This window comes from Peromyscus leucopus, chromosome 11 (assembly GCF_004664715.2).
Source record: "Peromyscus leucopus breed LL Stock chromosome 11, UCI_PerLeu_2.1, whole genome shotgun sequence".
Taxonomy (NCBI): Eukaryota; Metazoa; Chordata; class Mammalia; order Rodentia; family Cricetidae; genus Peromyscus; species Peromyscus leucopus.
Genome location: NC_051072.1, coordinates 16,541,839 through 16,613,927, shown reverse-complemented (window position 1 = coordinate 16,613,927; position 72,089 = coordinate 16,541,839). Strand labels below are relative to the sequence as shown.

At 35.0% G+C, this 72,089-nt stretch overlaps 1 pseudogene; it reads left to right on the top strand.

Moving 5' to 3' along the window:
• Positions 1–43,559: 43,559 nt before the first annotated feature.
• LOC114697815 lies at positions 43,560–43,678 on the top strand (annotated as a pseudogene).
• The last annotated feature ends 28,411 nt before the right edge of the window (positions 43,679–72,089 follow it).

The window sequence follows — 72,089 nt, the reverse complement described above, 5'->3', positions numbered from 1 at the left end:
GAACAGAAAAGCCTCTAGATACTTAGGCAGTGGTCACACACGCCTTTAACCCTAGCATTCCAGAGGCAGAAATCCATGTGTTCAAGGATACAGCCAAGCTTGGTGACTCACGACTTTAATCCCAGAAAGTGAGCCTTTAATCCCAGGGAGTGATGGTAGAAAGCAGAAAGATATATAAGGCATGAGGACCAGGAACTAGAAGCATTTGGCCTATTAAACATTTGGCTGGTTAAGCTTTCAGGCTTCTAGCAGCAATTCAGCTGAGAGCAATTGGGATGAGGACACAGAAGCATCCAGTCTGAGGAAACAAGACCAGCTGAGAAGTTGGCCAGGTGAGGTTAACTGTGGCTTGTTCTGTCTCTCTGATCTTCCAGAATTCACCCCAATACCTGGTCCGGGTTTGATCTTATTAATAAGAATTTTTAAAGATTCATGCTGCAAGAAACAGACACAATGACCAAGCCAATTTAAAAAAGAAAACATTTAATTGGGGCTTACCATTCCCGAGAGTGAAACCACCATGGCCATCATGGAAGGAAGCAACAAGCAGACAGGGATGGCCCTGGGACAGTAGCTGAGAATCTGTGTCTTAGCCATGATCAGCAATCAGAGACTGAGCATGCTGGAGGCTTTTGAAACCTCAAAGCCCATCCGTGACACACCCGCTACAAGGCCAAACTTTCTAACCATCCCCAAAACAGTTCCACCAACTGTGGAGCAAACACTCAAAACAGAAAGCAAGCAAGCAAGCAAACAAACAAAAAAACAAAGCCAACGGGGTCATTCTCATTCAAACCACTATACCTACTACATTGGATACTAGGAACTGCACAAAGGACACATTTGGAGTGGCACAGACTTCACTTCATAACCAAGGGTAAGATTTTTGCCGTCTGCAATTATTTTCTTTTTTATTCACAATGTACCCTGACTGCTCTCACACTTAGACATCTCTGTCACCTCTGTCCTCCACATAAATCTATCTTTCAAGTTTCACGTTAATCTTTACCTGATTTGCTTTGTGAAACGCTGAGTTTGACAAAGGGTTATCTGTTTGACCTTGGGTTTGGAGTTGTCTAGTGGGCCCCTGTGAGCTCTTGGATTAGTTTGGAGATTCATATCTAATTCAGCCAAGTACAACACTAACATTCTAATGGTTAGAGATCTCAGAGAACTTAACCCTTTTAGTGTGATGTATGGAAGAGGCTTGATGCAGGCAACTGGATCAGGGATTTGAGAGGGGCATGCAAGTGCCCAGCTATGATGTAGGGAGAGATCACATTCTTTAGCATCTTCTATTACTGATCACTATTACCTTCATTCAGTATTCAAAATATATAATTCAGACTTTGATAAATAAGGGGAGATTCCCTTCTTTACACAGATAGAATCAATGTTGAACATTATCAAAGGATATCCATGGAATGAATAAAGGTGTCTCCTTATAATACACAATCTAGGTAATAGTAACAGTAGCAATATTCCAAACATGCAAAGAACAGTTCTCTTCCATTCTGAGGGAGGTGAATCAGAATTAAAATTAATAACCAGTCTTCACACTTTGATATTGTGGAAGACTATATAACTTTTGTCTCCAACATACTTGGATTTAGAACATGCATAGAATCATAGATAAGTTAAGAGAAACTGACCACCTAGAATAATCACTTTCTTACCTATAGCTCACCAACAGTAGCATAAACATAACTAGCATGTCACACATTAATAACTCAGGACATACATAAAAACTGCACACTGATCCCATACTGATGTGATGTCTTATCATATACACTGTCTTTAATAATTGTGTTAAACAATAATGAATATATTAAACAACTTTAATGTATTATTTATTTTCTACATGCTTAACAATCATATGTAAAACCTCCTGTTAAAATAACTGTTGTTTTTCAACAGTGAATCTTGGGGTCTTTGCTTAGATTGAGAATCTATAAAGGATTTACATGACAGAATTGGTGGTAGATGGAATTCATACACAATCACATGGAGCAGGTTGGATGAATCCACGAAGTATCACTGTGGTCATACAAACCATCAGAGTTCAAATCTGCAGTAACCCCATAAAAACTGAAGCCTAAGGAGGAAGGACTGTGAATAGTTACAAGTGTTTATTATCACATTTTGATATTTATTCATGAAATATAATGTAAAATCAATTTTAAAAATAACAAAGTACACCTACCAACTAAGTCACAGATTTTATACCAGATTCCAAATCTATGACTGAGTATTACAAGAATCATTTTCTATTTCTAATCTAGTAGTGTTCACAGAATTTTGTCAGAATCTGCCTGTATCTACTGATAGCCTTCCTGGTGTTTCAGTATTAAACTAAGTAATTTAAAGGATTCATCTAAAATGTAATTTTGCTTAAAATTCTCTCTGTTTCTTATGGGGAAGAATAACCCCATTTTCTCACAGTGACACCCTGGACATGATCCCTATGCACAGAGAGACAATTTTGATCCTAGCTACTATTTGCACAGTAGCCTCATCTTTGTCCATCTGAAGCAACGTAGCTACTCAGATGCTGTAATTATCAGACAAAAAAGACTGTGATTCAGACAGACAAGAAAGAGCAGACGAAGATTAATTCCATTTCTTTCATTGTTACTGTATTTTGCTAGTTTCATGAAATTGCAATGACAATGCGAACAAAAGATAGAAGCATTTCGTTAGACAGGTCCAGCTTGGCCTCCCGGTCACAAAATGAGCCAACACAGGTTTCAGTTAGCTAAAATTAACCCAGTTTCTATCAAAGTCAGTATGGAAGTTTGGGGGGGGGACTAAAAAACAGGTTTGAAGAAACCTCATTTTTTAAAGTGGTAATGTTTATGATAGTTATGCTTAATTTGTAATAAAAACAACTTCAGTAAAAATAGTGGGAACTATAATTATATTTGAATGACATTTTGACATAATGGTTTATGAGCAGCATAAACTGTATTGTTTTGTGTTTTCTCGAATCCTGGAGGAATTTGACAAAGGAACTGATTATGACAAAAAAATATATTATATGAAATCTAGTCAGGGCATTTACTCACTTGAGATCCCTCTTCCAAAATTACTATAACTAGTGTCCAGCTGACATTTATCTAGCTAGCATATATTCTTTCCATCCTCTTCTCTGAGAAGGTCAGGGTGCTTTGCAGGTAGATGGTGGTGTAGCTGTTCCCTGTCAGCCTGAGCACTTCACCTTGAATGAAATTCTTTTCTTGAGAATGAAAGAGTTTCTAGGGACTTAATAAGTCAAATAGTTTGCCCTTTACTGAGGCATTGCTCAGAGATGGCTATTGTTCCATTTTTAATTTAATTATAAAACATTTCATGTGTGGAAAATACCTAGTGAATAGTTTCGCTATTATAGCTGACAAATGAAGGTGTTTAATTGCTTGTTGGAGCATCAATTAACTTAATCAATACATTTGATGTACCAAATCCATTTCAATGTTATGGGTTAAGAGACACTAAATAGAAGAGACCAAGGGAAAAACTGAAGCAGTGGTTAAAATGATAGACTTTACAGTCAATGAGGAGCTTGTTTAAAAATAAATTTTAAACAGATAAATTCAAATTGGTACCTACTACAAAATCCTTTGTAGTGCTATAGGCAGCACTTTCATATTTGCTTGAGCACTTTAGGAGATGTTAGCAGTCTCAGATTTGAAAGATGAGTGAAACATACTTCTGGGGGTTTGGCATTAATAGAATAGTACACAATATTTTTGAATATCATATTCATTGCCTTTATCTAGTGAGTACAACCTTGTCTTAAACATGCATGTCCTAGTATTTATACATTAATGTAAAATGATAGTATGAAAGACAAATAATTGCATATTGATATTTTACACAATATTCTTCTCACTGAAATTTTGACTGGAAGTTTTGCTGTGGGATGTCCTTCTGTATGCTATGAATGTGCATACTCTCATTGGTTAATAGAAAGCTGACAGGCTAGTAGCTGGGCAGGGAGTTAGGTGAGGAAGCTCAACTGAGAATGTTGGGAAGGAAAAGAGCTGAGACAGAAGTAGCCAGCCAGACACAGAGGAAGCAAGATGAGGATGCCATACTGAGAAAAGATACCAAGCCACATGGCTAAACATAGATAAGAATTATGGTTAATTTAAGTGTAAGAGCTAGTTAATAATAAACCTGAGCACCCAGCCAAGCATTTATGGCAATGTTAATACTCTGAGTAGTTATTTGGGAGCTGATAGGTGGGACAGAACTGTCTGTTTTCAGATCCTAGGTAAATCCTTAGTCAATATTTGATCATGTGCTTTATTGTTTGTATTTCCAATTTTCTGTCTTTTATCATTTACTATAGTTTTAGATACATAATTCCATTAAAATTTACTGGGCAAAAATTCAAATACCTAGCATAGTTTTGAGAAAATAACACAAATATTATTTTCTGAATTATTTATAAGACAATTTTGTCACTGACTTTTGAAGAGCTAGTGTTAGGGAATAGGGTGCATCACTATTCCTTTTTGTTAAAAGTGTAAAGTTTAGTAGGTCAGCTTACACAATAGTCAATAATTTTGTTAAGCATTTTAAGTCTAAGATGAAATTTATAAAGAAGTTTATAACTAAGAGTTCATTATTTACACATGGATTTATAGAAGTTTGATATAAAAATTTGACTATAAATAATCTACATTGACATAGTTAATTGACTATACAGAATTACAAAAACTTTGCATATCTAGGTTAATGAACACACACACAATACATCTGTGTAGTGGGTAGCCATTCCAGCTTTGACCTGGAAGTTCCAACCTCCATTGAGGCTTTGGTAATGGTCACACCTACAAGGCAGAGTTGAGAGAGGACGCTGTAGACCAGAGATCCAGATGTGCTGGCTCTCTTAGTTCCTGGACCCTAGATGCTTGAGGTAGACTGAGCAGAGTTCTCCAGAGAACACCTCCGGACTGAGCTATGCCTTTCCCAGACCCTGTAAACTATCCCTTCACCTGTAAGTTACTCCACAAAATAAACCTCCCTTTTAACTATGTGGAGTGGCCATAATAATTTCACCAATATATCTGTATTTCAGTGTTGAAAGAGAGAGTCACAAATGTAGACTATTGCCATAGATCTGGGTTTCACTGAAGAATGTGAAAGTAGCTAAGATGCTGTTGCTAAAGCTGGTACATGCTTGAGTCATAGGACATAGAAAGACTAAGCTGCTATGTGTTGCAGAATATTGCGTTAACTATGTAAAGATGTGTTACATTTGTTTATGTTGCAAAATAGTTAAATTACTTTAACTATGTGAAGGTAAGCTACATTGATTCATGCTGAATTTTTTAAAATTATGTAAAGATGTGCTACTGTTCTACCTCAACTGCCTAAGGCACTTGATTTCTCTAATAAAAGTTGAATGGCCAATAGCTAAGCAGTAGAGGCATAGATGGGGTTTGCAGGAAGAAATAATAAGTAAGAGAAGGAATCTAGGCTCTGGAGAAGAAAAAACTAGGAAGAAAGAAAGGGAGACACCCAGGAACAGCCAACCAAACAGCTGCCAGTCAGACAGACTTGGAGTAGGATATACAGAATGTAAGAAAGGTTAAAAACCCTGAGGCAAAATATAGATGAAGAGAAAGAGTTTGAAATAAGTTATAAGAGTTAGTGGGGCAAACATAAGATAAGGATGAGAGTTCATAACTAAGTCTCATTATCATGTTTTGGGGGCTGTCTGTCTGAGAAAGCCTGCTACAGATAGAGATCTGGAAGCATCATTCCTACTGTTTAGCTTTCATAAATTCTAGAAGATGCTAAACAAGATACCAGAGAAAAAGCTGTGATTCCCAGTCTACCCACCTACATACTACAATAATGAATGGCCTGAAAAAATGCCCACCGATGCTATAGTGCAAGAATATCATGTCAGTAACCAACCACTTTCTGATTAGATTTAAGCTTCACAGGATGAAACCAATTAAATGTACTGCCATGCTAAGAATCTATAGCTAGACATAAGGAAATAAGGGCTAGGGTATTACCTACTTTGATTAAGGTAGTATATGCCCAGGAAATATTTTTAAACTTCAAAATATGAAAGAATCACATACAAAGCAGAATTAAATGAAAGAATTTCGGAAAATCCCAGGAATACATATCAACCACTAAAGCAAGATCATTTTAGTGGTGACATAACAAAGGTTTATTTATGTAAGGTGATTCTTAGTCACTTGAATATATTACTATTTTCCTCAATACCAACATAATATTTGTCTTTTAAGTAATTTTAGAAGAAAATTTGAGATAATGTTGTACAATAAAATACATCTTTTGCTCTTACAATGTCTTGATTATGTCTGAATGTATAATAAAAAAAAACGATACTTATGTTATTTTGACAATCATTAATGTAGTCCTCACAGTTCATTGTGAATTTTATATGAGTGTATGTGTGTATGCATATTTGTGTATGCATATGTGTTTGTGTGTGTGTGTGTGTGTGTGTGAATTTATATACACAGGTTTGGATATGTTTTCTCTTAATGATTATTTCTATGCTTACCAATTTCATTGAAAATAATCATACTGGAATTATTTCATTTTCAAATTTATTTTTTATATTTTGAGAAGAATGCATTATTTTTGTTTATACTGACAATCAAGGTCAATTTAATCATTAATATTGAAGATATTTTAATAAAGGATAATTTCTTCATTCACTTTTCTTTTTTTTAAAAAAGTAGCAAAGGGGAGAAAAATCTCTTACATCTTAATGGTATTGTAAGAGTTTTAGGTTATTATTCGCCACAGGCAATCTTTATAGTGGAAAACAGTCAGTAAAATATATGTTGTTTCAAAATATACTTTTAAGCTACCTTCTCCCCAACACTGTTTTATCTTTCTATATTTATAGTGATTATATTTCCTTAAACATAGTGCAAAGATTTATATGGATTTCTAGATGCATTTACCAGGAAATTATTTCTTGATCGAAGTTCTCGCTGCATGCATTTATATATTTCTAAACTGTCTTTATGTCTCATTTGTGAGGAATGTTGAATAATGTTTTTTTTTTCTTAACTCCCCCCTTCCCCCAGTATTTGTTCTATTCAGTATTCTTCCTTAGGCTTCCTTTTTGATAGTAGGTGAAGATTTCTGTATTATTCCTTTACTTTATCTTGTCTTTACTGTCCTTTTATTTATTTATTTATTTTGGATAGGAATTTACACTGAAACCCACAATGACTACATACTCATGCCTCAGCTTCCCAAGTGGTAGGATTACTGGCATGCATACATCATGTCTGACTTCTTCCTAATCTTTATAAACATGATAGCCAGTCTGTGATGATTTGAATGGAATGCCCTTCATAGTGTCTTGTATTTGGAATGCTTGGTCCTTAGGTGGTAACAGTATTTCATGTGGATCAGATGATGCTGCATTGTGGGAGAAAAATGTGTCACTGGACATTGGCTTTAAGAGTAAAATTATCTATGTTTTCCCAGTTCACAGTCTGTTCCAGGTATGAGCCCTCTGTTTCTGCTAGAGCTGTTCTATCTGTTGCTTGCTGCCATGTTCTTCAACATGATACACACTTACCCCTTGAAATCAAAAGCTAAATAAACATTTCCTTCTATCAGTTGACTTGATCATGGTTTCTATCACAATAGAGAACTAACAATTTTAGCAGCAAAAGGAATCTGATTTCAAGCAGGACAAGTATAGACATCATCAGGTCATTGAGATGACTCAGTATCTAGACATATTTTATTTTTTCTGTCTGATTGTCTCCCTATATTTTCAGATGCTCTCTAGCTAGACACAAACTTCTTGGTGTGTGTTAGGTTTTGCTTTGTGTACATTTGTTCATAAATGTGTATCTTAGTGTATGTCCATCCATGTGGGTATGTGTTTGTATGCACATGTGAATTTATAATAACATTTAGAGAAATAATAAATAATATATTAATTAGCTACCAAGTTTAATACATAATTATTTAACCAGAATTAGAAATATAGACATATAAATTGTTGAGGAAGTCTCTGTAGCATGCCCAAGATTGGTGTTGGGCCCAACTTGAAAGACAGAACTGCCAACTATGACTTAATGTTGAAAGACATCACTGGCTAGTCAGAGAGGTCATAGTCTCCCCATGGCCTAGCACCTGGTTTCAATACCTTTGCAACTGGAACTCCCTCCTTTAAGCCAAGTTTCCTGTTCTCTACCTTCCCTTATCTGGAGAACGTCCCTGGGCCTGGAGGATTGAGCTTACTAGGAGCTGTCTCTAAAACTGGATGCCTCATTCATCTTTAGCTTGGTCCTTGGCACAGATCCCTGCTGAGAAGACTTGTGCCAGGGGCTATGCTATAGGACCCTACTGCCACATACTAAGCCTTGTGATAGGGACGTGCCACTTTAATGCAAACTAGGATTTGTCCCTAGGCTCACAATCCTGTATATTTATCATACTCTGGAATAAAATTAAGCTGATTCACTGAAATATGACTCCCTCAGGGCTGTCTTCATTCTTGCTCATGTGATGCCAAAATGTTGTCACCCCATCTGCCTCTTTCCCTTCTCCACCTGGTGGCCAATAGGTCCAGAGGGAAAGAGGACACCCACAAATTAAGATTCCTTTTCCCCTCACCTTAATGAAAACATTGCTTCAGTCCTTAGAAAGATCAATTGTTTTTTTATAATGTTAATAGTACAGGAACAAACTTGAATGATGTTTGTTTACTGAGTATTTTAATTTTGTTATTATTTATAATAATTATTACTATAGGATAGATTAGCTATAGAGTTTAAAAATCAGGCCTCATGTCTCTAAAACTCTGTATAGGTTTCAAGGTTTGCAAAAACACAAATTTAGTATACAAACCTATTATATCTATATCTATAGTTAGTATATATATATATATATATATATATATATATGTGTGTGTGTGTGTGTGTGTGTGTGTGTGCGTGTGCAATGAAACCTAACAAAAACAAAATTAAACATTTTTTGTTAATTTAATAAAATTTGATGGTGACTCATTTTCTTATCTGTAGTGTACTGCAATTAAAATTATACAAATCTTGTGAATAAAATCATATAGTGACACATGATTTTAACCTATTGGATTTCATATTTCTTACATTACAAATTTAATGTAAAAGTCAACATTATTGAATGTTGTGTTTCTTTTGTCTTGCATCTAATATATTTTCCTCTAAATTCACTCAAGGATGACCTTGTCTGATCTCTACTCTTAGAAAGGCATATCTTTTGATATCTCATCCATATGTCTAGCATTTATTTTTAACTTAGCATGTGTAAAAGAGAAATCTTGCTTTCTCCTTCATCAACTCATCACCAAAGATACTCTTCTACACTTCCACAAGATGGTAAATGGCAACATTACTCATCGACTTGTTCAAGCCAAAACTTGAGATTCAATCTTGATTTATTTTTTTCTGACATCACACACCCACATTATAAATAAATCCTCTCTACATTAAAATTCATCCAGTATTTGATGAGTTATAACTTGTCCCACATATGAACATTTTTCTTCCATCTAGTAATAGCATTTTTTTCTTTGGCTAGCATGGCTAAATGTATACTATTTTTATTTGTTCATATATGCACATTTTTACTTGTCTTTAGGTAAATGCACATGACTGCATATGCCCAGAGAGGCCAGAGGCATTAGATCTTTTTGAATCTGAAGTTATCAGTGGTGGTTCCAATATGGTTCCTTGGAATCAATCCTAGCTTATCTGCAAGATAAATGTAATATCTTAACGATTGAACCAATAGAAATGTGCAGACAATAGAAGAAGGATTTTGGATATATTCTGTACTGAGTGAATCCTGAGTAAATGTGTATTGTTTGACATGGGCACAGCCCTGCCAAGGACCAATTGCTCAGCCCCAAAGGAGTGGCAAGGCCTTCCTGCAATGAAACTTGGGTGGAAATTGTTCCTCTGGTCTGAGGGCAAATGTTGACAGTTTGTGCAAAGAGTGTCCACTATAGCATTTTTCTCTTGGCTGGTTATAGCCTGAAATCTGCTCTCATTTAGTTCCGACCATGACTAGCTAAACCTGTTTCCAATCTGGAGACTATAAAATCTGATCTCCTCTGCTACTGGATGCAGCAAGTCAACAATTCTGCTTTCCTGTTCAACTTTATACAGTAAACACTCTGAACTTCTGGGTTTATGGCAATGGAATGGTTGATGGATGTGTAGAGGAGTGGATGGGGGAAATAGCATGCAGCTCATCCATCCAAGAGCCCATTCCAACTGACCCCAGCTTTTCTCTGTAAGTGTATATGTCATTTTGTCATTTCCCCTAGTCAGGGCTCTGGGACCAAAGCCATGCAAGGGCATATTAAATAAACATTAAATGTTGAAAAAAACGAAGTGTTTAATCTGATTCACATATCCCAGAAATTGCATGCTATTGAAACACCACATGAAACTCATGAGTATGAACTATTACTAAGTTTTAGATATCAGAATACATTTAATAAAATTTAAATAAACATTATGTACTTGTTTGCTGTATGTAGCTCCAAATAAAATAAGAATGTTGTCTGCTACAATGATTTTGTCAAATAAGATTTAAATTAGACTATTATAATACACTTTTGAATTTTATATTTGATCACATGTAAATAAACACAGATGTTTGCTTTCCATTGAATACTATGTCTACAAATTTTTAACTTATGTACACAGTGCCTAAGGCATGTGACCAGTTCAGTTATTGAAATTATCTTAATAATCCAATCTAGTTTCACAGCTAAACATTTTATCATGAACGTGTAGTACAAGTTTTTGATTCTAATACAGAATAGTTGTTGCTGAATACTTTTGGGTACAGTTTTATTTATGCAAAATATATGCATACATAATTATTTTATTTCAATCCAATAGTTTACAAACTATAATGTCATGAATATCAATGGAGCATTTAAATAGATCCTTATTTAGAAAGTGATGACACTATCATCAGAACATCAGAGTGTAATTGTTCTAGGTTTTGCAAAGGGATAATCCTTTGACCATTTCTTCCCTATTTTATCTTTTCACATTCATTTATTCGTATTTTAGATTCTATCTGTATATTCTCTATGATTAGCTATTTTATTCTGTAAATTGTCTTTTGTAAAATAGACAGTTACAGTTATTATTTTGCCCTTACTCTCTTCTATGGTATTTCAACATCAATACTTTTAATGTTAAAATTAAAATTACCATTGTTAAAATCTCCCCAAATCTGTAGTTGGAGGGTTTCCCTCTGGGTCCTGCCAATCCCCCACAGTCCTTACAGCCCACTTATAAAATAATCACTCAGAATCTTATATTACTTATAAACTGTATGGCCATGGCAGGCTTCTTGCTATCTAGTTCTTATATCTTAAAATTCACCCATTTCTATTCATCTATAAGTTGCCACGTGGCTCATGGCTTGCCAGTATCTTAACATCTGCTTCTCATGGCGGTGGCTGGCAGAGTCTTCTGACTCAGAATGCTCCTCTCTCTTTGTCCCACCTATGCTTCCTGCCTGGCTACTGGCCAATCAGCACTTTATTAATTAACCAATCAGAGCAACACATTCACAGTATAAAGAACATCCTATAGCACATATCACTAGAAAAAAATAATTTCATGCTTTATTAGTCTGGGTTCTCTAGATGAACAGAACTTATATAACAAATCTATCTATCTATCTATCTATCTATCATCTATCTATCTGTCATCTATCGGTCTGTCGTCTATATATCTAATCTATGTCTGTCATCTTTATATCTAATCTATTTGTCTGTATGCACATATCTAGAAAGGAGTTCTGTGAGAACGGCTTCTCACTGTGGTTTAGCTAGTCTAATAATAGCAGCCCACCCACAGAAGGTCCATGAAACCAATAGTTGTTTGGTCCACAAGATCAGATGTCTCAGGTGTTCTTTAGTATATATCAGAATCCAGAAATAGACTCTAATGTCACTGAAGAAAAGGACTTGACAGCGACAGTGATTGAAAGCAGGAGAAGAGAGAGTACTTCTTATGTTTTACTACTCTCATGCTCTTTACATGGGCCACCAACAGAAGTTGTGGTACAAACTAAATATAGATCTATCCATCTCAAAATGTCTGAATTAAAGATATGTCATCACACCACAGAAGATCCAGATAAAAATTGAGTCTTCACAGTTCAAATGATTTAATTAAGAGAAAAATCCCTCGCAAGACTACCCACCAACTTGGGTTTTAGTTAATTCCATATGTAGTCAAAATGACAACCAAGAACAACATCACATAAGTGTAGTAGTTTATTTTGTCCTTATTCAAATATCAATTAATTTTAAGATATTTTAATGAACTTATCCTTTTTCTTGATTGTCAAATTGTTCCTTCTGATAATCACGTTAACTTGTTCAAGGCAGTCTGACATTTGACACATTTTTGCTCTACTAAACTCTCCATTTTAATTCAGTGCTACTTATTCAACTAAATTAATATCTTTTAGTGTAAGACTTTGAAATCAGAGTACAGTGGTATAGGACTTTTATGAAAAATAACATAGACACATACACATGCACATATTAAAGAAAAGGGCCATTAATTTGAAAGGAACTGGGGGAGTGTACATGGGAAGGTTTCAAGGGAAAAGGGACAGTGGTAAATACTACAATTATATAATATTTTCAAAAAACAACAAAATATTTTTTAAAATATAAGAAAAAAGTGACTATGAGAGAAAACTTACTCTTCAAAGCCTTCTGTCTTAGAACAATAGGGGTGATTATATTGAGAGGCACATGTCAGTCCCATGTATGTACTTTACAGCAAACGTTAAACTGAAAATGAAATCCATCGTATTTGTGGAAACTGCTTATTTTGAAGCTGCACCATGAAATATAATTAGTTTCTCCTTATAGAAGTTTCAGAAAGTTTTAACAAAACTTTAGCATCCTACATTTACTGTTTAAATAATAGCATGTTAGAGCTCCTTGTTTTGAAAATATACTGCTAGATTCAGAAGCAATGCTCCAAGAACTGAATTAAAATATAACCAATTGATGGCTTTGAAGTAAAATCCATTTAATGTGTTTCCAATTTAAATATCTTTCTTGGTAAGTGGATTATGTTCTTCATCACTTAGTACTCCACCATCAATTTTGCTTTCATCTTTGAGCACTAATGTCATTTATGACATATAAGCAAGCTTGCAGTTGGTTAGTAAGTTGGATGAGAGTCATCTATATTTGCTGTCAAAGGAGCAGTGAAATGTTGGCATCTGTGGAAATGAATTCATTTCCAGTATGAAACCATAAATCTCTTCAAAATGAATGTTTACAAAAAGAATCTCAAAGTAGCCCCAGTACACATAGTTATATTAATTAGGGTAGTGGCAGATATCATTCCTACTCTACCCATGACGTAATAACCACATACAAGCCATGTGAATTCTGATGACAAATGACTACAGCAGAAATGAACACATTAGTAAGCACTGAGATAATAGGAAAGTGACAGAAGTATTATTTGGGCAGAGATATTTTGAATGTTAAAATGAGATGATTTTTTTGACTACTCTAAGTGTATGTATCAAACAGTTTGATAAAGTTGTCAAGATAAGAGCATTGCAAGTTAAAAACAGGAGACTTAGCTTAGGAATAGAATTGTGGAGAAAATCTGGTGCTCTTCACTGAAATGAATGGACATTGACAGCATGGAGGGAAAAGATCTTCACCAACCCTACATCTGAGAGAGGGCTGGTCTCCAAAATATATAATATATAAAGAGCTCAAGAAACTAGACATTGAAATAGCAAATAAGCCAATTTAAAAAAGTAGGGTACAGATTTATACAGAGGATTATCAACAGAAAAACCTCAAATGGCTGAGATATACCTAAAAAATTGCTCAAAATCCTTTGCCTCCAGGGAAAACCAAATCAAAAGGATTCTGAAATACCATCTAACACCTGTCAGAGTGTCTGAGATCAAAAATACTAATGGCAGCCATTGTTGGAGAGGATGTGGAACAAAGGGAACACTCCTGCACTGTAGGTGGGAATACAAACTTGTACAGTTACTCTGGAAATGAGTATGGCAGTTTCTCATAAAATTAGGAGTCAATCTATCTCAAGACCCAGCTATACCACTCTTGGGCATATACCCAAAGGATGCTCAATATAACCACAAGGACATTTGCTCAGCTATGTTCATAGCAACATTATTCATAATAGCTAGAGCCTAGAAACAACCTAGAAGCCCCTCATCTGAAGAATGGATAAAGAAAACGTGGTACATATATACAATGGAGTACTACACAGCAGAGAAAAACAATGACATCATGAAATTTGCAGGCAAATGGTTGGAACTATAAACAAAATCATCCTGAGCAAGGTAACCCAGACTCAGAAGGACAAACATGGTTATGTACTCACTCATTAGTGGATATTAACTCTATAGCAAAGGATAACCAAGGTACAAACCATAGCACCAGAAAAGCTAGGTAACAAGGAAGGCCCAAAAAGAGATGCATGGATTTCCCTGGGAAGGAGAAATAGAAGTGATCCCCCTGGGTAAACTGGGGTCAGGGGTGGCTTATGGAAAAATGAGGCATTGGGATGGGCAAATTGGGGGCAGGACAGATGAGTAAAATAGTGAAAGAGATATCTTAATGGAGGGCATTTGGGGGTTAGGGAGAAAAGTGACAGGGAAACTCCCAGGAATCCACAAGGATGCCCCTAGCTAATATTGCTAGCAATAGTGGAGAGGATGCATGAACTGGTCTTCTCCTGTAATCAGATTGGTGACAATCCAAATTGTCTTCAGAGAGCATTCATCTAGTAATTTATGGAAGCAGATGCAGAGATCCACAGCCAAGCACTGGGCTGATCTCCAGGAGTCCAGTTGAAGAGAGGGAGGAGGGATTGTCCAGGGGGAGAGTCAAGGTCATAATAGAGAAACCACAGAGACAACTGATCTGAGCTTATGGGAGCTCACTGACTCTGGACCAACAGCTAGGGAGCCCGTGTGGGACCAACCTAGGGCCTGTGTAAATGTGCGACAGTTGCGAATCCTGATCTGTTTTTGAGGCTCCTAAGAGTGGGATCAGGACCTGTCCTTGGCACTTGAGCTGGCTTTGGGGAATGCATTCCACAAGCTAGATTGTCTTGTCCAACCTTGATGCAGGTAGAGGAGCTTGGTCCTGCCTCAACTTGATGTGCCCATGTTTTGTTGAGTTCCATGGGAAGCCTGCCCCTCTCTGAATGGAGATGGAGGAGGAGTGGAGGGTAGATAGAAGGGAGTTGGGAGGAGTGAACAGAAGGAGAGGAGGGAGGGAAAAGTGGCTGTATACAAAATAAATGAAAAAAAAACTTAATAAATAAAGAAAGCATGGACAATGAGCATGTAAACATCTACATATTATTATATACAGATTGTTTTTATTTGTTCTCTGCTTGTTTACTTACTTAATTTAAATAGGACCAAATTAAAACTCTTCTATGCTCCTTATTTGAACATTACATCTGTTTATCTTTGTGCACTCAGGTGTGTGTGTGTGTGTGTGTGTGTGTGTAGGATACTGAATTTTTTTCAGATACCACATCAAGCAATTTTTTGGAATTTACATTTGTAGAATGTTTCATCATTAATTACTATTTAATATCAGTTAATTGTGTATATATGTATATAATAAGCAAAAATTAGAAAAATGATGTTTATATGCAAATTTGTGCTTTAGGCAACAAATTGGTCATCCAAAATACCCTTAAGAATTATAGTGTGAAGAGGGGGAAGATAGAATCTCTATACCCAGGCAATACACTTCCAGTTCCACATCAGAATAGAGAGTGGCAGGTCAAGTTAGATATCCTAAACTACTGGGAATAAGCTCTATTAATTTCCTACTTATTACAGTTAAAACTTTGTAAAATATTCTGTATGAAATTGAGACTTTTAGATAAAGGAAATAGAATTTTTCTCATTACATTCACTTTCAGTATGTGTTCTTTTCCCAATATACTTCTTCAAAAACATGAGTTATATACAAATACTGAGAAACCTATAAGCAGATCTCACCAATATTGTTGGAGAGGGATTACACAAGAGTTGTATCTTTACAAAATATAATAGAAGAAAACAACTAAGGCAGAACCATATTAATTGCAATATTCAAAATATAGACTTTTTCCAGTACACAGCATTGTGTACTTCTTGTTCCCAGAAACTCTGAGACAGATTTTTGAGAGTGTTTCTGTCCACCGATAGCAGATATAAAATGATCAAAATTGTATGAAACCTCAGAGAGCAAATCCATATCAGAGACCAAATTTCTCTTATGAAATTGCCTTCAAGCATCACATTGTCTGTTAATGTCATTAACAGCATCTAACAAACAGTGTTCCACTGGAGGAAGACTTTTCGGTGTTCTGAAATCTCTTTGGATTGCCTTTATCGAGTTCATCTCTCACGCCATATGTGCACCCTTCTGTGTTGATGGCACCAGCGTCCTGCTTCCCCTCTCCGAATACAGAGAGTATGCTGTGGGCTTCTGTTGGTTTGCTCACGCCCACCTCCCAAGCATCTGCTGGCTTCTTCTTTCTAATAACACCCTGCTTCCTTTCAGAAGATATCTGCCTTCTCTCAATTTTTGTAATCTTGTTGGGAGAGTAAATCCTCCCTTACCCTCATCAACCAATGACCCAAGGAAAACAAGGCAGGCACAGTTGTCCTTCTGAAGTCAAGTGAGAAAAAGTCAGGTGAGAAAATTATTTTTTGTGTTTATTTATTTATTTGCTTTTTTCATTTTATTCTCTCAGATATTACATTCCAACCACAGTCTCTTCAACTCCCCCTTTTCCTTATATCTTCTCCTGTGTTTCCCTTCAGAAAAGTTACCCCCCCCCAGGGATATCAACCGAACATGGCATATCATATTGAAATAAGACTAGGAGTATCCCCTCATGTTAAGGTTGGAAGACACAACCCATTAGGGAAAAAAGGGTCTAAAAGGCAGGCAAAGAATCAGCACCAACCTTCACTCCCACTGTTAGGGGTCTCACACGAAGACAAAATATACAACCATAACATAAGTCAAAAAGACCTGGGTCAGACCCATACAGGCTCCTTGATTGTCTCTTCAGTCTCTGTGAGCTCTTATGTGCCCTGGTTAGTTGATTCCCTGGACCGTTTTCTTGTGGTGTCCTTGATCCCTTGACTCCTATAATTCTTTCTCCCCATCTTCTGCAGGATTCGCAAAACCCCACCTAATGTTTGGCTGTGGTCTCTGCCTCTGCTCCCATCAACTTTTGGATGAAGCTTCTCTGATTACACTCAGGAAACAAAAGTAACACACACACACATACACACACACACACACACACACACACACATACTTATGTGTTAGTGTGAGATGTGTAGAGAGTGAGAGCAGAGGAGAGAAGAGGGTTTAAAACCACTATGTTAAAGATTTTCATAGGTTATTAGTACAGAATAATAAACCACATAGAGTTAAGCATCAGGAAATTTAATGTATCACTCACATTCCACACAGTTTACATGGATCATAGTCTATACTTGTAACAGGAATCTTAAAAAGTTCTTATTAATAAAATCAAACCTGAAGCCAGTTATTGGGGTGAATACTAGAAGATCAGAGAGACAGAACAAGCCACAGCTAACTTCACCTGGCCAACTTCTCAGCTGATCTTGTTTCCTCAGATCGGAAGCCTCTGTGTCCTCATATCTGAATGTCTCTCAGCTGAACTGTGCTGTTCAAAACCTAAAAGCTTAACCAGCCAAATGCTTAACCAGCCAAATGCTTCTATTTTCTGGTCCTCATGCCTTTATATACCTTTCTGCTTTCTACCATCACTCCCTGGGATTAAAGGCTTGCTTTCTGGGATTAAAGGCGTGAGTCACCATGCTTGGCTTTATCCTTGAACAGATGGATTTCTGCCTCTGGAATGCTAAGATTAAAGGCATTTGCTACCACTGCCTATCCTAAGTATTTAGTGGTTTTTCTGTTCTCTGACCCCAGATAAGTTTATTAGGGTACAAAATAGTTTGGGGAACACAATACCACCTCATATACTATTCAAGATATCAGCAATGTTGACCTTTCTTTTCTTTTTTTTTTTTCCAAGACAGGGTTTCTCTGTGTAGCTTTGCGCCTTTCCTGGAACTCACTTGGTAGCCCAGGCTGGCCTCGAACTCACAAAGATCCGCCTGCCTCTGCCTCCCGAGTGCTGGGATTAAAGGCGTGCATCACCACTGCCCAGCTGACCTTTCTTTTAAGGAAAAACTTCAAAGGCCTCAAAAGAGAGAGGTACTATATACATCTAAGAACTACAACAATAAGACAAGACTTGTTTATAAATATTTCAATATAATTTTAATACCCTGAAGAAGAGATCAACAGATTACTAAACAAATCTTGACTATAAGCTTATTAGGTCTTCAGTCTTTCACATTAAAAAAAGTACTTGAAAACAACTGTTATTTAGAGTATTTTAAACAACATAAGAAAGGTTGTTGATTTTGAAAAGCATATTTATATTAAACCAAAGGAATTTCTTTTGAATTATTAACCTATTCCAGGTCTCTAACTCAAGTGTAATTATTTTGATCTTAGGATGTTTCCCTTGGCCTTCTAAGGAGCAGAGGTTCAGACATGGCACATGTTCTGAATGGCCTCAGGGCATGGTTTCTTCAGGAGTGGGGCATGGGGTTAGCACTAACAGAATCTGGATGGTGTGATTTAAAGCCTAGAGTTAACCTTGAGACTTCCAGCATGAATATGTATGTACAGCTCCTTCATTTCTGTTCTTTTTTTTTTAATTGGTTTTTCAAGGCAGGGTTTCTCTGTGTAGTTTTGGTTCCTGTTCTGGATCTCACTCTATAGACAGGCTGGCCTCAAACCCACAGAGATCCACCTGGCTCTGCTTCCCTCCCCAGTGCTGGGATTAAAGGTGTGTGCCACCGCTGACAAGCAGTTCTATTCTTACATGTAACAGTAACTAGTGGCCCATTGTTGGAAGAACATCAATATATTCCTACAAAGTCAAAGCTACTTTGACTTTTGTACAATACAATACAATATTTGGTATCCCCTACGTCTATTCAAAAAAATGCAAGCTGTACTGTAAGCTTTGTCTGATGCGGTAGTGCATTGTATCTTCAGATATATTGCTTCATAAAGCCCTACAGTGTAAGTAAGGATACACATAAAGACAGTTTCCCTTCAAAATTACTAAGGATTCTTTTCAAGCAATTACTATAGTGCTTCTATAGAATTTCCAAGTATCTGGAAGAGAATTTGATATTTATCTGAGACACAAGTCTATCGTATACTCACCATGACAGAGATCTTCAGACTTTTCCAACCCAATTGTCTTTATATAGTGATTTTGGATCACTTACTTGTTCTTAGCAGAAGATATAAGTCACATATTAGTGGCATGAACTCTGGAATAGGGTGTTTTGATAGGTAGCTATAAATAAAAGCTTGCAAAACTCACCACCTACTTCCAAGAGAGCAAGCTAAACTCAGAAGCATGGTGTCCTTCAGGAGACAGTTAAAAGTATCAATGTCACAGTTTAGAGAAATACAGTGTAGATGATGTCACTATATTTAATTTCAGTTGACCTTGTCTGTCCACTGCAGAAACTATGAGGGTCATCCTCTGGCAAATGATAGTCAACTATGAGATATTTAACCCCATCTTTGACCCATTTGCAGTGACTGATCCAAATATGGACTTTTCACAGGATTTGATTGATATGAGCCCTTGCACAAGAAGGACTCTCAGCTACAGTGACCTGCAACCATTATGAACATTTTAAATCAGTTAAGGACATAGACTTGTACATCACATTTCCTTCACTAGCAAAAAAAAATAATGTATTCAAAAAAGGTCATGAGAAGAATATTATCAATTGCCCAATAAATCCTTATGGTGTTTATCCAAGAAATCACGTTTTGGATAAGGAGAAATATGACGTATAAATTACCAGTTGGCTATAACATTGGAGAGTAAGATGCAAAGGAGAGTAATGAAGAACAAAGATAAGGATCGAAATTGCATCAATTAAAACTAGAGTTAGAGCCAATATTTCCAATAAGTTTGAAGAAAGTCAATGTTGCACTCATCCAAGAAACATTTTCAGTGGGAAACAAAAAAAAATCTGTTTGGTTATTGAATATTTGTTTAAATAGTTTGACATGAACATTTCTATGTTGTAATACAGCATTAACATTCTGTATAGAATGTTAATACTTTTGCAGGTATAGAACACTGAATGGTAGTAATATTACCTCAAGGATATGGAGAGCATGCTGAGATCTCATACATCATATGAACAAGTGTTTACACTTTTATATATTTATTTATCTTTTGTTGGTATATGTCTATCTATATATGGGGGATGAAGTGCTTATGTGGAAGTTAGAGAACAACTTTTAGGAGCAAGTTCTCTTATTCCACCATGTGGATTCCAGAGACAAAACTCAGGTCAACAGACTTAGTTGGAGATACCTTTACCAAGTGGGCCATTTAAGTAGCCCATGTTCCAATGTTCATAGTGATTCTTTTACAAGACGTTATCCAAGTCCATACTGCAGAACTCACAGCATTTCTTACGATAGAAAATAAATCCAACACAATTTATAGTGCATTTGTATGATGTTATAACACAAGCCTAAAGTCTAAAGTGAACTGTTAGAACTCATGTTTTCTACATGTTAGGAAAAGCCATACAAAATGAATCCAGTTCCAATCAATAGGCTAAAAATTTCCAAGCCCCAGTGGAACATTTCTGTGTAAATTAATGCACTAAGAAAGGAGAATCTCAGCCGGGTGGTGGTGGCGCACCGGGAGGCAGAGCCAGGCGGATCTCTGTGAGTTCGAGGCCAGCCTGAGCTACCAAGTGAGTTCCAGGAAAGGCACAAAGCTACACAGAGAATAAGCGAGCTATCTTTGCACCTATACAGTGTGGAATTTCAAACCCCAAGTATAGTAAAGGTAAGAAGGACAATAGATCTCCAGCAAAAGTTAAAGGAATGGCTACAAATGAAAATAAAAATGATATGAAGTAAGGATGACTTTATTGTGTTAACGAAGAAAAGGATCAACAAACTATAAATTATTTTTGAAGCACATGTGAGGTAAATATGAAGACAAAAGACAAAAGGGAATCTTTGGGCTAAATGATGACCCAGGTGTTGGTAGAGAAATAATGATGTAATGTTCTTTCAGTTGGAATCTTGTATTAGTTTTAACTTTTTTAAATTTTAGACAAATAAGGGGAAATGTGGTGGTATTGTGTTCCCCACAAATATTGTGTACCCTAATAAATTTATCTGGGGTCAGAGAACAGACAGTCACTAGATACAGAGGTTAGAAAATGGTAGTACTCATGCCTTTAATCCTAGCATTCCAGAGGCAGAAATCCATCTGGGATCTCTGTGAGTTCAAGGCCACATTGGAAAGAGCCTGGCATGGTGACACACACCTTTAATCCCAGGGAGTGAGTCTTTAATCTCAGGGAATGATGGTAGAAAGCAGAAAGATATATAAGGCGCAAGGACCAGGAACTAGTTGCATTTCGGCTGGTTCAGCATTTGGGCTGGCTGAGCTTTTAGCTGGTTAAGCTTCAGGCTTTCGAGCAGCAGTTCAGCTGAGAGCCAATGGGACGAGGACACAGAAGCTTCCAGTCTGAGAAAATAGGACCAGCTGAGAATTTGGCCAGGTGAGGTTAGGTATGGCTCATTCTGTCTCTCTGATCTTCCAGTATTCACCCCAATAACTGGCCTCGGGTTTGATTTTATTAATAAGAACTTTAAAGACTCATGCTACAAAAATGCAACACAAAAACTTTGAGAAACTAAAGAAATATGTTTATAATAAAGGAAAAGCACTGTGAAAACGTAAATTATAAGCAAATGCATCAAGGAACAAGGGAAATGTCACATCTGACTTTCGTCAGAGGATTGGAAAGTTAGTGGACAATGAAATGTTTAAATGCTATGAAATCATTAGAAAATAAATCAATGGAACTATCTATGTCACAAAATTACTTTTAAACAGAGGGAACATGTAAAACTTTTCTCAAAAAATTAAAACACTATTCAATTTTACATAGGACAAGATTTTAAAATTTTAAGAGAAATGTCTCCAGGAATGAAGAGGACAGTGGCCAAAATTTACACCTATACACACTAAGAAGAAATCAAAGTTGTCATGATTTAAAGTAAAATTAAGTTTTTTTTCTTATACCCTTTTAACTTGTCTAAAATTCCTAATTTCCTATACACGTAATTGTAAATTTCAATGACATATTTAATATACACTCAAAAGAGTTGCTATAGCTCCTAAGCAATACATAAGAATTGAAAAACAATTAAGAAAATTATGCTTGAAAAGCCAATCTATCACTAATTGAACTGGAAGTATTCAAATATAAAAATATGACTTCATAAAGATCACTAACACATATAAAACAAAGGGTTAAAATGATGTATAAATAACAAATGAGATGTGTTAATGTTACATCTAATAAGCTGAACTTTAAGTAACACGTAAAAGATAAACAAATTGAATGAATTTAACATAGCACTTGACCTTTAGAATTTAATGCATCCATATAAACTACCACTTTAAATGAGAATTTTATAACTGACCAAAAATATAAACTTTCTAATTTGAAATAAAGCAAACCTAACCCTATACAGAAAGTATAAAGTTTTTAAAATGTATTTCAAATTTACAAATGTTTTAAGAGACATAAAGATTTCATGAAGCAAATGTTAACATAAAGAAGGATAGGGTTGCCGGGCAGTGGTGGCGCACGCCTTTAGTCCCAGCACTCGGGAGGCAGAGCCAGGCGGATCTCTGTGAGTTCGAGGCCTGCCTGGGCTACCAAGTGAGTTCCAGGAAAGGCGCAAAGCTACACAGAGAAACCCTGTCTCGAAAAACCAAAAAAGAAGAAAGAAAGATAGGGTAGTTTTAAATCGAAATATAATTCCAAATAAGCAAGATTGCCAGATTAAAACACTGTATTTCATGTTAAAAAGGGAGATCCTCTGAATGTGGGTGACAATTATATGGATAGATATATTTGGGGAGTCCCTGGAAGTGTGACCAGAACTTATCCAGGGTGCTTGAAACAGCTTTTGGAACACATTCCCTAGGTGGGATACCTTGCTCAGCCTTGACACTGGGGTTAGGGGAGAGCTTGTATGCCAGACTTAGTTGACTCCTCAAGGGAGGCCTTACCTTCTCCTGAGGAGTGGATAGGGGGGTTGGGATTGGGGATGGTGGAGGGGCAGGGAAGGGGAGGGAGGGGGAACTGGGATTGATATGTAAAAGGAAAAATAAAATTTAAAAAATTAAAATAAATAAATATATAAAACATCTTTTTTTAAAAGGGAAATTCTCTAAGAAAACACAAAATCTTAAACATATTTGCACCTTTTAGTATCAAAATTCATGAAGTGAAAATTGATACAATAAAAGAAGAAACACAGATAAATATATAATAATGCAGCAAACCTCTCCAATTTTCATTCTATCCCAGATCATTCTCCTCAAGAGCTTGTCCCTTCTCACTATATTCAGTTGTTCACATAGACCCTGTTCAGTGAAATGATAGGAAATAAATTAAAAGTAAGAAATAATAAAATCCATTCTTTGAATAAATATCAGCATATGTGAATCAGAGAACATTCTATTCAACAGTTCATTCATTCAAACTATATTTGTTTTTTCACATGGGCCATGATCCATTCAATCATAAGAAATAAATTAAAAAATAAATAATTATAAAATCAATTATTAGAATAGTATCAGCATGTGTGAATCAGATAAAATTCAAACTTCTACAGAGAATATATTTTCTATTAAACAAAATGTTTCTTATTTTATATATGTTCTAGTTTTACTACTTGGAAGTGTTTATTCAAAGTGAACAAAAGCTCTTTGTAAAATGCATATGACCTACAGAGTTTATTAGTATGATGTTCTGACTCTACAGGAAATAGACACAAGTCTCCATCCACTGACAAATGATAAAGAAAGTGTGATGTGATGTAATATAATGCCATTTGGCCAGATCTGAGAGGACAACACTGTCTTCCTCAACAATAAAGGGAACAGATCATGACAATACTCAAAATAAAGCTAAAGCGGAAACATGCAGAACCCTAAAATAGGATTCATGTATACACTATTTAAAAGGTTGGTTTTGTAGAGACTGATAGTATAGTGATGATTAGCTGAAGCTAGTTAAGTGGTTAAGAGAAAAGAATAATAAAATAAGAAACAGCTGTACATATTGGTGGATATACATTTCATATGGACTACACAGTCAACCAGAAAACCTTCCTTTCTCATCTCATTTAAATTGAATCCATAAGCCATATTAATTACTGTTCATAGAGTACTGTGCATGATTCTTCTATAAATTGGGCTTCATTTTAAGGATGATGTGAAATTATGATATAGCTTTTTAAAAATGCATACTCACAGTAGTTTTGTATAGAGCACATATCAAACCCTTTTTTGTACCCAGCACATAAAAGCTACTTTGCCTACTTAGAACAGAAGCTTAGAAGTAGTTGGAATAAAGGATCTCCTTTTACAGTTTTCTGCTTTAAATGCTAAGATCATTCCATTTTATTTCCAGTTTCGTTTCTTTGTCATTTGAGAAGTGGCACTCTTGAACTAAATACATTTCAAGGTTTGTTAATTTATTGATCAGACTTTCCTCCTCCAAAATCAGCCACATCATTATCTTTTCATCGAATAGCAGGTGAGTGGCTGTTCTTGCAAATGTAATCTTATTCTATTGATTCAAGGTATGATATAGGAGGAAAGCTCACATGAAGGACAAAATGGCCAGAGATGAAGAGAAACTCACTGCTGATCTTAAGCACTTTGCTGTTGTAAACTATGCTGTGTGTCTCAAAATGGAAAAGCTTGAATATCACATAAGAAATACAAGGACAATAGTGTGTGCTTCTTCCCCACATTCTTGCCAAAAAGTATTGGATCTGAACTCCCTCTTTTTAGTGTGTAGATGTACCTTAAGTCAAGTATAAATAAATTATCCTCATCTTTACAATATTCATCAAAAACCTGTCATAAGAATAAGTGATTTTTAACAGTTATATATATATATATATGAAAATATATGTGTATGTTTGCTTCCTGATAAATCAATAAGAACACTTAGTGTACTCATATTCCTTGTCTGAGTAAACAGTTTATTATTTCACCGTGTTGTGCTTGTTCTTACCTTTTAAAGTGTTTTGTTTATCCAGAATAAAAGTGCCATTTACCAGGAAGCAGGGGATGGTAGAGTGTTTAACGTGCTTATTGTTCAAGGATGAGGAGCTGAATTTGGACCCCCAGCTCTCACATAAAAGCCAAATGCAGTAGTGTACAAAAGTAATTCCAGTGCTTGAGGTGGATGGAGTGGTACTTAGAGACATCAAGATCCCTGGAGCTCCCTTACTGGTGGCTTAGCTAAACCATTGAGGCCCAGTTATCAAAAGAGTGGCTAAGCCTCAAAACATAAAATGCAGAGGAATAGAGAAAGATACATGATGTAAACCTCTGCTCTCTATATAAGCATGTTAGTATGCATGAACTAGAATCCAAAATGAGAAAACATCTCCCACACTGCCCCACACATACTCCACACCCCTACCATTCACCTTTATTTTCAAAAAGTTAAATTAATACCTAAGCAAATGTTTTGGCACCCATGTGGGGTCCCTCAGATCACCCATCAGAAACTGTCTTGAATTCACTCAGTTTTGCTGACAGGGCTATGTATGTCAAACAGATAACACTGGTTATAATCAAACTACACTGAAACTTGTTTTGTTCTGAGTGAATGTGGGTGGTAGAGATATTTTGTGCAATCTGTCAGTTTTCTCGGTTTAAAAATGCTGCTCAGAGAAACAAAAGCCCCCTGCCAGAAACACTTAGTTAAAGAAATGACTTTTCATAGAAATAGAAAATTGTCAACGTTAATTTCTCAAAGCTTTGTTCTGTCTTAACATTAATAGAAACTCCAAATTAATGGAAATGGCAGAGGATCAAAATGTTATGTTTTGTCTTCTTTTTCTCAAAGGTGTTTCAAAAACCTAATACTGTTGTGGTTGTCTCGACACTGCTCTATAAATGCAGTCTGTTATCTGATTCTGTATCATTGCTGCAACACTATATGAAAATCACAATGCAATACATTTGTCAAGAGCCACTGATGAAGAGCAGAGTCAAGAGTATTCGTAACTGGTCTTGCTAGAACTTCCCTTCCTTTGGTGCTGCCATTTTGCTGATTGGTTAATCTATGATACTGGCTCATCTTTCAAGCCTGAGCCAACTCAGGCAGTGAAGGCAGCCTGGTTCCTGATCATTCAAAACCTCTGCGTCAATTTTCTGCTTAGCAACACAAGTTTTTATGCTCATCATTTTGAGACATGAAATATAGATATGATACAAAAATAGTACAGAAGACTGACAAACTACAAGGGATGTGATTATGAATACTCAGGTTTTATTATGTTTGCATGCCAAGGGAAGAAAGAAAAAAAAAACACAAAAAATAAATTCAGTTAATAATCAAATAACTGTCCTCATATGATAAAGTAACTAGAAATGACTATAAACTCTGATTATTATACTAAAGAGGTGAGGGTATAGGAAATCCAAGAAACAAAATAGTTTGAAACCTACTAATTCTATTGTAGAAACTTTGGTGTTGTGGTATAGACTGACTTCATTTGTAGAAATCATTGAGTGAATTCAGGGGATGATGACATTTGCCTATGACTTATATTAAAACCTACAATTGTATTTTTATATACTTCTAGTAAGAATCAAAATAATGAAGGCACATTAATTTTATTGAAATGTGTACTTTCATCAATAAAAATATTTCTTCCTAGTATTTCTTTTTGACAAGCTGTCTTTAAACACACCAGCATATATCTGGAAGGGTATACAATGTGAGCCAAGAATTGATTGTTTTTAGATTGAGATAATGCTGTTCACATCACAGGAGAGGTTCTTGGATGGTGTTTCATAAGTACACTGAAGGACCACAACAAAATTAGGGTTAAGTTATTTCTTGAATATCTGTCTCATTGTTCATAGTAGACAGAGTTAGAGTTTGCTCTGAATTCCCTGTCAGCTTGAACACTCAGTATAATATTCTAATAAATATGTATATGTAAGACGTTATATGTTGAAACAGCAATTTTATTTTATTCATTTCACTACTTATGGTGATAGAAGTCTGGAGTTCAATGACTATAAGATGGCAAATGTGCTTTCTATTTTACATACATACTAATATAATCATAATGGGAATTCTTCCATTTTTTTCTTGAAGATTTTGCTTCTCAAATGCGTTGTGTGTTTGTGTGGATGAGGTAAATCATAAACCATGATATGATTGTTTTCCACCAACAGATATTTCCCCCAAGTACCATTCTAGTTGTTCAGAAAATAAACCAAAAGCTGGCTTACACAAGCCAAACTGAAAGAATAAACTGGAAATTATACAAAACTGAAAGTCCAAAGTATCTCTGACTACTGCTTCATCTTTCATATACCTGTCCTGTTTTTTCTTCATTTGAGTTAAATTTCCAGCTTTATTGAATGATGTGAAGCCTAATGCGATCTGTTACTTGTCAAAAAAATTGTCCATTGTATTAACACTATGATATTATTAAAACAAAAACAAAAGTTTACAGAAGAATATGGAATCATGAAAAAGATAAATGGGTTCAGTTTTAATGTACAAATACATTGTGCTTTCTATACCATAATATGTGAGCAACAAGGTACATGAGTGGGCTTTGTGGAGCCCACTACCTATGATGGGACACCTCGTGCAGCCTTGAGGCACAGGGAAGGGCTTGGACTTGACTCTACTGGATGTGCCCTCCAATGGGAGGCCATGCCTTCTTGTAGGGGGGAGTCAGTGATGGGTTGAGAAGGGGAGGTTGAGGGGAGGTAGGAGGGAAAAGGGAGATCTTTGATTGGTGTGTAAAATGATTGAAAAAATTTTCTTAATAAAAAATCATTAATAGTAAAATGCAGTAATTCATCAAATTTCAAATAAATACTAAATATTTTGAGATAAGAATGCAGGAAACATGGAATAAAATTGCAATTAGCTACCTGATGTTTTTAAATCTCATAGGAATAATTATCATGGAGAATTGATTAAAACTAGCTGGACTATAATATATCATTACATAATAGCTTTCTTAAAAACCTCATTTTATCAAAAGCATAATCTTTTGAATTAAGTAAAAATGTGCTATTACATGAACTAATTATGGATTATATTGCTTATTATTTCAGAAAATAAAACATTACAGAAAATATCATAGCATACACGAATATCCTCCCATTTAAGAGACCATAAAAATATAACTGATATGAAGGTTATAAATATTTTAATTTTATTTTACTATAAGGTAATTTGATGAATATATTTTTGAGTCTATATGAATTTTCATAATTAAAATTTGCAGAATTTTTAGAAAAACATGTTAATTATTCACACATAATGCCTTTATTATTAATATTTTACATTAACATAGCACTTTTGGTAAAACAGATCATTTAAGATTAATCATTGTATTAAATTCATAATTTATTCAAAGTTTCAGAATTTTTTGCCTAATGCCATTTTTCTCTTCCTAAATCCCATTCAGGCAGTACATTGTATATGTTCATTATATTCCTTTAGATTCCTCCTGATTGATGAACCATTTCAAACTATTATTTGTTGCTACAATGTTCACAGTAGTAAGGAGAAACAGTTATGTCTTTTTATCATGCTCTCATTTGAGGATTTATATTTGCTTTTTCATCAGGATATTTGTTTGTATTTTCAAAAGAAATTCCACAAATGAAAAGGGCTTTTCAATGACCTCTACAATAGAGATATCAACATAACACCGTTTATGATATGAACAGCTACTACCTTCTGTAATGATCTGTGTGAGCTTTATGCAAAACAGCTACTTATTTCTCTCCTATGTGTCACCCTTGGATGGGAGTTATCATGTGCAGACAAAGTTTGAGGAGAGGAATCCTATGCTTTGCCTTCTTGAGGGCAGATGATTTACCATCTAAAATAAGCTTTTGTGCAGGAGACTTTGTTTTTCTATTTACTAGGCAGAGTTCTTGATTAATGAATTTTATATCAAAGGAGTCTCACCAACAATTATTTTTCTTTAATTATAATGTAATTCTAGTTTATTAATTTTGTACTCAAGTCATTCCCATCTTTCACCATTGGCTTCTCTTTCAGTTGGCCCATGTATTCTTTTTTATTAAATTATTTACTTTAAAATCACACTAGCCATTTCTCTCAGAAGTCCTGATTCATTCCATTGGTCTACATTATCTAATGATATCAGGGACTGGTTATTAGCTGTACTTATTGCTATTGAAATATTCTTGACTCGAAGTCTTCTCTGAAGAAAGATAAAAAAGGCATATGTATGACTTATTAAATAATTAAGGTAAACATAATTATGACTATCTCTCTAAGGCATTCTATCTCTTTTAAACCAAACTAGCATTTACACTGATATGTGTATGACATTCCTGTCTCTGAGGACTTCCCAGTTTTGGACATCTGTGCCTCTGTGAGCTTCATCTTTACCATGAAGAGATCGGATCCTGTTGCTCCCTGTGCATAATTAATTATTTAGTTACTTTGTAAATGTGTAACAGTAATTTAATTGTCATCCTATGACCAGTGGAAATGAACCAAAACTGTCAAATGTGTGTGTGTGTGTGTGTGTGTGTGCACTTATTACTTCAAATGCACAGTATCATTCATTTAAAATATCCTTTGTGCTCTCATGACCTTCCTTGTCTTACTATATGTTCTATTGCTGTGAAGAAACACTGTGACTGAGGAAACGCTTATAAAAGAAACCATTTACTTGGAGCCTTACTTACAGTTTCAGAGGATTAGTTCATTGTCATCATGGTAGGAAATATGACAACAGGCAGGAATGATGCTGGAGAAGTAGCCAAGAGCTACAACCTGATCCACAAGCAGAGAGAGAGAGAGAGACTGGCTTTGGCCTGGCTTTGGCAAACTCGAAGGCAAATCACTAGTGACACACCTCCTCCAACAAGGCCATACTACCTAATCCTTTCAAATATTGCCAGTCCCTGGTAACTAGACATTTCAGTATCTGAGCCTATGGGGGCTAATCGTGTTCAAATCATCAACTTGGATTGCAGCCTTTCTTCCATATTATAACGAAAATGGGTGGTATTCATGTTTCCCCTGACAGCTCAGGATATTCCAGCTTCTTAAATAAGATTATAAAATTAGGCTGATAGAAGAATTTAGTGTTCTACCTTCAGATCTGGTATTTTACACTAGGGTAGATTCTGTCCTCATTTACATATACATCTTTTGTGGGTCCATCCCTTTCTTCTTTCCCCTTTGCCCATCCCTCCACTGTACACTATTTCCCATCATTCCTTCCTTCTTTCACTCTCTAAATCTTTTTTTTCTCTCTCTCTTAACGTTTTGTGTTCTACTCTGACATGTGCTTTTTAGTCTCTTTACTGTCTGTCAGTTTGTTGAATTAGAGCTATTTTTTAAATTATAGCAGTATCAATTAATAATTTATATTCAGTTTATGTTGTACTTTTCATTTTTTGATATTAAAGTACTTTTTTCTTTTATAAAAAATGATTGATATAGAAAAATATATAGGTATAAAAGGGGGGATTATGATAGTACCTTCTGTTTCGAAAAAAGTGACTCTAGATAAAGGTTTTTGATGACAGTTTTCTCTTGAGCGATAGTGTATGGCTTCACTTCTAAATCTATGTTAAATAAAGCATGCTTTTTGGATGAAAATAAACTATGCCAAACTGTGAAACTGTCCTGGGATCCTCCATCTAGCATGGGACAGCCTTATGGAGAGCAAGAAACAACAGGATGCAATGGGCAGTATAGGTTTTGTACTTCATGCCTAATTTTCCAGAATGAAGTAGCCAATCTCAAAAGAGTTCTAACATTCGGCCTCTATAGTATGAGGTGGTAGAATTTCAATCACATAGATAACAGATCTAAAACTAAAATATAATACCCAATTCCTCAAGAAAATTGGTATAAAAGTAACTCTCTAACTTATTGTTGTAAAAATGTTGGCATGCTTCCTTATGTGCAAAGCAGAACATATTCCACAAGAGTGCAGTGCATAGTTGGTTGGATTAAGGCAAGAAAGTCAACTCAGTAGATGTAAATGTTGAGGAAGACCTACATATGAGTCTACACAGAATTATGCATCTCAATGAGATTTAAATTAAATCTAGAACTGCAGACCAGTCAGCCACATTCATCCTCCAGATCCAGACAAGCTCAAAGCATGTTAATTAGGTATTCTAAAGAAATTATTTGTATGAGACATAATAATCATGACTAAAGAACCATCAAGTACATTGGCTTTGATATTTTAAAATGATTAACTTTGTATAGTTCACCTTGAGTGATTAGTACTTTTCTGTCATTCAGAAATAAAGGCTAGTACACAAGTTAAATTCATGAAAATGGAAAACAAATCAGTATGTACCTCTGAATTTGAGGATTGAAAATGAAGTATAACTACAATCTAGACTGTCTTTGGCAATGAAATCGTTGCAGATTTCTCTTTAAGTTTTGCTATGTCGATTCACTTTGGAGTGGCTAAGGTGGGTAGGAGAGTATTGTCCATCTGTGTGCTTTGTTAAATGTTGATTGGATGCTTTTACCATTGAACCTCACCAAACCTTATCTCTCCAACTCCAGTGTTCTTTGCATATCTGTGTGAAATGCAGTAATATTTTCCTGTCCCTATGTGGCCTATTAAAGGGCTAAATCACATTATCTCTGAGAGAGAAAATCACTTCTTTTGGGGGGGTTAGATCTGGAAATAGATCTCCCATGTTAGAACTCAACTTTTCTGTCTTTGGAAAGCACTTCTTAATCATTTTTCTCTGATATTTCTAGCCACCATAATTTCTTCTCAATAGATAAGGGGTATAATGTGTCTAGTTACCTAGTATTGTTTATTTTTACAATATATAGATGATAGCATATTTTAAAAGAGTGTTTTGCATAAAATTACACATGTCCTGTGTATATAACTTTCAATGACTAGAAGAATATATTTAAAGAAACTAGATCTAAATATTTTTTTTTATTTGGAGACACATTATATTTAATTCAGTAAACATTAAACATCATTTACTCTATGAAGTAAGGTTTAAATTTATGAAAATCTAATTATACAATTCAGCCCTTCAGATCATTTACAGTAAGATCATTCATACACAGAGGAGATGGTTTGAAGTCTGAAACTGTATTCCTAAAACTGAGAATTTAACAAGAAGTTAAGTGAAAATGTATGCCTGATTTTATGTTTGTTAAATAATCGTAAATGGTGAACAGTCTCCTGTGTGGGATCTTAACTTAAATTTGTAGAAGAATGCCTTGATTGTCTCTGTTGCTAAGAGTGCATGCTCAAATATCCTGTGGTAGTTCTCCAGTGTCTATGAGAACATACCCTGCGTGTTATTTATATTATCCTGGAGCTTGTTACTCCAGTGTCCACTCTACTATCATCATTATTATTGTAATAACTCCTTCACATATCCTTGTGAAATGCCTATGAGAAAGGAGACATTTATTTTTATTTATCTTTATTTACTGAGTGTTGAAAAAGGTAGGATTCACCATTCCTTCATAAAGCATGTTGAAGTTCAAGCTTGAAGTCTGACAAACATCTCAACAATGATGGGGAAAAAGGATTAATTAAAAATAACATAAAATTATCACCGAAGGGTACATTATATTGAGGTTGCTTTTAAAGACATTTTACACTCTATTGTCATTCTGCATTTAGAAAAAACAGGAGGCAGTTTGACATGTACCTATTACCACAATTAAAGGCAATGTGAATAAATGTGTACTTTTGGCAATACAGCACAATACCCTAGGCAATGAGGACAAGAATCAAACTTCTTAGCCAGCAGGTGAGTGATTCCCCCCTATCTTAGGAAAATGGATCTATACCTGCTTAGTCTTAAGATGTTCAAAAAGTACCACTAGCAAGACAGTTACACTCTAGTTTAGTATTAGAAACTTGAGCAGTAAAAACTACTTCTTATAAAGTTCAATGATGAGGGCTTAATTTAATTTATTGTAATTTTTCTCTAGATTTCATTACAGTTCCTTTCAGGATATCACATTTTTTTCTTCCTTTTTCATTCATTTTTATAAAGATTTCCCCCTCCCCCAACTCCTGCCAGATCCTTCCCACTTCCACCGCCAAATAACACTATATTTATATATTTATTTTCTCTCTTCCTCTCTCTCTCTCTCTCTCTCTCTCTCTCTCTCTCTCTCTCTCTCTCTCTCTCACACACACACACACACACACACACACACACTCTTCTCTCCTTAAAACACATATAAACATATGCTGTGGGATGTTCTGTATGTCCTGTGGGAGCCTGTTCTTGGGTTCCTCGTGGCTTTACCCAATAGGTCCGCATAGACCACGGGCCTGAGTAAGGTATCTGAGATGGTCTGCACTTGGCTGTGCTGTGGGATGGTCTGTATGTCAAGTTGCTCTGATTGGTCAATAAATAAAACCTGATTGGCTGTGGCTAGGCAGGAAGTATAGGCGGGACTAACAGAGAGGAGAAATAAAAGAACAGGAAGGCAGAAGGAGTCACTGCCAGCCACCTGCCAGGACAAGCAGCATGTGAAAATGCCGGTAAGCCACGAGCCACGTGGCAAGGTATAGATTTATGGAAATGGATTAATTTAAGCTGTAAGAACAGTTAGCAAGAAGCCTGCCGCGGCCATACAGTTTGTAACCAATAGAAGTCTCTGTGTTTACTTGGTTGGGTCTGAGCGGCTGTGGGACTGGCAGGTGACAAAGATTTGTACTGACTGTGGGCAAGGCAGGAAAACTCTAGCTACAAACATACTCACACACTCAATGAATATTGAACAACAAAACACTACTACGATTAAAATAAAATAAACAAAAATCTCTCCCCAGACAAAACAGCATGGAGTTGTTATTGTGATGGCCAAACACTTGAGGGTGTGGTTTTGCCCTGCAGTGGGGTTGACACACCCAGTGGAGAAAACTGATAAACCCTTTACCAGCAGATATCTTCAACTGCAAAGAGTTTTTTGGTTTGGCATGAGACTCAGCATTCACTTCCCACTATCAGTGCTGGATGTACCAGTGCAAATATTCTGCATGTTGCCAAACTTTCTGCGAACTCACATGTATAGTAGTCTTCTTGTGGCTGGAAGACACTGTAACTTTGGAATTTTTCATTGTCTCTGAATCAAATTTTTTTCTGCTTCTTTTTCTATATTGATTCCTGATCTGGTAAGGGAAGAGTTTGATAAAGACATCACAATTAGGGCTGAGTGTTTCTCCAGTGTCTGCCTGTGTCTGATTGTACGTCTCTGTTCTTTTCAGGGTACAAAGAACTGAAAAAATATTGGATTCTCTCTGCTCTTATAGTCATAATTTTCAAAAATATGTTAATTAGAGGTTGCCAGTGAGCTTCAAGGATATATCTGTACCTATCAACCCAACATGGTGACCTGAAAACCTTGTTCTCTCTATGCATCTTGCAGACAGCTCCAAAGTCCAAAATATCTGTCATTTTGTCCACAATTTGGTGGGTGATAATATCTACTCCCAGAAACTGTACACATCATTTTATACTATTGGAAATGAGCCCTTAACAATATCCCCAGGTTTTATTCTTCCCAGATACATGACATTTAGTTTACCTCCCATTTACTCCCTGAGACCCCTATGCTCTCCCCTTCCTCCTGACAACTATTTCAATTTGGAGGAAATGTTGTAATGCTGAGGAACATGCCCTCCAACAATACACAGACATATGCACATGCTCAGACACACACACACACACACACACACACACACAAAGAATGACTGATACTTTAGAAAGCTTATGTTTTTAAGTCAAATATTTCTATGGAGTTAGTATTAAAATTCATGCTTAAAAACTGATTTATTATCAAAAATAAATAAAAAGTTCAGTGTTTGACTAATTTCTCAGGCACCAAAATAAAACATAAGCTTGGTATTTTATCATCAAAAATCAGTTTAACCTCCTTTTATATTAAAAGTATTTGATAAGGAGAACAGGCATTCAATCTAAATTCTTCATAGAGTCTTTCCCTGAAAGATGTTTCCTTTTTTCTAGCAATAATATAATTTGCTCTTTTGTTGCACATGGTGTGACACATTCAAAAATTCTTTAAAGCCTCATGATTTATTTTTTCACCTTTAGTTGTATATGTATTTTTCTGAGAAATGAATTGTTTTTAGACTTAATGGTGTTATGTAGCCTATCAGATATATCTGTAAGAAAGGAGTTAATAATTACAGAGCACATGACCATGAACTTGAAGATATCTAGAAACCTTAGAAATGAAATGTTATATGCAGAGTTGTACTTCCTATAACTTGTACCTCACGGAATATAATGGGTATTATTTCTAGGTCTATCTTAGGTGTCAAAGCCAAACAAAACAACAAAAACAAGAATGGCTTTAACACTTTTATTTTTGAATTTGGATGAATATCCTTGTTTATCTGGGTGGGCTGAAGGCAAAATGGCTTTCATTATTAATCTGAGACCTTTTTTATTAACTGGTCAGGTGGTTTTTCTATGTAAATGGAAAAATCTATAATATGTATTTATCTTTCTTTTCTTCTTTACTACTACTTTTAGTGCCTGTTAATTACTATTCAGTTTTCAGTGATCAGCTTGTCTGTCATACCTTTGATATTCACGTTCTGATGGGTTATTCTTCTGGTCACTAGCTCTGTGCATTTGCATATATAATATGTGCACTCTGGTGTTTCTTACTAAATTCCAACATTAGTGTGACTCTTTAATCATATCTATATCTTCCATTCTGAAATATATCTTCTGTGGTGCCTAGTGCAATGCCTGGCACATGAGTAGACATTCTAAAAATATGAGATTTGAATTCAAATATGTTCATATGTTCATCAATTCAGTTTTCCTTTCCTTCCAAATTTCTAGACACCTTCATTTCATTTGCATCTATCTATCTATCTATCTATCCATCCATCTGTCATCTATCATCTATCTATCTTAGCATTGGTAGATATGGAACATCAAGCTTCCTTTCAAGAGAAAAAGAAAGCTCCATCATGAGGTTAATCTACAAGCCCTAATTTACTACTATTTGTCCAAAGCTTGTTATATACGACCCTATGCTCATTAGTGGAAGCTAGTGAATCACATATGCATGCTTTTTTGAAATGGTTAAAATTATAGTAAGTTATTTTGGGGTGGCAGTGTGCAGTCATTAAATTAACAGAAGTTACAATTTCATAAAGTGAAGATTAATCACTTGGTATGCTTAAAGTTTAGGGGTGAGTCTTTAATATAGAGTAAGGAAAGTCAAGGGTTGTCAGTGAGGCTAATAACACATGGCTTAAAGATCTATACATGCCCATCTGGGAAGAGTGATACTTAGCCTCAGAGAATGTCACAGAAGAATCTGAGAGGAAGCTTGAAGTGCTCAAGAATGAGGCAGACTTCCTTAGTAAGATGCAATCCTTATGCTACAATAAATATATTTCAGTTTTCCTCTATAGATATTGAAAGTAGCAATGCTTTCTGAATTATTGCTGTACCAATAAGGCCAAACAAAGGGATGGGAACATAAATAATTTCAATGACAACACTGCAGAACTAATCTGACTCCACTCTAAATTGAGACGATATATGAGAACTGCAATAACATACAGCAGGTATTTGGCAAGACTCTGTATATATCACACAAACTTATGGAATACAGAATGAGCTCATTTTACTTGTTTTTCACCTACAGTCATTATGATTCATTAATATTGTTTTGCTTTAGATTAGGGAAATATCGATTATATGATAATGTAATAAAGACATTATATTTGAAATTGTCCCTGGATGAAATTTTCTTAATTTTTTTTGTTCCTAAAGCTTTAAAAGAATGTTTCAATATATTGTGCTCAGACTGTTAAAACTGAACTATTCAAGAACCTTACTATTATTTTAGATTAAGTAGTCCCTTCTGTTTCCCATATACAGGATGGTCTTCCATTTCCTCATGCTGAATCATGAGGATAAAGACATTGTCCAAGGTTCTTCATTTACCTCTGTAACTGTGTACTACTGTGACAATGTTTTTCCAGTAAATTATGCTTTACCATATAAATATATACATGTGACAGCATGAAAATACTGACTTCTTCAAAGGTCCTTTCATTTTATTGGAAGGTTAAAAGGGGTTGTGAGAGCCACAGTTTTCTACTATTCATCTTCCGTGAGGACTTCAACATTTTTGAAAAATGTGTGTATTTAAAAGCTATAGGTCTGTGAATTCTTGATAAAGAAAAAAAGGAAGAAAAATGATTTTAAAAGCATATTTAGTCCGTGCTTGACTACTCAAAACCCCAATAGTCTATCAATTTTTTTAATTGCATAATCGGACAGATCTAATTATAAAACTTTAAATAATAACTGTAAACTTGAAGCTATCCACATATTTTTCTCCTTCTGCTGTGTATGTCTTTCAATAATTTATTAATGTATTCTGCCTAAGGTTTCTTTTCACTGTAAAGCAAAAGACTTTTGACTTCAATGTCAGAAACCTTCAGGGAACAAGACTACGATGCTTCAAAAACTTAAACTAAGGAGATAATTCCATGCCCTGATATGGTGGCTGTCACATTTTCCTCTTAGGAATAGACCATGTAACTTTCCACAGAGTATTATTTCTGGAGTCTAGCTTTCCATCATCGTTTGGCGCTCTCTCTTATTTGAAATTCTTGGAACAGATAGAAGGGTTGAAACACCCACAGTCTAATCTTTACTGCCTTGCATTTGCTATATTTCTGTCACCATGAAAACCTTTGTCTAAGTTTCAAATTTCACCTCTTCAGTTCCCAGTGGGCTGGTGTAAAGTCTGTGTGCCACATGCTGAAATGCCAAGACTTCAACTTAGAGAATCTGCTAACTAGGACATATGGCACTTCACCTCTATCCTGCACTCACAGCTTCTCACTTGGTTGCCTAAGTATTAAAAATTGTTTCAAATCAATTATTACTAAGTATATATTATCCAGCTCCCATATACCATCCTTCTTATTTTCTATTATTCCTCCTATTTTTTCCTATATTCATTTAACAAGCAGAATGGTATGATTTTTTTCAACTTCATGTGTTTATGAAATAGTTACCATGATGTTTCCTACATCATCCTAGGATAGTTATTGCTTTAAAAAAATTCTTAGTGATTAGGAAGTGTCAGATGTCGTATTTTATTTTTCCATATTACTTTGTAAAAGTTCACAATGAATTTCACTTGTTAATTTTGAACTATCAAATGTTAAATTTCATCTCTCTGTAAGTCTGCTATGCTGAGAAAACTGATCAGAACAGAGTTGTCATTGCTAGTACATGGAACAAGCACTAAGAAAGTAAAATATAATGTGTCCCTTCACTATGATTTCCTTTATGGATAGCTGTGCCTTCTAATCCCAAGATATTATATGCCTTTATAAACTTACAAATACAAACCAGCCTAAAATAAACATTAACATATAAATCTCGAGGAATAATGATGATGTTTTGTTTAGATATCTTTGTGTTTTAAGAAGCATCTTTGTTTAGAGTAAAGACTTAATTAATTGGAACAATTAGTCCCTGCTTTAAAGTGCCTTATGTTCTTCCAGAGGATATGCATTATGCTCCTCACACCCATATCGATGTACCCATAACTTTATCTGACACCAGCTTCAAGTGATCTGACATCCACTCTGTCCTCTTTTGGCACCCACATTCATATGTGAATTCATGCTTACACAGGTACACACACACACATGTACACCTACACACATAAGTAAACTTTGTTTTTATTTGTTTTACATACCAACCATAGATCCTCCCTCATCCCTCCTCCAACTCCCCCCATCTCCTCCCTTTATCCCCTTCTTCAACAATAAGTTCTCCCATGGGGGGACAGCTAAGCCAGGTACATTCAGTTGAAGCAGGACCTAGTCCATTCCTGCTTTATCAGGGGTGAGCATGGTGTCCAGCCATAACTAATGAGATCCAGAAAGCCAGTTCATGCACCAGGGATAGATCTTGAGCATACTGCCAGGTGACCCTCAAACATACCCAGCTACACAACTGTTTCCCATATGCAAAGTGTCTAGCCTGGTCCCGTGAAGGTTCCACAACTATCGCTCTAAAGTTTAGAAGTTCCTATGAGCTTGATTCAGTTGTCTCTGCAGGTTTCCCCATCATGATGTTGACCCCCCCCCACTCTCCGCTCATGTAATCCCTCTTCCCTCTCTTTGACTGGACTCCTGGAGCTCAGCCTGGTGCATGGTTGTGCATCTCTACATCTGCTTCCATCAGTTACTGGATTAAGGCTCTATGATGACAGGGTATTCACCAATCTGATTTCCAGGGTAGGCCAGTTCAGGTAACCTCACCACTGTTGCTAGTAGTCTAGTCTGAGATCTTCCTTATGGATTTCTGGGAATTTCCCTAGCACCAGGTTTATCCCTAATCCCATAATATCTCCTCTATCAAGATATATCTTTCATTATTCTCCCACTGTCCTTCCCCCAGCTTGACCATCCTGTTTAGCAAGGAATCTGAATCCAGACCCAGAAATCTAGACTATGCCAGGATCTTCTGGATTGTACTCTTGTAGAACTTATTACTCCCATTGTCATTTTTACTAAATACAAGTAATGATAAGAAGTGATAAATAAATAATGGGTAGACAAAAAACTGTCGGTGTCACATCATACAACAGTGTTTCCAGAAGGGAATCACAAATACAATGGTGGTCCATATGATATTAATGGAGCTGAAGAAGTTTTATTAACTTGTCACATTATGAGAGTTGTTAAACTGCAGTGTAGCATATTGGTCAAGTGTTTGTGTAGATGCTTTTCTAAACAGACCCACAATTAGGTAACGGTATAACTCTTCAATAACAATAATAATTCACTATGGTACTGTTTTAAATATGCACCATATTATATTTGAGTGTTATTTTAGATATAACATATTTATCAGAAAATACTACAAAATAATAAGATATGTACATAAGTAGCAGACATAACAAGTAAACTCATTTGTCATTTTATTGCTGTAAGTAGTCACATAAGTGGCTAGAGTTGTAGCTTAGTTGTTGACTGAATGCTGCCTAGCATATATAATACACAAATTCAATCACTTATACCACACTCAAAAGTTACATTGGGTAGTTGAGGTACTCTACAACAGTACTGTATTATTTTAATAAAACAACTTTTCACACAACAATGAAAATAAGCAATAGCACATTGCAGGTTCCAGTCTCACTGTTAAGTTTTATGATCCCATCCCCCTTTGTATATATGTCTCTCTGTATGACATACAGGAAATAAAAATAAAATTTAAAATAATTTAAATGATTTAAGATCAGAAAGAAAGTGTTTTAAAGGGGCACAAACATATATGCATGTCCTTGCTACAATATTCATTATATTCAAGAATTTTTGAAAAATAAGTAGACCATCATTAAAGAAAGGAAAGCTATAGAGAAAGAAGAAAGTAATTTAGCCAGATGTGGTAACTGATACATAGTATATCCAGCACAGAGGACATAGCGCCAGGAAGATTACTTTGAAGTCAAATTCATGAGTTTATATTAAAAACTAACAGTGTAACAATTATACTTTTAAAACTACAGGGATATATATGTCAAGAAAAGCGTTGGTACATTGAGTTTAAAAATTTGAGGGTTCTTGATTTTGCTCTCTATCACTAATTATTTGCACAATACCACATAGCATGCATGCAAGTTGTCACATACTTCTTCCAATTTTTCACATTGCATATGCCCAGTTTGCTTAATGAGCTCAAGGGCTAAACGTGGAAATATAACTACAAAGTGACACTTAAGTCTTTTGATCAGAGCATTAAGTCCTTAGGAATCTAGTTTAGTTTTCTTAATAGCAGCCTGCTCATTACATAAGACCTGGCTGAGACGTGTTGGTGTATTTTTTTTTTTCATCCTCAGAGCTCTATTACCACATTCCACTGACGGTAAAGCATCTCCTGCTGTGACAAGTATTGATCTTATTTTTCGTATGAGACTCCTAACAAGCCAAACTGTAGCTTCCTAAAATATTCAGCTCTATCCTTGGCTTGTCAGAACTATAAGTTAACAAAAACTTTACTTTTATTTTCCCATGGAAAAATAAACATAATTAATATTCTTTATATATTGAATGATCATAAAAGTGTTTTAAAAGGTAAATGAAACATGAACCAGAAATTGAAGCCAGTTTTAAGTATTACTTGAGTTAGCAATTTTTCTAGAGAAGATAATCAGGGTTCTCATGCATGACATACTAAAATTAAAAAATATGCTCAAAACAGCAAATTGTGTGTTTTCAAATCTATCAAAAATTGTATTATAATGCAAACTTTTGAAGTTTTTTTTAGAATAAAGTAATGTTTTTAATTTATCTTTGGATGCAGGGGTTGGGGTGGGGATGGATTTGGTCCTGCCTCCACAAAATGTACCAGGCTTTGCTGACTCTTACCCTCTTGGAGGAGGGGATTGGGAGTGGGTGGGTGAGGGGAAGGCTCAGGGGGAGCAGGAGGAGGGATGGGGTTGGTAAGTAAAAAATGAATAAAAAATTTCTTAAAAAATTATTTATATATGTGTACCTGAAAGTTTTCCTGTGTCCTGCCTGGCCCTGAGTCAGGACAAATCTCTCTCACCCACTAGTCCAGCAGCCGCTTGGACCCATGTAAACACACAGAGACATATTATTTTTAAACTATGGCCATGGCAGGCTTCCTGCTATCTAGTTGTTTGTCTTAAACTAACCCATTTCTATTCATCTATGTTTTGCCACATTTTCTGTGGCTTTACCTGCATCCTATTACATGTTGCTCCTAGGGCAGCTGACTGGTGTCTCTCCTGACTCAGCCTTCCTCTTCTCAGAATTCTCTCTGCTTGTCCCACCTATACTTCCTGCCGGCTATTGGCCAATCAGTGCTTTATTATTATTAAACCAGTGTATAAAAGCATTGTTCCACAGCATATATGTATACATATACACTTACAGATATCATATGTATTTTTAAGTAAACTTAAAGTATATTTCCCTATGGCTTCATCATTCATCCTGCGTGTTCTTTAACCCTCCTCTTTCGATCTCCCTCAGAGTTGTCCTCCTCCTCTCCACTGATATCTCCCTCCATTTTTTTCTATTTTCTTCCTCATAACATCTATGTTCTACTGTCCCCCTCCCTATAGCTTTTCCTTCTCTACCTTTACTTGATCCCTTTTTATTTTTATGATTTCTTTGATTACATCAGGTTATATATTCACATCTAAATATTTGGAAATAGGAACTATAATAAGAGAATATTTGACTGTTGTGGATATCTGTATGCTGTGATTGTGTTGCTTTGATTGGATAATAAATAAACTGATGATTGGCCAGTAGCCAGGCAGGAAGTATAGGCAGGACAAAGAGAGAGGAGAATGCTGGGAAGAGGAGGGCTGAGGCAGGAGACAATGCCAGCCACCGCCATTAGAAGCAACATGTAAAAATACTAGTAAGCCATGAGTCATGTGACAAGCTATAGATTTATAGAAATGGGTTAATTTAAAATGTAAGACTTAGGTAGCAAGAAGCCTGAGCCATTAGGCCATACAGTTCATAAATAATATGAGCCTCTGTGTGTTTATTTGGGTCTGAGTGGCTGTGGGACTGGAGGGTGAGAGAGATTTGTCCTGACTGTGAGCCAGGCAGGACCAGGAAAACTTCAGCTACATTTGATGTTTGTCAAAAAAAAAAGAGAGAGAATATTCAATATATGTATATAATGTATTCTGTTCTGCACTCACAGTAACCCACTTTCCTTCTTCCTGACTGCCTACCAATACGAACCTTCTCTAATATTGGTATTGTTCTTTATTTATTTTTATTTTTTTTAAAACATACTTGGTACAAAAACTGCCCATTAGCAACTAGGTTACAATGTCATCCTCTAGAGCATGGGCAACCTATGAGATGCCACATCCTTGAAGACAATTGACTCTTCTAGGAGACATCAACTGTCTTGGTATGGTACTCAGCTAAGGATGGTAACACATGTGCTTCTTCAGTATCCATGACGGAATGGTTATTGGCTTTATCTCCTTTAGGTATTGTGCAGATAGTCATGTATGTTGTTGAATTCATTAGGGCTGGGACCTATCTTGTCTATAAGACATTGCTTACCCAGAGTCCTCTATGACCTATAGCTGCCCCTTCCTTAAGAATGTTTTTTCCATAAACAAATGCCCTTTCTGTTTACCTTGCTTCTACATGTACTCCATGTAAAGCCCACAAATCTAAATATTCATGATAGGTCTAGGGCAATTCCACCCTGAACCTGTCTGATCACATATGATCTCAGAAGCTAAGCATGGGTGGGTCTGTTTAGTACTTGAATGGTAGACCACCTGAGAATACTGGGTGCTGTAGGCTGGGCTGGAGAGAAGGCTCAGCTATTAAAGGCTAGACTCACAACCAAAAATATAAAATTTAAGCTGGATCTATACATTTTAAATATTAAAATTATCATTTATTGACAATGATAAAGTTCCATGTGCAAAGGTGATTGTCACACAAATATAGTGACATGAGTTTAATTTCTGGGATCCACATATAGATGGAAGGAGAGAACCTACTACATAGAGATCTCTCTGACCACACATGCGTTGTGGCGTGCATTTGTTCAAACACACCTATCATGTGCATTCACACAATACTACTAAAAAAAATTTAATTAATAGCAAATTGAGACATTATAATTGTAGTGTTATGGTGCAAAGAGAATTAAATGAAGCAAATCAACATTTTCACTCTATCAAACATATACCACTTTGGGATAAGAATATTGGATTTTTTTCAGTGAGAGTAAAATGCATTTCTATTATTTATTCTATTTGCCTTGTTCTGTGATTATCTTGAAGAAGAACAGAATGTTCTGTTATTCACTTGAACTTTGACTATCTGCCCATCATCTCCCCATCTTCTTCATACTAAATCTATGGTAAGGACCATTCTACTTTGTTACTTTGAGTTTAATAATTAGAATTCACCCAAAATGATTATGCTGTTGTTTTGTTTCTGTGGCTCGATTACTTCTGCTGGTGTAAGTGTCTCCAGCTACATCCATGTTTCTGCAAAATGGCATTTCTCAGATAAATATTGAATTTCAATTTCTTATGTACCATTTTTAATTCATTTAATGTCTTTCACAGATGATATTGTACTGAAACAATGTGTCACATTTTTTTGCCTTATTTTTGTTAGCTCCCGAAGCAGTCTTTAAAGACATTTCAAATATATGTTTTTTTTGTAATTTGTAGAAAAGAAATCATGAAAGATCAGCTGAAATAATATACTCAGATTAAAGGATGTCACTGGATACTAAGCCAGATGAACAAAACACATGAGAAAGTGCAAGGTGATCTTTAAATAGACAGGCTACAATTATTTCCCTTACAAACAAACAAACAACAATAACAACAAAACAAATGGAACTAAAGATCAGTGGGTTAAAATGTGTTTGCTAGATAATGTTCAAGGACAAACAAGGTCCTAGATATAGACTGGACATTCTTATTGGCTGTTACCAGGGAAGTCTTCCAAGGAGCTCAGTGTCACAATTTCTCCATTCATTAAAATGCTGCTAACAATTGCATTTTTCTCACAAGATTATTTTAAGTTAAGAAGAGATGCATATGAAGTGGTTGGCATATACACAGGAATGAAATAAGCATTAATTTCAATTATGTGAATAAACCCAATAAAATGTTTTTATCATGAAATAATTTTGTTTCATGTCAAAAACATCTGCACTCATTTCTAGAAAACATATTCATATTTCTGAATCACAGGACTGAAACAAACTTTTCAACTAACATGGAGAATGTTTTCATCTTAATTTTAAAGAAACTCTGATGGCTACTAAAAGAGAAATGTGGACAACCCATCCACAAAACCTTTGACCTGAAATCTGTCCTACCTACATAATATACCAGGGTAATGGTGGGACAGAACTTATGATGGTCGCCTACCAATGTCTGACTTCACCTAAGTCTCACTCCATGAAAAGGAACATATACCCAACACTGCTTGGGTAACCAAGAACCAGAGACTAGATAGCCCAGAGACCTAAGTTAAAACAAAACAGGACTGGTCCAAAAAAATCAATAAAATGCTTCCTAATGATATTCTGCCATCCTGAGATCAATGCCTTTTCCATTCATCATCAAGGAGACATCCTCTGGCAGCAGATGGAAGCAGATGCAGAGACCCACAGCCAGACATTATGCAGAGGGAAAGTCTAAATTGGATTTCTCCATTAAATCCCTTCCTCCAGAACTAAGGAACTCCCACAGAAGAGGTGGAAAGAAGGGACGGAGGGTTCCTCCTCGAGAACAAGGCACTCAGAATCAACAAAGCAAGGTGCTTAGAAGCTCACAGAGACTGAAGCAGAAAGCACAGGGCCTACAAGAGTATATATACTATATATATCTGGTCCTCTGTGAATGTAATACAGCTTTTAGCTTAGTATTTTTATGGGACCCCTGACTGAGACTGAGTGGGTCTCTGACTCTTCCTATTTTTATAGTCTAAAAAAGAAAATGTAAATAGAATTTATTACATCCAACATGCTCAATTATTATCGTAAACAATATTTTAAGTGTTCCTTCACAAACTATAGTTGTAACACTAAACATGGTGTATTCAAGTCTCTTAGAAATTTGAATCTCTTTATATACACATATATACCAATTCAAAACTATATTCAAGTGTTAAGTCTTGCTGTGAAATGCAGTTAGTGGGGTATTTATGATATTTTCTAACAAGACAACAATATTTTAAAAAATCTATTCTAAATATTAACACCTTCAGAGTAACAGACTATTTTTTCTTTTTTAATTGAAAATAGATTATTTTCTCATAAAATATATCCTGATTACAGTTTATTCTCCCTCTACTTATCCCCTTTCCTTCCCATATCCACTCCCCTCTGGATCCACTCCTTTTTTTTCCTCATTAGAAAAGAAAAGGATTCTACGAGATAATAGCTAAACATGACAAAATAAAATATAATAATATGAAGCAAAAAGCTTTCTTATCAAAGTTGCAAACTGCAATCTTTCCAATAACCTTATTATATTATCATGAAAATACTTCTGGGAGTTATCCTGTATGCCAGTGCCAATCTTGAGAAAGTTTGTTGTATATCTAAATATTTTTTTAACTGTTAATTTTGAGATTTGGCAACATATACCTTTGACTATACAATTCTTGCTTACTTCAAGCCCAGTGACATTAACCAGACACGGTTCCTAGAGCCCAGTGACAAAGCTTCTTAAGATGATTATTCTACACCCAGGCATATCTACTTCTAACAACCTACTTACTTCCAAGGTTTTTGTCTTTATGTTTCTCCAGAGATCTAAGTTCCTCAACTGTCACATAAACAGATGCTGCTTTACTTTCGTGTCTCTGAGAAGAGTTCATGACATCCTGTTCCAGGTGCATTCATTCATATTTACTTGCTCACTTTCCCCTGTCCTAAAGCATCCGTTTTCCCTCCAAGAACATACAGTATAATATTAGTCCATTATATGTCCACAAATGCAGCTTAAACAATGCTGTTTATTTGTTTTGTTGCCATGGGAAGTGAGGGAGTAAGGCTCTAGTCCGGGTTTAGTGTCTTCAATTCACATGACTATTGTTCAAGGAATACAATCAAAAAGTCATAATATGCTTTACACTGGTTGATGAACTCAAATTTACAAACTAGAGAAACACTTAATTACTTTTTTTTCTTTCTGAAAAAAATGCTATTCTGAGTACATATATTCGTTTTTCTTTTTAATGCAATTAAATATTTTTAGATATTCACTGCTTTTGCAGTTCCCCTCAACTTCAAAAACAGCTAAAACCTTTTCCAACAGGAAGGAAGAATATCTACCTAATTTCTTTTGTCAATCAATACTTTAGAAAATAGCTAGGCCATAAAGATCAAAGCATTCCCGGGAGACTGGCAGAGCCATTAAGAACATAAAGACAGCAAGTTTAATATGATTTTCTTCATGCGATCATAAAAAGAAAGACATTTAATATTGCTCCCCTTTTTTGTTTTCAGTTTATTCCAAGAGGCTGTGAATAAAACATAGATAATATTTGTAACATTTTTGTTATATTACATTAATGTGACGTTTATGTCAAAACTAATGGACAAACACTGATAAGTTGATTTTAGCAAAATTTGATATATTATATCTATTTTTCTGACTGCTTTCCATTACTTTTAAAATATCTGAGACAATCATATTATAGTTAGAAAAAGTTTATATGAGGGCACGGTATTGGAGATTTCAGTCAATAGCCAGTTTGACACATTGTGTTTGGAATGACAGTATGCTAATACAAAGGGTGTGTGACAAGGCAAATTTTCTCATCGTGTGGCTAGTAATTGAAACAGGGTTAGAATGTGAGTCAGTGATTTAATGAATATTGAAATCTTATTCCCAATGAGTTAGTAATAGGAATCAAAACAAACCAGTATCAAATGAAGACTGGCCTTTATGAATAGGAATAGTTCTGTTATTATTTTTTTAACACACTAACATATGTGGGACTATGGATTTCATACTAACCATGGTGGGGGGAGGGACAAAGAAAAGTGAGCAAGTGGAAAAGAGAGTAGTTTCTAGTGATCTTCTAAGGCTCTTTTCCAGTGTCCAGAGATCAAGCACTAAATCTAATCCTGTAAATCAACGTAATCCTTGTAACACATTCTATTAAATCTAGGATGGTGATAGATTCCTGTAACATGAATCCTAAATGGTCTTATTAATAAAAAATAAAAATAAAAAAAAAATTTGAAGCCAGGTATTGGGGTGAATTATGAAAGATCAGAGAGACAGAACAAGCCACAGATGCCGGGCGGTGGTGGAGCACGCCTTTAATCCCAGCACTCGGGAGGCAGAGCCAGGCGGATCTCTGTGAGTTCGAGGCCAGCCTGGGCTACCAAGTGAGTTCCAGGAAAGGCACAAAGCTACACAGAGAAAACCTGTCTCGAAAAATCAAAAAAAAAAAAAAAAAAAAAAAAAAAAAAGAACAAGCCACAGCCAACCTCACCTTGCCAATACCTCAGTTGATCTTGTGTCCTCAGACTAGAAGTTTCTGAGTCCTCACCCAAATGGATCTCAGCTGAACTGCTGCTAAAAGGTAAAAGTTTAAAAGCCCCTAGTTCTTGGTCTTCACACTTTGTATACCATTCTGCTTACTGCCATCACTTCCTGGGATTAAAGGCATGTGTCTTTCCCAAGCAAGATACGAAAGTGTTGGTATTAAAGGCATGAGTCACCATGCCTGGCTGTTTCCATTGTGGCTTTGAGCTCATAGAGATCCAGATGGATCTCTGCCTCCAGAATGCTAGTATTAAAGGTGTTTGTGCCACCATTTTCTGGCCTCTAAGTCTATCTAGTGGCTGTTCTGTTCTCTGACCCCAGATAAGTATATTAGGGTGAGCAATGTATTGGAGGATACAATATCACCTCGGATTCCTTGCCTCGAGGTCTATAAAGGAAATTTAAGCAGCGCAATTTATATAATTTATATTATGACTCATACCATACAATACTGAAACAAAGCAAAACATATTTGCAAATGTGGCCCCTAGGAAAGGGAAAACCATTTTTCCCCAAGGGAGTATCACTGGATATATCAACTACACTCCAGAGTAGGTCAAACACAACAGATAATAGACTCTTTGTGTGTGTGTGTGTGTTTCTGTTTTTTCTTTTGTCTGTTTTTGTCTTATTGTTTGTTTGCTTATTTTGACACTTTTTTGGTTTATTTCCACATATTTATGTGTGTACTTGGAAAGAATACAGATAACAGTATACACTATTGTGAATGGGATAAAGAGGAATTTTCATAAACTGCTGGTGGGATTATAAACTGCTGAAGACATTTTTGGAATTACTCTGGAGGTTTCAAGATCGTGTAAAAGCTAGACATGAATATGGGAAGTTAGGCATGCAATCTCACTACTAGCCATTGAGACATTGGCAATTTTTAGCTTCTATTATAAGAAAGTAAGTCTTCTCAAAGATTGTAGTTCCTTACATGCCAGTGGATACCCATACATCTAAGAATATTTAAATACCCCAAATTGTCTGAAAGCATTAAAAATACGACATAAAAGTTAGTGAATCCCTAGACTAGGGAAAGTCTATCTGAATATGATCAATGGATGTTATATGAAATTCTGTAAGAATTAATCAAAAACTTGGAGTAAGTTCAAATGGACAATATAATGATGCCCTTTGAAGAATAGTAAAGCAAAAAGCAAATCATATACTAATCAGCAGATACTATTGAAATAAGAAATGAGAAAAATCAGTGAAAGAAAGAGTTGGTTATTTTAAAAAGTAATAAATGGTTTACAAGTCATTAGACTGAATATTAAAAAGTAAGAAAATATTCAAATAAGTAGTTATGGATGAAAAAATATTATGAAAGACATAATGAAATACAAAAAATAGTATATTTTAAAAATGTATATTCTACTAAATTGGAAAAAATCTAAAATAAATGAACAAACTTCTAAACACAAGCTTAAACCAAGATTGCATATGTAATTTAGACACAGCAATATCAAGCAAGGAAGCTGAAGCCGTGCTGAAAAAATCGGTGGACAGGAAAAGGCTCAGTCCTGGATGAACTTGGTTGCTAACTGTACCAGAAATTCTAAGCAAAATTAGCAGCAATACTTCTCTAAATGTTACCTAAAACACAAAAATTTAGAACGTTTACAAACTCATTTTCTGAAGGAAGCATTATCCGTATTCTAAAACCAGACAAAAATGCAGCATATAAAAGAAATTAAAGATCCAACTCCCTGAGGAACATAGAACCTAAAGTCTAGAATAAAATACTTGTAAGTTAAATTCAAGAGCACAGTTGCATTTGTGATGAAACTTCATGAGCAAAGAAACATATAGAACAGAACGTTTTATTGAGGCTTATGGTTCCAGAGGTTAATGGTTTATGATGTCAGAGCAAGATAGGACATCACTTATCAACCTCAAAGTCCATCTCCGGTGACATACTTCCTTCAAGTGACCAAAGATGTTGACCCTCCAAAACAGTGTCAATGAATTGGGACTAAGTGTTCAAATGCCAGAGACTATGGGAGATAGTTCATTGAAGCCACTACAACATTAGAAAGACCATTCATTCTGAATAAGTCGGTTTCACTCAAGGCATGCAGAGATGGTTTAACATACATAAATCAATTAATGTAATCAATTATCAAAATGTTCTCAAAGACTACAATTACCTTGTCATCTCAATGGATGAAAAAAGTGTCACTTTTTTCAGTTTTGGAGTCAAAGGAAAAAATTGTCCTCGATTTAACAGTTTCCAACCCACACTGGCAAGGTACTCTGATTAAATCGTGAGGATCACACACAAAGAACAGAAAGTAGATGAGATCTCCTCAAATAGATACCATTATGAGAAAAGACAATGGGGAGAAAGAACTAAAATTAATTATATAATTCTGTGAATGTGCCAAAAAATGAAAAGTGTAATAAAAATAATGAAATATAGCCTTCCAAAGATGATGTACATTAGAACTCACATATTCCTCGTTCCTTAATTTTGAATTATTATTATTATTTGGTTTTTTTTGAGACAGGGCTTTGCTGTGTAGCTTTGCACCTTTCCTGATACTCACTCTGTAGCCCAGGCTGGCCTCGAACTCACAGAGATCCTCCTGGATCTGCCTCCCGAGTGCTGGGATTAAAGGTATGCACTACCTCTGCCTGATTTTGAATTCTTCTCTTTTTCTTTTTTCAACTTGTTATTTTCCTAACTTTCTATTAATCTTCCTTTATGCTTCCCACCTTTTATTCAAAAAGGTATATTATTTTGTAAACGTGATTTTTTTTTTTTTTTTTTGGTTTTTCGAGACAGGGTTTCTCTGTGTAGCTTTGTGACTTTCCTGGAACTCACTCTGTAGACCAGGCTGGCTTTGAACTCACAGAGATCTGCCTGGCTCTGCCTCCTGAGTGCTGGGATTAAAGGGGTGCGCCACCACCGCACGGCAAACTGATTTTTGAAACTCACTTATTCTATTCCAATTTTTCAATTTGATATAAATGGTTAAATCCAAGGCCTTGTACATTCTACAGAAGAGCTATGCCTCTGAGCTTTTTCTTTAGCCCTGCTCTTGAATACTGTCATACATTAATTTGACGTTTTTATTTTTAAATAACATTTTTATGATAGTAAGTTTGAAACTGCAAAGCACTAGTTGAAGAATTTCATCTGATATTTTTGGTTAAGTTGTTGGGAGATATGACAGGCATAGAGGACCTTATGGCTGGTGTCTTATAGCCAATAGATTTTTGAAACGAGTCAGTTTAGGTTCTAGAAGCTGGTCCTACAAATAGGACCTGAGTCATATCTGTGGACCTGAAAGGAGATGTTGTCTTTGTAGCTGCCAATGAAGCTGTCTGTCTAAACTTTGTTCCAGAAATCTAAAACCTTACAAGATGGGTACAGAATGATGAGTTTTGTGATAAGGAAAACAAGTATACGAGTATCCTGTCTTCCTACAATAGCTAACCTGAATGATCCTATCAATAATGAGGATAAGAAAACATCCCTCAAAGATTATGTCTGTTCCAGTGACTTTAGAGCACAAAGTGTGACTGAAAAGGCAGCTGATCGACTTGTCTCTTTAAGGCTTGTTCACTCCTCATGACTTGCATGTATGCTTCCATCTAATAAACTACACATATTTCTACAGTGTGTAGAATGTGTTTCAAATGTATTGATTCATCAGTGTTCACAGGGACTAAAGAACAATAAGATGTCCAGTGTTGTTCTGGCACCTTTGTGAGTAAGAATTAGGGAAATATAAGGCATTTCCAAGCTATGACAAAAAAATCTTATAAATTCAACAATTATGTGTTACATCCTTTATTTATAAGAAATATGTCTATTATGAAAAAGAAATAAAGAACATTAGAGCACTAAGATCCTCTGGTTAATCAAAATAACTGAGGCAGGAGCCTGCTGTATGGCAGTCTGAGGAGGTCGCCTAGACTTATGTTGCTGCAGAATGAAAGTGTCTTGAACCAGAACAATCAAATAAATATACCTGTATAAAATAGGAACACTGTGACAGTATAAAGGTGCATGCATATATGTGTCAGAGGCATTTGTAGCCTAATATATAAATAAATACACAGAACAGTAGACTTGTGCTCAATCTTTTAATGTACATAACTCAATGTATTGTATGATACTGTAGTCATCTCTGCCTTGTTTGTAATCTGTGGTTATAAGAAATAAGGGGACATTTTCACCTCATAGGAGTTGAACTTTTCTCTATTTTGTCATGTTCTCCATTGCTGTTTGATGAAAATTTGAGTTCCTATTTCTAAATTTCGTATTACAATGTATGGTTTTCATTTAACAAGCTAAGCACTAGGCTGGCACGGGGAAGAAAAGAAGCAGAGGCATTGATATCAGGAGAATAATATAGGATAACAAAAACACGTGATGCGGAACTGAGGGAATCCAATAGAGCTTCTCTAATAATGGAAGCCTTCAGAGCAGTAGTGTAGTTAATTGACAGAGGTTTTCTGCTTCAGAGTAAATCCTGATAATCCACACTGAAGTGGCCAGAGCAACGATGCACAAAGAACACCACCAGCTCAGCTCCGGGCTGAGGAGTCAACATGGAATAATATCCTTAGGTTACATAAAGGGAAATGGCCAACAAAATACATGTGGAATGTCTGCCTACACTTGAAAAGCAGTATTTCTAAAACTAAGAGAAAATCAGATGCCTTTTCATCCAGTATGTGAGTGTGTGTGTGTGTGTGTGTGTGTGTGTGTGTGTGTGTGTATGTGTCTATTTCCACATGTGGAATTTTGCAAACAGCTTTCATGAAGTAGTTTTTCCTATGTGGTTTCCAGGGATTGAAGTCAGCTCCTCACAGCTTGTCATAGTTTTCTTTACCCACTGAACCGTTTTTCTAGCCCATCAAATAATGGTTTGACAATAATAATCATGCAGAAATTCCATAAAGGGCTCTCTTTAACATGTGATATTAGATAATTAATATTCACCTAAACCTAAGAAAAGAAAGCCAGTCGTAAACTATTATATAAGATTCAAGAGTACTTAAACTCTCATTTTGCATTGTTTTTTCATATCATTCCCCCTCCCAAATATACAAAATTAATTATTTCATGACCATTTACTTCTGACTAATCTGTAACAAGAAGTGTTACATAATTACAAAAGGTCATGGAATCATGAAGTGTTTAACCAAGCATAAAACAGTTCTCATTTGAATGTAGCTAAAATTAGTAATTACTAATTTAGTTTACACTAAAAATTCATCAAAAATTAAATTGAATCTTGTATTAAGCAATTTGTAAGCAGTGTATTAACAGATAATTATTTGTACAAGGGTCAAAAGAATCCTGAATTTTAACATACATACATAACATCTATATTACTCATTTTTATTTTGCTGTGATAAAATTCTTGGCAAGAACTAATTTAAAGAGAAAGAGTCTCTTTCTTATCAGAGTTTCAGTGGATATGGTTCATCATAGCTGGGGAGTCATGGGATTAAGAATGGGATTCTGATTAGTCACATTGAATTTGCAGCCAATGAGAAAAAAAAAAAAAAAGAGTGGATGGACGTGCTCAGTTCATTTTCCCTAAAATCCCTGACCAGAAATTTTAAATCCCCTCAAGTTCAAAATGAAAATTAACTACCACATTGTTTCTCCTCCTTCTGACAACAGAGATTGAACATCAAAGTCATTGCCTTTTTGTGTTGATAGTACAATGAGAAAATTACCCTTCTTTTGTATATACATGGAATATGTTGACTAGCATACACAGAAGAGTTGTTCTTATATGGAAGAGAAAGAGTCATTAATTTCACTTGTCCCTGTATATATATATATATATATATATATATATATATATATATATATATATATAATTAACTCTTTTGTGGTATAGTAAAATTAATTTCCTGAATTCTACCTGAGCATTCTATTGCTGAACTATCTGCTGGACTCATCTCTCCTAAACCTTTCTTTTTTATAATTGATTTCATTTTTATGTACAATGGTGCTTTGCCTTCAGCTGTGTCTGTATGTGGGCATCAGATCTCCTGGAACAGGAGTTACAGACAGCTGTGAGCTGTCCTGTAGGTGCTGGGAATAGACCCCTGGTCCTCTGAAAGAGCAGCCAGTGCTCTTAACTGCTGAACCACCTTTCCAGCCCTCCCAAACCTTTTTATAATTGTATTCTGGACTGCAACTCTTGTGCATTGATTGTGCCGACTAAATATATGCATCTAAAAGCTTTAAGATCTGTTTTCTCAAAATTTGACTTTTTTTTTACAAAATTCATCAAATTTGACTTTCTCAATCACAATAACTTTTGCAAATAATCAAAATGAAGGAAATGAGACCTGTAGAATTGTGCTTAATTTTCTCTTATCATTGGAAAAGTGTCATTAAAGGCATGAGGACAGGAAAGAGGGAAAGAAAGCTGGAATGCAGAGTAAGAGACCAAAAGAAGGCAAGAAAAGGAAGGAAAGGTGGAGCATGGGAAAAGAAACAGACAGCAGGAAACTGAGAACAGACAGACAGAGGAATAGAGGGTGAGGGGAGAGAGGGAGGGACAGAGGAAGAGAGGGAAGGAGGAAGGGAGGGAGGGAGGAAGGGAGGGAGGCAGAGTATAGTCTCTCTTCTGTTGCCGTGACAAATTCTGACAAACACTGCACAAGGGAAGAAAGCATTCATTCCCCTTGCGATTCCAAGTTACAGTCCTGAGAAGTCAAGATGGAAGTCGGAGAGCACAATCAACATCCACAACCATCAGCAACAAGAGAAAAGGAACACATAGTATGTAGTTCCACATAGCATATAGTTCCAAACACACAGCGTGGGCTCCTTCTCATCTGAGTAACTTTGAATCAAAAAAAAAATCCTAATAAAACAAACAAAATACATGATAAGACATACGTTAAAAATAAGAAAATAAATTACAGGAAACTAGCAAAGTAGATAAGGTCATTGTAAACCTATGAAGTGATATGTGTGACATTTTACTCTTTGAAGATAATGGGTAACTGCTTTAAATTTTTTAGAAAAAAAAACCTTGACTTTCCACTTTCTTTTGCTATATATTTAAATTAATGATAATGAGTGTGATTTAGACAATGAAATGTAGAAGAATCTGCTCTCTAAAGAGCTGGACCATATGCAATGCAGAAAGATACAGAAAAAACATGTCGACTCTGAGAGGAAGTTAGGCTCTGCAGAAGAAATCAGCAACAGCGGGATGGGAAATATGACGAAATGTCAAAGTTACCTGGTTTGTTTTAAATATAACATTTCAAAGCACTAACATAGTGTACAGTCGAGCCCTTTTGTCTGGTTTAGAAATATCTGGATGCAATGTGATGATAATACTGCCAGTAGAGAGCTTAACAGAATTTCGTTCTCAGTTGTTTTATGTAGATTATCATTATGTGAATCTAGAATAATAACATGTATTGTTCCTGAAATAAAAGTTTATAAAACTGAAACTAGCACTGAGTAAATTTCCCACATTAAGCAAGTGATGTTTCTGGCTATTGCATCCTAATTCTTTCCATCCTAACTTGAGAGAGTCACAATTACTTTGAGTGGTCACAAAAACATGGGACTTTTGCCTAATGCTGCCTATGGTTCGCTATGTAGACATTCCTCTTATCCTGTTGATTTTCCAAGAATAGTTTGGAAAAAGTGTGTTTGCTGTTCAACATTTTGTGTTCAGGAAGACTAACAGATAATTATACAATATATCATAGATAGATGTTAGGAAGATTGATGATGTATACTGAATTAAAAACAAAGTTATAGCCTTCACAACATAGAGCAGTTGCTGAAAGACAAAAGGAAACACCTGGAATTAGCATAGAAGATAGGAAATTTCATGCTACTTATAAGCAGGGGTGGTATTCCCTAGTTGATTTTGTTCTCATAAGACCATCTTTGCAAAGAGTAGCTGACTATTGTGGGCAGGTAAGAGTCAAGTTCTCTATTATGTGGCATATGTTTTCACTAATTTGAAGGAATTGTTGGAATTTTGGGAGCTGTTTTCTACCCATTCCAGTCTGAGTATATTTCCATGGCTCCCTTTACTAGGCAAGACTTGAGAAGAGATGGAGCATTTAATACCCATGACCCTTGATGATACTACTTTCTTTTCTCTGGGGATCAAACTGATAAGTATGGATGGAAGTAGACTGTGATTACAAAATAGGAATGTTTTGCTGTCCTATGCATAAAGCATATCTTTCAGACATAAGTATATCTACATTGCTAACTATGTCACTTTTGATAAAATTGCCAATAACCCCAATTTCAACACAGTTAAAATGGAAAAAACATCATTGTGTCCTTACCATTGATGATACAAATTCATGCTCATATATTGTATCATGATATGTCATCAATTGTTAGTTCATTATAAGTTTTTGTTTCGTTTTGTTTTTTGAGTCAGGAATTCTCTGTGGATCCCTGGTCATCCTGGAACTTGCTGTGTAGACTAAGCTAGCCTTGAACTCACAGAAATTTGTGGTGGTATTTTATTTGTGCTCTAACAAATAAAGCTTACCTAAAAATCAGAAGGAGGACCTAGCCACTAGTTAAGCATAGAGGTTTGGAAATCTGTACAGACAGACAGGAAATGATGGAGCTGGGCAGAGAGAGGAAGTGATAAAGCAGGGTGGAGAAAGGAGCTTGCTCTGTTTTGGCAGAGGATTTCATAGGGGTAAGAAGTAGTGGGTTACTGCTCTCTCTCTTTGATCTTTCAGCTTTTACCAAAAAAAAATTGCTCTGTGTTTTTTTTTTTTTTTTTTTTTTTTTTTTGGTTTTTTGAGACAGGGTTTCTCTGTGTAGTTTTTTTGCGCCTTTCCTGGAACTCACTTGGTAGCCCAGGCTGGCCTCGAACTCACAGAGATCCGCCTGGCTCTGCCTCCCGAGTGCTGGGATTAAAGGCGTGCGCCACCACCGCCCGGCGCTCTGTGTTTTTTATTAATAAGACCATTTTGCATGTTGTGTTACAGAAATCCTCCTACCTCTGCCTCCCAAATTCTGGGATTTAAGGTATGAGCTACCACTTCCTGGCCAATAATTCAACATTTTAGAATGGTATAATGAGAGGGCCATTAATGATGGTAGTGGGAGGGTTTAGGAGACACCCTTCAAACTACATTGTAGACCTTATCGCTAAGAAAAAGTGTAAGTTCAAAGGGTTTACTTTTTTACTTTGATTCAAGTAGTCTTCAAGTAATCGGTGCAGATATGTATTTTATAATTTCATTTCCTGATTCATTTGCCTTTTTAAATCTTTGGTGTCATTTCTTGTCTTTTCAAAAACAAGGTGATCCACAATGTAACGGCTTTTTGTGCCCCATGTGACTCTGTCTCATATCAAAAATGTATCCCTAAAATAGATGGTTTGAACTTCCTTCCAATCATTAGTTGTGGCTCAGCGCCTCATTGAAAGTGATTCAATGCTAGAATTATTATTTTATTTTTGCCTACTGGAACTATTGTTTTATTCCTCACCGCATTCTGATTCTCTTTCTTCTTGGCATTCTTTTTAAGTGCGACAGCAGAAAGGACTTTGGGTTTATACATCTATGAATATGCCAGGATCATCAGAGTTGCACTGAAAATGATGTTTATCCAAATAAATTATAATCCACTAGTGACATAAAAGATTGACTCTAAGACAGAGGGTATTCGATATTCTGGATTGTTATACTCAGAGCACTTTCTTTACGCAATATGAAGTTATTAAGACAAATAGATAAGCTCTTAAAAATTGAATATGATTACTCATCTCTGCAGCACTATCTGTAACATTGTCTCAGTGTCCTTCCTGTCCTTGGGATCCCCACTTTTCTTCCCTTAAGAACATATCTGAAATGAATATGATATGCCATTCATTTTAATACTGCTGTTACTTGAAATTTAATCTGTGGTCTTATGAAAGTTCCACTTTCCATTATCATTCTTCTCATACTTCTCCTGCCATCAGGAATCCTGCAATCTGAAATATATCCAAATATTTTCTCTGTGTTAGTTTGTCTTTTAAAGGGTCCAAATAGAATCTCTGTACATTTTTTTTCTACCCTGCAGTTATTTCTTCCAACTGAAAAATTCAAAATATTCAGGAAGCTCAGAAGAATATTTTAAAGAACTTCAGGGTCCTACATCTCCTCAGATTCCAAACACTATTATAAACTGTGAACATCTGAAATTGTGGGAGTGCTTCTGGGTGGTTTCCAAGGTAGAGTTGTCAATGACATGTGTAAATGTTCCTGGACACTGGATGTCTATAGAATTCTTTCTGAGATTTATTTTACAATTCTTTATGAAAAAATCATATAAGTAGATCATATCCATATACGAGCCTTTATTTTTATTTTATTTTTATAGTATAGTTTTAGTTTTTATGAGCTTCCTTAAAGTTACAAGTACCAATATTTCAATGATGATATTTCTTAACCTTTGGGCTTTCTGAGATTTTTTTTTCTATTCAATATCAAAACAATTCTTTTGAATGTTGTTTAGTAAATAGTAAGTGATCTTTGAGCGTTTGGTTTTCTTTTGTCATCATATAAATGAGGCCACTTTGTGTGAATGCTCTGTGATTTTTTTACTTTGCAGGTGGCTGCAGTCATATCAAGCTATATCTTCCATGCAAGCATACTTAAAATTTTGGAAGCCTCAAAGTACAGAAGGTCTCTTAGTAATTACTCAGTTAACAAACTTCATTAAATTATATTCTTCACATACAGAAGCACAATCTATTCAAATTTGCACACAGGTGGCATGATTTTAGGAAACAAATCTGCCTCTCAATGAGATCAATATCGAGAGTCAATTATGTCCTTTTTATAATTTTACTTAAAATTAATTGAACGAATTACTTTATGATTATTTTAAACAATTTCATGTATACATATAATTTTATTGGTTAACTTTTAATTTAATTCTTTACAATACATCAATGAATGTATAGTACTTTAATGATTGTTTCTTCAGTACTGCCCCGAGTGACACATAAAGCATATTTTAGAAAAATTTTAAATCAGAAGATATTCTGCACTAAAATTTCTTTAACAGTCACTTAAAAGTGCTGTTTATTCACTTTAACAGCAGGTTTTGTAGTGGCCTTGAAATGAACTGTTTCTATTTGTGAAATTATTCTAACCTGGGAGGAATTTTAGAAATAATCCATTCACAATATCTTCATTCCTAGCCTTTTGAAAAATTACTGCACCAAAAAAGCAATGAGAAGCTGGGTGTTGGTCACACATGCCTTTAATCCCAGCACTTGGGAGGCAGAGTCAGGTGAATCTCTGTGAGTTCGAGGCCAGCCTGGTATACAGAGCGAGATCCAGGACAGACATCAAAGTTACACAGAGAAACCCTGTTTCAAAAAACAAAAAAACAACAACAACAGAAAAAAAGCAATAAAAATATAAAGCAGACTATATAGTAAGAGGAGACTGTGTCCCGGGAATGGTAGAAAGGTAAGAAAGGGTAATGGACAGTGAATATGAACACTGCATTTGACATACATGTATGAAGTTGTCAAACATTAGGAACAGTGGTTTATATTCACATGCATAATTTTCTCATTAAGCATTAAAGATACTTCAAGCTCTCAAAATTTTAATGCTTTAATTCCCCAGTGTACATAATGTTTTTGTATCCTTTACAAGAATATTTGAAGACTTCTTATCCAATGTCAAATGCCTAAGTGGCTTTTCCATTGCTTAAATATAAATGCTTGTATGGAACACAAGCTAATGATTGGTTGGTAGTGTTTGAAATCCAGTTATTCACACATAACATGCATCTTAAAGACTTCCTCGATCTAAGCAGTCTTCTGTAGGTTTCATCTCCTTGTCTGACATACAGTTTGAAGGAGTTATTGTTGACCTCTATGAAGTCAGGTTAAAGAAGAGCTTGTAAGGGAATCAGAAAAGAGACAAGTTTATAAGCAGGCAAAAAAAAAGATTTAAGAAAAAAAAAACCCTTTAATTTAAGAGGTCAAACATCATCTTGTCCAGACTGCAGGATGCCATGAATTTAATATTCAATGCAGAAATAAAACAATATATTAAGCTTCAAAATTTTGAGAATGATGCTATCCCACTATTGTTTATGTTTTCTCCTCTCCTTCCAAGCTTAAAATGTACCAAAAATTTTAGTGTCATAATACATTTGACAGTATAACCACTTTGTTAAATATTCTCCAGTTAATGTAACTGGAAGTGCAAACTTTAATTTGAGGTCGGGTCAAAAACTTAATCCTTAATTTTAAAACCAGACTAAAGTTTTAATAGAGTATATAAAAATAGCAGCTTGTCTCAAAATTTGACATGGTAAGTCACAGTGCTGACAGCTGAATGATCTAGATTTTCCTTTCATTTGCCTTTCAGATATAAAAATGTTTAAGCATTATTGGAGTTGTGTTGATCAATAGTTTATATTTCACTAGTTGTCTTATAATTGTTGCTATTGGACATGCATTAGTACCTTTCTTACAGAGACTATGAGGTTACTTTTCTATTACTTTGTCTTCAACTGTAATCTTAATTTCATTCAGAGAGTAGGAAGTCACCAGTAGTAAGCATTTTAGTGGATGCAATGGTTTGAATAGGAATGGCCACCAAACATTTGTGTGTTTAAATACTTGGCCCATACAGAATAGCACTTGTTGGAGTAGGTATGGCCTTGTCAGAGCTAATATCACTGTGGGGGCGGGCTTTAAGGTCTTTTATGCTCAAGCTATGCCCACTGTGGTACACAGTCACCTTCTGCTGCTGGCAGATCAAGATGTAGAACTATCAGCTCCTTTTTTAGCACCATGTCTGTCTGCAAGCTGCCATGCTTCTGGCCATGACAATATTGGACTAAACTTCTGAAACAGTTAGCCAGCTCCAATTAAATGTTTTCCTTTATAAGAGTGGCTATGCTGGACAGTGGTGGCACATGCCTTTAATCTCAGCATTTGGGAGGCAGAGCCAGGCAGATCTCTGTGAGTTTGAGGCCAGCCTGGTCTACAGAGTGAGATCCAGGAGAGGCACCAAAACTACACAGAGAAAACTTGTCTCGAAAAAACAACAACAAAAGTGCCCGTGGCCATGTTGTTTCTTCATAGCAATAAAACCTTAACTAAGTGCAGAGTGTTGTTTTATTTTTTGATAATATCATACTTAATATTGTAAGGCGAATTGCTAAATGGTCTTATAAATAAAAATCCCAGAGCCAGATATTGGGGTTAAACAGACAGATCAGAGGAATAGGTGAAGCCACAACTAACCTCACCTTACCAGCCTTCAGCCTCCAAAGAGACCTACTTCCTGTAAACCCACACCTATATGCCTTTCTGTTCTGCATCTCACTTCCTTTCTCTGCCTAGCTACATCACTTCCTATCTGTCTATACAGACCTCCAGACCTCTACGGTTAGTGCTGGCGTTAAAGGCATGTGTTACCATTATCAGATGGATACACATTTTTTTTTTTTGTCATTTTATGTGTCTTTTTTCTCGGTAAACTTTGAAAGCGTTAAATGTACAGATTCATCATGGAAAACAACTGAATACAATAATCCTAAAAAAAAAAAAAAAAAAAAAAAAAAAAAAAAAAAAAAAAAAAAAAAAAAAGAAGAAATGAAGAAAATAGCAGGTAATTTGCCTCAAGGAAGTAAAAAAAAAAAAAACTACATTGAACTCTCATATCAATCAGGAAAAATACCCTGGTCTGTTTAATGACTTTCTCTATGATATTGAAGTATTCTATTTTACATTGTAATTAGATTTTTATCCTTTTACAATGAAAACTGAATTATTTTAATTTTTTTCATACTAAAATATGGATGGCTATATGTCCATGAATATAGTTTAACTGACCATAAGAATTCTCACAAAGGATTTAAAACAATTTAAATATTAAAACATATAAAACAGCTCTCATTTCAAAATTATTTGGCCAAATATCAGAAATATAAGCCAGGAGAAAAGAACAATAATTTTATTTTTCTCCCTTTTGCAAAATTCACTGCTGGAGTTTCTGGAAAGAATAAATTCCATCTCTCCAAAAGCTGGAAATTTAGAGGCTGCTCATCTATGTTCTAACATTTACACATGCAACAATGTGTGTGGATTTGTTTTGTTTCTTCTGTAATTTGTTAATATGAGGTACAGTTGTAAAGACTTGGATAATCAGCTTACTCTACATTAAACAGCAAATTGTCAACCTCTCCCCTGCCCTCGATCTCAAGGCTCAGATACTCATGAGAAAGAGGAGGCAGAAAGATTATAAGAGCCAATAGTGGTGGATAACTCCAAGGAACAGCCTTTCTAACACAATAAAACTAATTCACATATGAATTCACAGAGACTGTGATAGCAAGCACATGTTCCAACCAGACAAAATCCTAACAGACTGAAAAAGGGAAGAGGACACAAAGTCTTACCCCTAACCAAGAAGTTATTTGCAATTGATGCCCTTGGGGAAAAGAAACACCAGCTTTGTTTCCAATGGAGTGCCATTGTCTATATGATCTGTACTCCAGGACAGGACTCATGCCTGGTGGTAATTGGCCAAAACAAAACAAGCTCCATAGGGTCTGTGTTTTTTGTTATGGTATTTTGTGAGGTATTGATTTTGTTCCCTTTTTTCTTCTTTCTTTTCTTTTCTTTTTTTAAATTTATCTATTTTGATTTTCACTTTTCATTTTCTTCATATATATATATATATATATATATATATATATATATATATTCATTTTTATAAAGGAAAGGGAAAGAAAAAGCTCATGAAGTTGGGTAAGGAGTGAGATAGGAAGGATCTGGGAGGAACTGGGAAAGGGATAATATAAGATCAAATTATATTGTATGGGAAAATTAATTATTTTTTTAAGTAACATCTTGCCAAATCAAGGCCAACTCTTACCTGGTCTATAATTAATAATAAAGGCCATTTTTAATGCTTTGAAATATAATTGTGGTAATGGACTCACATTACAGGGATAAGATGAATGGTGGAGTTAGAGTAACATTATCTTGAACTTACAAATTGAATATCAAAGTGTGCTGTTAGCGTGTGTATATGTATGTGTGTGTCTGTGTTTGTGTGTGTGAGGGGGGGGAGAATATAACAAGGATATTTCTAGAATTATTAGACAAATGTATATAATAAGAATTAGAATAGACCAATTATTGAAAAATATTTGTATCATGTTTTTATTACTAGGTTTAAACCAATCATTTGTCAGTATAAACTGAAGCAGACTGTATTCTCCTCCTTTGAAAGATGGGATTGTTGCTGTGGTTCATTCCTTCATATAAATTGATTCTCCACCCCCTCACCTTCAGTGACTGCTACATGTATTATATATGTTTCTCTAGTTTACGAGTTGCTCTCTTGAGATTGATCAGTTTCTTGCCTGAGTGTCGGTGAAAGATTGTTTTTTTAGAGCAACTGAAGAAAATGCCACTTCCTCCCTCCAACAAGCATTAACTTCCATTATTTTCTCAGGAAATGTTAGAGCTCCGATCCTTTTGATTTTATGATGCTTTAAGAACTTAGAAGAATTTGCTCTAAATTTTCTCTTGTCCTCTCCCTTCCCATTCCTTACCATGTGCTCACCTAGTTATCTGTAATACTGTTCATTATAGATTGGCCCACACTTAACACAGAACAGCATTTATGTCTTCATTAGAATTGCCAGTGTTAGTGTTTACTACTTTGCGGACTTAAATCAATGTCCTAAACTTACTTATAAGTTTTAAATGAGAGGTAAATTAAAAAAAAAAAAATAACAGACATAAATTTGTTTCATTAAGACTCCCCTCAGCTATCTAGGGGTATATTTGATTATATGAATGATTTATAGCAAGCAGTTCACATATGGTCAGAGAATATTTAGACAATAAAATGAAATATAGTAGCAGTGAGCAAAAAAGAAATAGTACTTGTAAATGCAAGTACTGAATAATACTGGAACTATGGACACTCAACAGGAGGAATGTGTACAGGCTATGGTGTATAGTAGTATGCCTGAAGAATACACAGAATATTTAAATGCATACTTAAATATTAATTTATACAAGTCATTATTGACTGATTAAAAAGTCAACACAGTGGAAGATGTTTTACAATTAAGTAGGACAGCTACGCATTGCTATAGTGAAAATGTAGCAATTTTTAAATGTGCTTTTCAATAAAAGGTGAAAATTTTCATGAAATGCTCACCTAAAGTCAAAATTTAAAGCAGCTATTTATCAAAATAAATGTACAATAGGAGATACAATATGTTGTAAATTAGCATTTAATATTTCCCTAAATAAAAACACTCACCACACTGGGTTATTTGAAAACTACAAGTATATTTCCAGAAGATTCTCATCATGTAAACTTTACTCAAGTAGTATTGTAAGTGAAAGGGTACACGCTTATAAATTAATGATTTTAGGTGGCTCTTTATTCAATCAAACCAAGAATATTCATTTTTTATAGTAACATTTTTGTAAATTGCCTATAATTTTTAGCACACCTAATATATTGTGTCTGAGATTGTGTTCATTCCCTGTATGACTCAAATTATGGTGAAAAATAGACTTATAGACATGTGTTTTCTTATATCTTATCTTTATGTGTATAGACATATTTACAGCAAAATAACTAAGAATTAATAATTAATATATAAATAACGTCTGCCATAGATTACATGTGTATATCCACAAGAGATCCTAAGGTATATTTTTGGTTTTTTTTTTTTCATTTAACAAAGAAATGGAATATAATTTAGCACTTGACAGCTAGAATCCATTTTAAATGTGTGTAGGATGAATCTCTGTGTCTTGGAATAAGCACACTTGCCACCAGCTATCAAAACAAAAATTTCAGCTGAATTTTTCAGTAAGTTTTGTTAATGATTTTTATCTACCATGTTTATTTCAGCAGTAATCCTAAAAGAAAATAATCAAATTCTTAATCTCCCATATCTTTTCTTTCACTAATCTTGACATATTCTCTTATTCACCTACTTAAGTGTCAGTATTTACTTGCAATGGAATCATGCTAAGTAGTCCTATTACATTACTTGAATTAATATGGAGAAAAATCAGACATCATAAATCAAATTGTAAATGTAATTGAAATGATTTGACAGGCCACTCATTGTTCAATGTATATTGTATATATACACCAAAATTAGCAACCCTTTATATATTAATAAATATTGAACACATTAAGATTATTCATAAATTGAAGGCAATTTTAGAAATGTATTTTGTATGCTCAATGAATTTTATTATTTATAAATTTTCACATTTAAATGTTATTCAGAAACAACATAAACAATTAGCATAAGGTATATTCTTTGGAGTTTCTGTGCATTTAATATTATTAAAATTAAAAAAATTGAAACCAAGTGATGGTCCAATATAAATTATTTTCTTAAAAACTAGGTTCACACATTTTTTCAGAAACATGAATGAGAAGAGTTAATTTTTGATGAATTAAGAATGTTAAGGGCATAGGCACATAGGCAGGTAGAGAATCAATTATTAAGAAAGCCCATGAGGTTAGACAGTTTTCACAAGGGACCTTAAGATAATTCAGAACAACATTAAGTAGAGAGAGACAGTGCAGACATTTAACACTTCTTATTTTCTTAATGTTTAATCTGAATGGCACTCCACTCTATCCTCTAATTATTTATAGACAATATAAATAAAAATTACTACTCATCTTTCGTGTTGCTTCATACAATTTTAAATTGGTGAAATAAATACATCTTTACACTTCAAATTATTTCTTTAAAAAGCAGTGAAGTTGACCTCCCTGATTGAGGTAAACTCAAAGAGTATAATTGCAGATACAAAAACCTAGAGAGTCAGATACCAGAACCCAAAAAAATAAATAAATAAATAAAAGTACTGATGCATAACAGGCATACTATCCAATGCATTCCAAATTGCTATACATTTAAAACACTGAATTCTAAAGGAGTATCAAAGAGGTCACATTGCAAGTCATTTTGCATTTATGGCATATAGAAATAAAATTTTAGTGTTTGGAATATATCACCTTCTAGCCCTCTTTTTAACTGCCCTCTAAGTGACAATCCCTTCATCATTTTAAGTAGGCATTCAGTATGAAATATAAAAGTTCACATGCTACTGATCAAGACAGAGAAAATTAGCTTTTATTTATTTTATTTCAGACATTAACATTAAACTATTCTGTCACTTTAATAAAGAAATATTTCTCTCTTTTTTACACTTGTTCCAACAAGAATTTTTTCTCTGCTGGAGTCTGTACTTGAAAGGGTCAGATAAATTTCAAGTATCTAGCTATGTATAGAAGAATTCTCATGTTGGGCCTAGATTGCATGGTAATGTCCTGCTTTAAAGGTGCCAGAGGGACAGACACTCAGGAAGCTAGAGAGGTAGTTTGTTTGATATGGGGGACACATATTCGCTTATGTAAATAAAATGTCATTGGTGAACATTATGACACTAGACAAAATATACATATCATGGCGTTAAAGCTGGGAAGAGTATCAATTTACCAATCAAAACCCAGGAAAGTGTATTTTCTCAACTAGTAAAGCAAAAGCATTATAACAAAAGATATTTACTCCAATAATGTGAATCCAAATAGACATTTTTCCTATTATTATAAATTATTTACATTTTGTTTAACATTTACTGTTCCAGTGCACTTAACTTCTATTTACTGGTTTTAAAATTTTACCTCAAGGCATTTTTTTCTGGGGATGCTGTGAATGTGTTGCTCTAATTGGTTGATAAATAAAATGCTGATTGGCCAGTAGCCAGGCAGGTAGTATAGTATAGGCGGGACAAGCAGAGAGGAGAATGCTGGGAAGTGGAAGGCTGAGTCAGGAGACACTGCCAGTCACCAACACCATGAGAAGTAAGATGTAAAATACCAGCAAGCCACGAGCCATGTGGCAAGTTATAGATTTATAGATATGGGTTAATTTAAGATATAAGAACTAGATAGCAAGAAGCCTGCCACGGCCATACGGTTTATAAGTAATATAAATCTCTGTGTGTTTACTTGGGTCTGAGCAGCTATAGGAGCCAGGTAAACACAGGAAACCTTCAACTACAATGGCACCCAACTACCCAACGTGGGGAAAGAATTTCCACCTAAAACCCAAGAAAATTTAAAAAAAAAAAATTCTAAAACAGAGCTAAAAATAGCTTCCTAGTTGTCTCTCTCAAGTTAGCCACAGCCTGCAGGCTTGAGCTACTCTGCGGCAGGTTCGTGGCTTGTGGGCTTGACCTACATCATGGTGTGAATGAGGTGTCTGCAAGTTGTACATTACACCGCATGGTCGATTTAGCCTTTGCTACTAAAAAAAAAAAAAAAAAAAAAAAAAAAAAAAAAAAAAAAAAAAAAAAAAAAAAAAAAAAGGAGGTTTCTGGCCTACATGTTGCTTTGATAAGAACATAGACCCACTGCCATGTTGGGAAGCTGAGGTGGGTGGAAATGCTGCAGTTTAAATCAATAGATTCACAAGGAGACAGATAAGACATATTCAGATGCGATAAACCTCTAAACAGTTTACAATGTGTGTAAAAATGTACGTAGACTTTGAAGAAAGTAATATAAAGAAAGAGATAGCTTTAAAAAATAAAGTCTTTAAAGAGAAAATAAAAGTAATATAAAAAATAAGCCACTTAAAGATGGATATCAAACAGAAAATCTGAATTTTATCATAGATTTCTTAGCAAAGTCATGATACTAATTACATCTGATTGAGAAAACCATAGGTCACATATTATTTTTAATGAGTCATAGTGATTGTTTTTAATATTATAATAAACATTAACTTTTATTAGTATCATACATGTTAGTCCAATTTACATTCTGTATTTTATAAATTCATCACTATTGGGTTGGAAACATGTCTCAGTAAATTACTCTGAAAACATGAGGAGCTGAGTTTAGACCCACAATAAGCTGTCATCATTAGTGCAAGTCTATAACAGTTGGTGTGAGGATAAGAAATAGGTAAAGGCCAAGGTCTCACTTGGCAGTCAGTATAGCAAATGAATGAGTTCCAGGCTCATTAACAGACACAGACTCTGAAAATAGGGTTATGAAAGGTCCCAGACATAGACCCCTGACCTCCTTCTGTGCATGTGCTAATCAGTGTACAATCACACAAAAGTACACAAGACAAAGTATATACACGCACAAAATTAAACATGCAAAAGTAATAATTAAAAATAATGGAGAGGTCACTTGTGTGAACCAGACATAACCATTTCAACCACAACATTCCTACCTCTCTCTCAATTTCTGACTCTTCCCATGCCCTATCCAACTCTCAAATTCAGTATATTTTCTACAGTTACTGTTAAGCAAACACACATACACAGAGAGAGAGACACACACATAAATATACTTCCTTCTTGCCCTGGAAAGTAAATATTCTTTTATCCAGAAATTAAGTATATGCAGTTACCAATTGTTCTATCACTTTTGCATAGGAATATGTCTGAGTTTTCACATGTTATTATTCTGTTAATATCCAAATATTTGCAGCAAGTGACCTAATATTGGCCAGATTTATAAAGGACTAAACTGTCTCTCAGGATAACTGTGAATTGCATTTTAATTTGAGATTGTCCTTAATATATTTTTATACCAGTATTATTTAGAGAAAAACACTTGCATATGTAAATTGTGATTATTGGCTTCCAATTTTTGAATGTCAGATTTTGTGTGTGTGTCTCAAAAAACAAACAATTACTCTCCAAATTTAGAGGAGCCATCATTTAATAATTCATAGTTTTTAATTTGGTATCTTAATTATTTAGTTTAAAGTTCTTCACAAAACTATGCATTGAAGTATAAATAGATTTTAAGAATACTTAAAATAATTGAGATTGGATATTTTCATAATTTTTCTACTGCAATGATGTACCAATTCTTTTAAGCATATTTATTCATTACTATTGTGTGTGAAGGGAATTTTATGTGATCAAGCCATAGCAATCATGTGCAATTCAAAAGACAGCATGTAGTGTTTGGTACTAGCCTTCCACTGTGTAGGTTCCAGAAACTGAACTACAGTAGCCATGTTTAGGCTTAATGCCAGCAGCAAATTCTGCACTGAGTCATCTTGTTAGGCTGACATCTCATTTCTAAATCTTCTCAAACTGTACTTGAATAACTAAGACTAAGTCAAATGTATAGTAATTATGTAGAAACAATTCTGACACCAAAATCTTATTGTGTACTTACTTCAAATCCAACTGCTACAAGTGAGATGTAAGAAAGAATCTAGTCTAATATTCAAGTTGAGCAAAAGTTTTGACCAAACAAAAGGGTTTGTTTCTGTAGCATCTCAACTTTTATGTAATCATTTAATTAGAATTGTTTATTCTTAGTCTTCAGTGGAATGTATTCCATACTAAGATATAGTTTATAAAACAGCATATGGTATTTTCTTCCCAACTAAAATTAATATTTATCCCAGGCATAATATTAAGGGAATACAAAAGCATCAATAAGGAATTCTATTCTTTATTTCTTTGCCTTAAATGTTTTTGTTCTGCTAATGTAATATTCATTTATCAACATTAACCTAACTCTCTCCTTTGTATTTTCTCAAACTTTGATGCAGTGGGTGGGAGTTCCTTGGGTACACAGATAATCCCTGGAGAAGCTAGGAAACTTAAACAGGTGGGCTTGTCTCCTCAAAGGAAGATTTTTATCTGTCTTCCTCCTAGAAAGCTGGAAAATTATGCAAATTAGAAAGCTTGTGATCTTTTGCTATCTGTGTGGTGAGGGCACATGTTCTTTGTAAAGAGTTTCCATTTAAACATGTCTTAAGCTTTTTTTTACACACTGGAATGAGTTAATTGTCATCAAGAAATTTTTTTTTTCCAAAATTGTGCTGTGCAATGATAAACCACCTAGTATAAGACTCTAGAAATTTGGTCCACCACTAACTAACTAAGTTGTAATGTACTGAGTTTCATTCTTCCCTCACCTGGATCTTTCCCCTGCAAGCCATGACATGTTCAGGTATCCCCAGAGTTTACTATACACCATTATATTATTAATTTATAAGAAGAAAATTCCTTACTTTTTCAGTATAAAAAAGTACACTGTCTTTTTGTAACTGCTATATATAATGATTTCGAATGAGATATTTACTTATTTATATAGCTGAGTAATATTCTATTGTGTGTAGACAAGTATATGTATGTATATCTGTATCACCTATATTACCAGAAGTTAGATCACTGGATTTTTTACTAATTTTCTTTTTTGAATTTACACATTTACTTCATATTTACTGTAAACCATGCTATTATTCAAGATGGACCTGAATTATCATGCATGTAATTCTACCAAAAAATATTACCACTCTTAAAGAGTCAAAAACCTAAATATACATGGGGCTCTTAAAGATGGAGAGACATAGTTATGTTTTGGAGAATGGACAACTTGAATGTCTTAAATTATTATAAAGAAGATCATGTGGCATGTTAATATTAAAAATAGAGGCATTTCTAATTGTAACATTGGTTAGAAGTAAATACAATATTAAGTATAAAAAGAAAATTTCACTGTCAGAGCTGGCTATTGTATGTGTTCTTAGGTAACCTAGCAACAACAAATCACATGTAGTGAGTGATAAATGGTTAAAATCGTGAAATTTAGGTAGTGGTTAGGAATATGAAGATGAGGTTTTCCAATAGACCCACAGAGTATATAATAAGAACATCCTTGAGAAATAAGGGAGGGCTAGGTGTACGAATTATGCTTCATGTCAGGAAGGCAGACTATCCAAAAAATGCAAAAGCCTCATTGAAATCTTGCTTTGCAGAGTTAAAATATTCTCCACTCCCAGACTTGACATTCCTTTTATCTTTCTTCTTGTCACTGTAAATAATTGTTGATTCATTCTTGATTCTTTTGTTCCGATCACACTCTACATTCAATGTACTGGGATACTGTCACCTTCAAATTTTTTCTCAGAGTTCACCTACAATTCATTCTGCCCACAGCTGTACCTTTCACATTGCGTTCAAATCAAAGTGAGATGTGGTGCTGTTTACCAATGTGTAAGTTCTTAATTTAATACTCAGAAGACCTCCATGGCCTTTCATTGCCTTCAGGTGCCTGAATTTGATTTACATTTAGTGTTATATTTTAGCTATTGATTATTTTCTCATTTCTATACTCTAGCTAGTGCCAAGTGGATATATTTAATTTGAAAATGATGTGAAAAGTCTTAGCTATGTATTTTAAATTCAAACCTAAATCTTCAACTTAATACATGCTAGTATTTATTTTATGAAGAGATAGTCATCTATTTTCTGTTGGCTAGGTGGTTACCAGCTATTTAAATAAATACTAATTCAGTCATTGCAATACAGATGTTTTTGTAGATTTGATTGACATGTACTACATTTAGACCTTAGATAAAGGTAAAGGAAAGTACTTCCTCTTTTTTTTTTTTTTTTTTTTTTTTTTTTTTTTTTTTTTTTTTTTGATACAGGGTTTCTCTGTGTAGTTTTGGTGCCTGTCCTGGGCCTTGCTCTATAGACCAGGCTGGCCTCGAAATCACAGAGATCCACCTGGCTCTGCCTCCTGAGTGCTGGGATTAAAGGCATGCACCACCACTGCCCGGCTTAAAGGAGAGTACTTCCAATATGTGATGGTCTCAGTCAGTG